This window comes from Amblyomma mixtum, chromosome 3 (assembly GCF_055824585.1).
Source record: "Amblyomma mixtum isolate Tamu chromosome 3, ASM5582458v1, whole genome shotgun sequence".
Classification (NCBI taxonomy): Eukaryota; Metazoa; Arthropoda; class Arachnida; order Ixodida; family Ixodidae; genus Amblyomma; species Amblyomma mixtum.
The window spans coordinates 235889906-235961994 of record NC_143014.1 but is presented as its reverse complement, the minus strand read 5'-3'; the positions used below and the strand labels follow the sequence as shown (position 1 = coordinate 235961994).

Genomic DNA, 72089 nt, shown 5'->3' with positions numbered 1-72089 from the left:
ACAGGACTCTCCTGTTTTGTACAGGATACTCCAGTATCGCAAATCCTGTGCAATAACCCGGTATGCGGTTCCGGTTTAAAATTCATACCGGAATACAGGGCAGTCCTGTATTAAACAGGCTAGGCCCGTATTATACAGGAGGGCCCTGTATCACAGGACAAAGGCAGAATAAAATGCTTCAAATATATCCCACTTGGACTAAATCTGCCCAAAAACTGGGGCCATAAGTGTACATGCCAAATGCTGAAATATACAGAGCCTCAGAAACTGGTAATCTGCGATTATCAGCAACTCGCATTGCAGTCGATGTGCCATTGTGTTATTTGCTCCCACCATTTACCAAAGTATTGGTAGCTTGGTGAGTATTATAATGCATCAAAAACTCCAAAAGATGTTTATTTTTTCCGCATGTCTTGAACCAGCTCACTAAGGTAATAATTTAACTCTTTGCGACGATCGACCGGCGCTGGGGTCTCTACAGGGTGCTGGCCAATGAAGTAGTCAAAAGCACCTGCAGAAAAGAAAATATGATTGGTAGTACATAATGCCCCCAGCTTATCATTTAATTGCGCACTGACACACAACATAATGCATTGAGCACTGTGACATGCAACTTACGGCCAATGGCTTGTAGCTTTTCAGGGGTCATTGGCTTTCTGCCCACTGTGGAGGCTTCTGACTTCAGGTTCCGATGGCAAGCTTGCCCTGTAACGCCCCTTTCCAGGAGTTGTGGAGTCGTCCAAAGGCTGCGTCTTTACAGAAACGCGAATCTTTGGGTGCCACCATAACTGCTGCGCACGTTGCCGAAGGAATAAAAATTCCATTCCCGAGGTGGACCTGTATGCAATAACCAATGCATACCCCAGTAGCACAAACGGGGCTCTGAATTGCGGGCCCCCGTGGGCCCAGACAAGCCACAGACAAGCCAGGCGTCTCAAGACGCCAGGCCCTGAGCATTGGCAATGCTCAGTATCGTGAATGCACCTACCGCCTTCCATATTTGAATCAATAATGTATTGCAAATCTGCGTCGTAACATTGTTGGTGTGTAAACAGGTTGCTCAGACGATTGCGATGCTTGCGTGGTCATCCTCCATTTTTTACGGCACATACCGCAGCATTGATGCGATGCGTGATGTTTGTTCAAGGTCTTGAGCCGCTCCCCCTCAGGACGCTTATCAATGATTGCTCTCACACGTATACACCATGTGCCTCTGTAAAGAAATAATACAAACTATAAAACTAATTTTAGTCGTGCTATCATGAAGGACAAGCAATTTCGGTATGTAACTGAAAGAAAATTTCGCGCTATTTCGTCCCTCTACGCTGTGCAGTCTACAAAGTTTTAGTTAAAAAGACACTGAACAGTTAGAACGTTTCTGTTGACGGCGAGCATATAACCGAGACGGAGGCAGTACTTAAAGAACAGAGTGATTTAAAATGCGTACTTACGTCCTAGCAGCACGACGTCGCCGTCATAAAATCCGCCTTCCACCGGTCAAATGTTCACCACCGGCCTCCACCGGTCAAATGTTCACCACTCACGTCTTTCGGAGCGCAGTCATTCATCACTGAGACAAGGATGATAGGGTTCCGCCATATTTGCACTGGACGTACGCATGAAAGGCGATGTCATCTTTGATCATGGATTGATCAAGGCAACACGAAGAAAGTCGCAAAAAATTGTATAACACAAATTCAACGCTAACGAGCGAGTGCCAGCGTGTTTTCCCAGCTACCTTCATCGCTTGACACTCAACCCAGCCGCAGGAGAGAAGTAAAAACCTGTTCCAAACAAACGCAGGAAAAGCGGGGAGGGGGGGGGGGGGCACTTTTGCAAAAAGTCACCGCGAAGCGGCCGGGGACAGTGAACAAGTAGAATCGGAACCTCCTCGCCACTTCATGGAAGTCGCGGGAAGCGTGGTCGGGAGGGCGGCTTAAAATGTTCGGTCGTGGGTTGACAGACACAGAGGAGCCCAAGGGGAAGGAACAAAGCCCGATAGAAAGACCAGGAATGCGCAGGTTTTTTTGTTGTGACGGACACAGGAAAAGCAGAGAAGGCGGTGATGAGAGAAAAAAAAAAAACTTTAAAAATTTGCGTAAAGACGGGTTACTCGTGTAAGGTTTCTACAGGTGGTTTTTGTTTTTATTTTGTTCTCTTGAGCGCTGTATCTTCTAGCTAGCACGAAGCGTCGCCCTTAAGGGAACACCGCAAGCTGCCGGCTCCGTTGATATCTTGTTCGTCGATAGAAATGTTGTGGGCGATTTGTGATTAGTATGTCTTCCTGATAAAATGAAGGGTGGAGCCGCTCGGGATGGCACTTGGACAAGTTGCGTTATCAATGGGCAATCACTTGACGAAGAAGTGCAAAGAATTCCTGCACGATGCGTCGCTACAGACTGCCGCTAGCGAACAGCTGCTGCAATGAACGCGACAGTAACAAACCTTTTGGAGCCTCTGGCGCAGTCACCGGAGGCTCGCCATGTTTATCAGCCAGTCGTGAAGTTCTGCACTGTGAAATCCAGAGTAATCTGCGCAGGACTTACGAAGGCTGCTGGCGGATATATACTAGCCGTGTGCCCGCACACAGCCGCCTTGACTTTGTCAGGGTGCTGCACGGGAAGCCAATATGGCGGTTGCCCTCAAATCACCAAATCATGCACAAACTGCATGTTTTGCCACTGCGAAGCTCACGCTGAGCCCTTTTCTTTTCCTAGCCCTTTCAACAAAACCGCGTATGTGTTGATTATCGCACTTATGCGCGCGCTGCCCCCACCTTTCCCCTAAAAAATATCTGCTGGCGTACAACAGTCAATCTGCAGACCAAGCACCAAAACCGCGGCACATATCGCTCTGAATACAGGCTGGTATGTCCGGTTTGAGCTCCGTACCGGACTAGTCTGTCCGGTTTGAGCTCCGTACCGGACTGGTCTGTCCAGTTTGAGCTTCGAACCGGGAATGGACTGTCCGGTATGAGCTCCGTACCGGAGCGGTCTGTCCGGTTTGGGATCGATACCGGACCGGTATGAACCGGTATAGCCATCAAACCGGACGGGTCTCGCCGGTATGAGAGTGATACCGGACCGGTATGAAACCGATATGTTCCGGTAAAATCCGGTTTGCCGCGATACCGGATTTTTCAATAGGGTGTTGCCTTGGATGCGAGGCAGCTGGGTGATGATGATGGTGATGATGCCCTCAGGCTTACTGGCACATACCCACGGCGCGGGATTGGCCAGGGTGCATAGGCGATACAAACGCATTCACGTACCAGGTGGGAAAACAAAAAGCAGTTAATTATCATTCTAGCAGCGGAATCTACCAGATGTATTTATACAGTCGTGACTATAAACGCACACTGGCTGGGTGTGGCGCTAACGGCAGGCTCACGGTGCCTTCGTTTTCGCCGGCAACGCGAAAACGCGCTTTCCTGCGGCAGAAAAGCTCGCGTACTTGTGCCGCCTACCGGCTCGTTTGAAGAATGGTGCTCATAAAGTTTGCGGGAAACTGGACCTAAACTGGCTGCGTGGAATGCACCTGGTGTTCACCTAATATGTTCTGCAATTTTTAAAAGGGGGTTTTTGACATAGAAGAGTGCTTTTTTTTTGGCACACAATTGTCAGCAGCGATGGAGATCCCCACAATACAACTAATAATACTCCTCCTACACGGGCATTTCGAATGCCTTCTAAGCGAATGTCATTCGACTCGGCTGCTGTACTTACGCTGCTACACGAAGTTTTTCAACGGCATTCGGTTCACATGACATTCGAGTCGACGTAGCTCCCCGGGGGCGTCCCAGATAATCGAAGGCCTTCCAAACGCGAGCACAGCCCGCATCGACCGATAGCCGTTGCCGTCACTTCGCTCCGCCCACAACCGCGCCGCGCGACTATTCTGACTCTGTGGCTCTTGATAGCGATATCCGCTGCTCAGGTTTCTTCTGGTGCTTGTTTAGAAAAAAGCGCGTGTACTCGCTTAATGAGTGCTTGAAGACAGTACTACACCACTGCGTATTAAGCGAGTCAGTTCGAAATTCCCCCAGGACTGCGCCAATGAGGAGAAATGCTCTCTAGTAATCCTGTTTGCATCGTTGTATACAAACAACTAGCCGTTTGCATGAAATAAAGCGCAACCTGCGCTTCACTTACATTGAATAATCGGTTCTGTTTCGTATCGCTTGTACCTGTGCTTGTTTGCGTAGTGGAACAACTACGTAGAAAGTGCCGATGCGATCGCCCGCCTTGTAAACACTTTATAGCCGGTTTGCTGACATCTCGTATAACCGGCGCCTCTCTCTGATTATTCCTGCTTTCTCCGAAGTGACCAGTACTTGACTTTAAATCACCTTATCCAGAAGTATGATCGGTGAGCATTCGCGTTATTTGAAACGGCCTATTTTTTTATCCAGAAGCTAGCGATGTCGACGACTGCTGCAGCATTGCTTCGCAGTCCTGTTCACACCGGCGCTTCCTGTTCATTCTGTGCGCGTCCTGCGATGAAGGCAATGGTCGATTCCAGGTCAACGTTGTCAAAATTAAACTCGTTGATCGTTTGCATTCGCTAAAGCTAGTGAATTCAGTCTGCAGAATCGCCGAAAGTGCACACACGAAACCTGCACATTTGCTGGGCCGACTCGAAGCGGAAAGGGGTCGTCGTCGATTTTAATCGTTTATCGCTTGTGAGTGTTGAGGTGGGCGAATGTGAAATGTAGCAGCTAGTTTCGCCTATTTTGAACGTGGATAACAGAAAAGAGCAGATGTATTCACGCCATCACCTCATCAGCGTGAAGTTTTCGCCCAGCCGCCGGCCTGCTGAAGACATGAAGGGTGCCGACCTTGCAAACACTGATTTGTGCCGACCTTATTTTGGGTGTCGTTGGCCTGAAAAACATGTCACACTACAAAGATATGCGAATTTTGGTCGAGCTGGTGTTGTCGGTCTAGTTTGACCGCTGTGACCATCGACGTCGACATCGCCGTACAGCGAGTTTAACTTTGTTTGTTTGTTTGTTTGTTTGTTTGTTTGTTAAGAAGAAGAGGTGATGTTAGCAAGTGGATAAAAATATCTGTTATACACGCTACTTCTTTCGCTCGAGTCAAAGACAGAGAGAGATAGCCTTATTAATGTACATGTAGAGTCTGCTGCCCTCGTGTCAAAGCAGCAGAAAAGGTTCCTATGTTCTTGTCTATGTAATTCGTGAGACCGATGTGCCGTCCTGTTCACCATGCAGTTCAACTTTTGGACTAGAGGGGCGCCCGAGAGGGCGAATACTTGCTAAGGCAAACAACATTTAGAAAGGTTAAGTCGCTCTCTAACTTATTCATAGCATCATAGTATCAATAGAACGAAAAGCTGAAGTATGAACTCGTCTCTCTGTTGCATGAAGAGCCTGACAAGCGCAGCATGTGTGCCGGCCATGCAACAACGGTGACGAATTCAGAGAGAATGGTCATCGTAAATAAACCAGGGGCGGTAGTCAAGAAACAGGTCTCAGTCACAGTTCATCACGGGCATGCAGAGTATGACCAGCAGCACGAAAAATGGACGAGAATTTTGCGAAGTTTTAGGTCTAGCTTTAGGCAAACCCAGTCCGTAGTTCTGCGAAGAAGAGGGTATTGCTCGCTGCTGCGCCAAGCACACGCATTGTGCAAGTGCTTTCAGGAAAGGTTGCGCCAAAGAAGTGAGATACGCTGACGTACGCAGCTGTCGAAGCCCCGGACACACATTTCGAGCTGAAGTGCCCCGATGTAACAGAGTTATCCTGTCGCCAGCCACTGCCAGTTGGAGGCAAGGCTATTCACGAAATATTTCTTGGCATTGATCGAACAGTAGACAGCTGCTACCTCGGCAGTAGGTTCGATTGGATGCTTCGAGACAGGACAGTCTATAGCGCCACGTTCCTTGTAGAAACAGTTCCTGGAATAGGAAGGGGTTAATCTAGATTAACCCCACTATTTACGAAGGAAGCCAAGAGTCACTGAAACCAAGTAGTGCGTAGGGAAATGTAATATTTCCTTTTTGGTGTTGACCATTGGGAAATTAGTCGTGTAATAATCTTTTACCTGAAAGATAATTGATTGGAAATTATAAGAAAAGAGTTCTACATTCCACTCGTGGAATCCGAAGCCACAACCTCCGAATTTCGCCTCCGGAAATGTACCAACTGAGTGACAGTGGTGGCTGTAAAACCTCCTGCTTTCGAAAGTACTTGCGTCACGTATAGCCTAACCTTCTGGGCGTTCATCAGCACCACCCACAAACATAGCGGCCGAAGTGGGACGTCCTGTAATACCGCAAGTGCCGCACGGAACGTGATGAAACGGGGAGGTCGGCAGCTGTGCGAGAACCCTGGTATGTTACTAAAGCATCAGGACTGCCAGAGCCGAAGCTCTCGTTTAGCTAGTGATGGCTGAAAATATAGGGCAATTATGGGCTCGATACCAGATACACATAAAGTAAGCCAATATTGATTGAAGCGAAGAAAAGCTTAGCATGACTTACCTATCGCGTTCGCAATTGGCAGAGACGCCGCCATGTTCTCTTTAATGATCCCAGGAATCAGCCAGTCGGTGCAATGAATGTAACAATGGAATACATCGTAATGAAAAGCATAGGACCGCGCAGACCATTTCATCGGGAGGCGCCAAAGCTCATGACAACGCGCCTTGGTCTCCCCCTGCACAGTATGCCAAAGAAAAGAACATGACTAATAAAATTAAGCAATGTATTTATAAAGGCTTCTTGTTCCGCATTAAGATTTCTATACAAAAATCCTCTTCAGGACATAAATTATGTTAAAATAGATATGCGTATCATTAACGCAACTGATATTATTTACATGCACCTGCTTCTGCTAGAAACAATCTTCTGCAGACATTTTTTTTGTAAAACACCGCATGGAATAGGATAAGCAAACAAAAAAGTGCAGACAATCTATGGTTTCATAAACAAATAAATCAATGTAAACATGCTCGCCAGCTGTTTACATGGATAAGAACCTACTTCAGAGCAGAACTTTGCGCTTATCCAAAATAAAATGTTCAGTTATTGAATCAACTTACCAGATTCGTTTCATAATATGATCTCCTGGGCAACAAAAGTCAAGAGCAATCCGCGAAGCCGTCCACGGCTCATGCTTGACCTTGCCTTCGCTTTAACCATTTTAAGGTTTGAAAAAGCCATTTCACGCAAGCAATTGGTACCAGGTATAACAGTAAAGGCTTGAAAAATCATGACGGGCCTTTGTAGACTGATTTGCCCAGGCCGCTCAGTCCAATCACTCCAATCACTCATAACAGTCAGTGCCGAGATTTCGCTTTCTCTGATGGTGAATTCAACAGGCACAGCTCAGCGTGCAAGCTATTCGAATCTGCATCGAAATATTCGTTTACTATGCAATCTTGTTCGTCGGTTCCAGAAAGCTACAGATTGCCAACAACTTCCTGTATGAACTTCTCAGCAATTTGTTGAAGAAAAGTGTCAATCATTGGATAATATTGTCACAGAAGCAGGTAGGCAGGTTTGTATTTGCCACAACGTCCAAGCGCCAGCGGAAAACGGCCCGGCCGGCTAACTGACTAGCGAGCGAGCTCACGGGCGAAGACGAGCGCGCGCCAGCCTCCTGAGCGCGACTACTAGGTGGCGCCAGTAATGCGTTGCGGCATTGCCCCTCCCGGTAGAAAAAGCATCGTCCCGATGCTGCGTGGCGAGGTCAAGCAGAACCGTAGGCTTGACCTAGCGGGCGTGGAAGGGCTTCATCCGGGCAACGTGTACGACTTCCGACTGTGTTTGCCGTCGGGACGTACGAACAGTTCCTTGCGGAATCACTTCGTAGGTGCCGTCGCTGAGTTTGCGCAGCACTTCGTACGGGCCGAAGTAGCGGCGCAGAAGCTTCTCGGAGCGACCCCGCTGGCGAACAGGAACCCACACCCAGACTTTATCGCCAGGGTTGTAAATTACCTCCCTGTGACGAAGGTTATAGCGTTGAGCGTCTTTAACCTGCTGCGTCCGGAGTCTCGTTCGAGCAAGCTGACGGGCGGCCTCAGCGTGCTGGACGAATTGGGCAGTGCCGGCAACTGATGGAAGGGCGACATCGGGCAGTAACATTGCATCCAGCATGGTAACGGCTTCGCGACCGTACACCAAACGAAACGGGGTGAAGCGGGTCGTTTCCTGGACTGCGGTATTATACGCAAATGTTGCATACGGTAGTACCTGGTCCCAGTTCTTATGGTCTTCGTCGACGTACATTGAAAGCATATCGGCGATGGTCTTATTGAGTCGCTCAGTAAGGCCATTCGTCTGAGGGTGGTAAGCTGTTGTTCTGCGATGACAAGTGCCACTGAGCCGCATAACTTCCTGGGTGAGAGCTGAAGTAAATGCAGTGCCTCTGTCAGTTAAAACGACCGCAGGGGCACCATGACGGAGGACTAGGTTAAAGATGAAAAAGTTCGCAATATCAGTAGAAGTGCCGCTGGGAAGAGCTTAGGTTTCACAATAACGGGTGAGGTAATCAGTGGCGACTATAATGTAGCGGTTGCCCAAAGATGACGTAGGAAACGGCCCGAGCAAGTCCATACCGACTTGGTGAAAGGGTACTCGAGGAGGACCAATAGGCTGCAGCAGACCGGCCGGCTTGACAGGCGGCGTCTTCCGACGTTGGCAATCACGGCACGTCCTAACATAGCGCCGGACAATAGCAGCAAGCTTGGGCCAGTAGTATTTTTGTCGTACGCGAGCCAAGGTCCGTGAGAAACCGAGATGGCCGGCAGAAAGCTCGTCGTGGCATGCCTGCAAAACGTCGGGACGGAGCGGCGTTGGGACCACCAGCAGGTACTGAATGTCTGTGGAAGCGTAGTTTTTCTTGTAAAGGACGCCGTCCCGCAAGCAAAACGACGACAGGCCACGTGTAAAAAGGCGAGGTGGCGATGAGGCGGTTCCCTCGAGGTAATCAATGAGGGGCCGCAGTTCGGTGTCATCTCGCTGTTGTTGAGCGAGATCAGGCGTCGTGAGAGCGCCGAGAAAAACGGAGTCATCTGTTTCAGGTGAAGAACACGGGATAGGGGCTCGGGATAGGCAGTCAGCGTCACTGTGTTTCTTGCCGGACTTGTACACAATAGTGACGTCAAACTCCTGCAAGCGGAGACTCCAGCGGGCTAAGCGGCCAGAAGGATCTTTAAGGTTGGCTAGCCAGCAGAGAGAGTGGTGATCACTGACCACTCTAAACGGCCGACCATACAAATACGGCCGAAATTTTGTCACCGCCCAGACAATTGCAAGGCACTCCTTTTCGGTAGTAGAATAATTCGCTTCGGCACGAGAGAGGGTGCGACTGGCGTAAGCAATGACCCGCTCAGCACCATCTTGCCACTGAACGAGAACTGCTCCGAGGCCAACGTTACTGGCGTCGGTATGCAATGCTGTATCCGCCTCCTCGTCGAAGTGGCCAAGTATGGGCGTTGTTTGAAGGCGTGTGCGAAGCTCCTCGAAAGCCCTTTGCTGCTCGTCGGCCCAGATGAAAGGTTGGTCGTCCTTTGTCAGACGAGTCAGTGGTTCGGCTATCCGGGAGAAGTCATGGACAAAGCGTCTGTAATATGCACAGAGGCCCAAAAACCGTCGAACAGAACTTTTATCAGTAGGAGTCGGGAAAGCAGCTACGGCAGCCGTCTTCTCTGGATCAGGGCTAATACCCTCAGCGCTGACGACATGGCCCAGAAACTTCAGCTTTTGGAATGCAAAGTGGCATTTCTCCGGTTTTAGTGAGAGGCCGGCCGCGCGGATGGCATTTAGGACGGCCGTCAAGCGCTTGAGATGCTCGTCGTAAGTCGCAGAGAAAATGACGACGTCTTCAAGGTAGACGAGGCACGTCTGCCATTTGAGGCCGGCTAGGACAGTGTCCATCATTCTTTGGAAGGTCGCGGGGGCGGAGCACAAACCAAAGGGAAGCACCTTAAATTCGTAGAGGCCGTCAGGAGTAATGAACGCCGTCTTTTCACGATCACGTTCATCGACTTCGATCTGCCAATAGCCACTGCGTAGATCGAGCGATGAAAAGTATCGGGCATGGCGGAGTCGGTCGAACGAGTCGTCGATTCGAGGCAGTGGGTAGACGTCTTTTTTTGTAATTTTGTTGAGCCTCCTGTAGTCGACGCAGAATCTGAGTGTTCCATCCTTTTTAGCGACCAGCACAACAGGCGAGGCCCATGGGCTTGTGGACGGTTGGATCACATCATCGCAAAGCATTTCATCAACTTGCGCCCGAATAGCCTCGCGTTCCTTAGTCGACACTCGGTAGGGGTGTTGGCGGATAGGGCGTTCGGTGGGGTCAACTATAATGCGATGCTTTGCTACTGACGTCTGTCCCACCTTGGACGTGACGGCAAAGCAGTCATGGTAAGAGTCAAGAATTGCTTGAAGGCGGCGTTTCTGGTCAAAAGGCAAAGCAGGATTCACGTCAGTTCGAACTGTATGGGCAGTGCTCTCGGGAGGGTTCTTGGTGAGCAACGATAGGGCGCAGTGGGCTGAGGGCTCGCCGACTTCATCAAAGTAGGCGATGGCTGCCCCTTGCGGTAAATGGCGGTATTCGGCGCTAAAGTTCGTTAAAAGCAGTTCAGTTCGGTTATGACTCAAGGAAAAGACCCCACGAGCGACGCAGACTTGTAGGCTCAACAATAAATTCACATTCATTTCCGCGAGGCCTTGAAGGGCGGGAGGGGTGTCGCAGTGCACTGTAACAAACATGCTGGTGCGTGGAGGGTGTGTGACATGATCATCGCATACCCGGAAAACTGGCTTGTCGGCTGTGTAGTCGTCGGAAACTGCGCGCTGGGTCGAAAAAGTCACCATGAGGTCACGGAGGTCGATGATTGCGCCGTTTTCTCGAAGAAAATCAAGACCGAGGATCAGGTCCTTGGAGCACTCCGCCAGCACAGCAAAGCGACAAGAGAAAGTTACGTGGCGAATCTCGACTCGGGCGGAGCACACTCCTAGCGGCGTCAGCACATGCCCTCCGGCTGTCCTTATCGGCGCGCCGTGCCAAGGAGTCAGGACTTTGCGTAGGATTGTAGCAAGGCTACGACTCATAACGCAAATATCAGCGCCGGTATCTACAAGGGCAGTCGTATGGTGGTTGTCAACGGCGATCGGTATCTCAGCGGAAAGAAGCTCACCGTCGACGAAGTGCGCCGTATCACGGATCGTCGGACTGACGGGTCGTTCAGTGCGTCGAAGTGCGGCGTCGAAGGTAAGCTTCTGTGATCGTCGGGAGGTCGTCGGACTCGATGGTCGTTCGGTGCGTCGATTGGGGGCGTCGGAGGAAAACTGCGGCGATCGTCGGAAAGTGGTCGGACTGCTGGTCGGTGCGGGGGGTCGGAGGTCGGAATGTTTGGTCGAATCGGCGAATGGAGGATGTTGGTCGTAGTGCTCATCGACGGCGGCTCTACCTCCGAGAGTCGCCGTCCTCAGTTTTCCCGGCGCGGACTTGGGGATTGCCTGAAGGAAGTACGCCGGTTGGGGGAAAACGGTCGCGGTGATGGCGACCTGGACTGGCGTCCCGGTGGGGACGCAGGTGGGACGTTGGCGCTGAGGTACTGGTCGATGTCCCGAGGTCGTTCACCATAGCGCGGCCGAGGGACATCCGGTGAAAATCCGCGCAAGCCCATCCGGCGGTATGGACAGTGGCGCAGTACGTGTCCGGCTTCGCCGCAGTGGAAACACAGAGGTAGATTGTTCGGCGTACGCCACATGTGCTTTGCGAACGGGCGGTCGAGCGTCGGGCGCATCAGCCGGAGCTGGATGGCGGGGTGCAGGACGGACGAGAGGAGCGGGCCTGTAGGGTGCCGGCGGTGCTGGCGCAGGGGTACGCAACGCGTCGCTGTAGGACATGACGTGCGGCGCAGGCGGCTGGGGGGATGGCATTGATGGCACTGCTTGCCGGAGCTCTTCACGTATAACATCCGAGATGCCTCCAACACGCGGGTGTTGCTCGAGAAAGGGCAGCTTTTGCAGTTCTTCACGTACGATGCTTCGGAAAAGCTCGCGAAGGGCGCCACTCTCGTTGTCGTTCATCGGCAAGCGGAAGTCCACAGCAGTGATGTTCGCAGAACGATCAAATTGTACGAATCGCTGTTGTAGGGCACGCTCCATACTTGTCGCCTCCTTCTTAAAATCAGCCACAGTACATGGAGGGTCACGTACAAGGCCGACGAAGATCTGTTCTTTAACGCCACGCATAAGATGGCGCACCTTCTTTGCCTCCGACATGGACGGATCCGCGCGGTTGAAAAGCCGAGTCATTTCTTCTACAAACATGGCGACGCTCTCATTGGGCCGCTGCGCTCGGGACTGTAGAGCCAGTTCAGCCATCTCTTTTCTTGCGTCGTTGCCGAATGTGCTGAGCAGCTTTTGCCGGCAATCTTTCCAGGTTGTGATGGTAGCCTCGTGGTTTTCGAACCACATCTTGGCGGCGTCTTCAAGTGAAAAATAAATGTTCCGCAACTTTCGCTCATCGTCCCACGCATTAAACGCAGCGACCCGGTCGTAATTGGTCAACCAGTCCTCAACATCCTCAAATTTGTCGCCATGGAACGGCGTGGGCATACGCGGAGCATGGAAGAACAGCGGCTGGGCACTTACTGGAAGGTGAACGGGCTGGCTTGCCTCTGTAGTCGTCATGGTTCGCGGTAAGGTAAGAAGGGGACCACACTCGGGAGCTAGGCCTCTCAAGCGGCGGCTGGCCTTGTGCACAGGTGTGTCCAAGGTGTGTAGCTGGGCTTCGGAGGCACCCAAAAGCTCTTCGGACATGGGATGTACCCAGCACCTCCACCAAAATGTCACAGAAGCAGGTAGGCAGGTTTGTATTTGCCACAACGTCCAAGCGCCAGCGGAAAACGGCCCGGCCGGCTAACCGACTAGCGAGCGAGCTCACGGGCGAAGACGACCGCGCGCCAGCCTCCTGAGCGCGACTACTAGGTGGCGCCAGTAATGCGTTGCGGCATTATGCAGCCACGCGAAGCTCTTCCTGCTTTGTGACAGGAAAACATTGGTCAGCATTCTTGGGGTGCGCGTGCCTATTCACTTTTCTCTTTCATACGTCGGGTATGTCGATATCATGCGACGGATATAGTCGAGAAATGTCTTGGAACATCTTAGCGAAAGCATTTTCGTCCCGTTCCATTTCTTTGAGGGCCTTCTGCAGATTTCTACAGGTCCGGTAAGACCTTTCTGACCTTGAGGATCATCTGCAAATTGGATGCGCGTTTATACGCCGGCTATGAAATCGAAGCCTTTACCTGCCAACGGAGTCCGCTCGCCTTCGACAGCGTTTCTAAGGGATGCGTGCTTTCCAAAAGCTCTTCTACTGTTCTCACGAGGCAGGACTAATCGTCTCTCACGGCTTTCACAGCATCTGCTCCACAAGCCCTCCTAGTTGCAGGGAAATACTTGAGCATCTGAAGTCCAGTGCCAAACCACTGACAAATCGCGAAGCACTGCGCTACACCCTGTGAAGCCGTACGCAATCTGCAGTGTGCCTAGTGAAGTCAAACAGGACCCTGTTTTCCGCTCGCGATCAACAAGCATCAACAAGCACGAAATCTGACTGTTTCCTTACCGTGCGAAAACAGGGTATCAGGGTGGTGTGCAACAGATTTTTTTTCACCTATTACCTTAAAATGTTTCTTTATTCCAGCGCATCACAGATTACCCAATATATTATTCTTTACAATCATACAAAGAAAAAACAAAATAGGTTGCGTACGAAAAGAAAATATTTGATTTCCAATATTTGAGAGACCCGCAAAAAAAGCACAAAATTATTACACATATCCATTCAGAAAATAAGAGAATGAAAAATGTAGAATATGTGCTTTGTGTAATCATGCCAAAAATGTGGATTCAAAGTTGCAGAACTCTTCATACTGAACTTTTCCATCAGCAAACAAAAAAAGCAACTGCTCGCCCCGAGCGCAATGGGCTACTCCGCTGAGCAGTTCACATATGAACGATTCAAATCGCACGCGAAAAAAAAAAGCTAATTTATGAGCATAATGGGAGTCCTTCGCCATCTAATTTGTGTGCTTAACAACTGCTTTTTCATTTCAGTTTTTTTTTTTGTGTTTTGACGTGAGGGGGCGCCGCGAAAAATGAAACTTTGAACGGCCATAGAACCATGCCGGCCGCAGCATCCATGGCAGCAGCGTCAGCCGCAGAAAATGGCGCCGTGCGCTCCTCGAAAGCGAAAACTGACACCGAGCACATCGGCCGGTTTCAGTTTCGTTTTTGCTATGACAGCAGCGGTTATGAGTCAGGCAATGATGTGCAAACGTCTGATTTCGGTTTCGACAGCAAGACTTCGCCTCAGGGGCTTGGAACGTCAGCGCGTACTTGCATACTTGCATGTAAGTTCGGTTTTCGTTGGCTATGTGTTTTCTGCGGTGCATGTCGTTTGTAATTAATGTCTGTGGTTTAGTCTTGTGCTTCAGGGTCTTCACAACGTATGGCGAAGACAGTTTGTCAAATGCTCAAGGTCACGTCGCGTTTTTCAACCAAGCAGGCAGCCAGTTGCCCATTCTGGAGCATCGCTACGGAGCGGCGCTCGGATATTCGCTCGACCTGTCGACTTTTTGTAGGCTCTTTACGGCAGAAGTGATGGAGACCATGTGCGAAAACTCTGACAGGTATGCATGGATGGTGATTTTGGAAAGACGAACATATGCTCGGCGTGACGGCTCATGGAAAGACGTACGTCCGTCGGAGATGCTGAAATTCTCTGGAATCATATCTCTACTGAAATACAGGGATAATCAACTCTGGCCTTCTGCCATCAAAAATCATTTCCCAAAAATGCTTTGTTGCTTTTTTGTTTGTTTTCTTTTGCACGTAACGGACCCGGATGATGCAGCGGTGGCAGTATCTATTGGCAAGACTTGGAAAGTGGTATGGCTTTTGAACTACATCGATAAAACTTGCTTCATCCATCCCGATGTTTGAGAGCTTGCCTAAAATGCCAAATTTTATCAGCTGGCTTTCAGGGAGCAGCTAATTCAACAAATCTTCGGGTATGATGAGGCACAAGACGTCCACGCCCTCAATCCTATCATAGAATCCATCCATCACCAACTGGAAAAAAATGTAAAAAAGAAGAAACTGCAAGCTCGGCTATCAGACAACAAGACAGGAACAAATTGTGAAGCACCCGTCAGTCTACCTCTGCTTCACATCTTCACCACTGATTTCTTTTCACGCAGTCATGACCCCCGACTTGATCGGCCATGGAAAGTGCAATAATTTTTTTGTCATAGCTGAAACTGAGAATAATGACAGCTATAAACATGTCGAACAGTTTGTATATTCCAGTTTTTCTCTAAGAAAGTTCTGGCTCAGTGCAGCCGGTAATTTTTATTTTTGCTGTATACTTTTTTCGTGTTTTTGGCATATTACACAAAACATTTTTATGTACTTTGGCACGCACAACTCCGCTGTTTGTTTCATTCAGAAGTGTAACTAATAAGCCACAATTTCATGCATTGCAATATGCGCTGGGTGCATTATTGCTTGTGAAAAAAATTTTTCTTTCAGTACACTCCAAATCGTCCATTTTTCTGCGGTAGAGAAACAGGGAAAAGAAATTTTCCTGGAAACCTGGAAACTTTCTTCGATCAACTGGTCGTCGTTGGTTGATAGTGTTCCTAAAAATTTGTGAAGGCTCCAGTAATGCTGCCAATCTATGCCTTTGGAGCCAGTCGTTATGCCTTTCCGCCTGAGTTTCCTAAGAAAAAAAAAACTCACTTTAGACACAGCTTGCTGAAGAACCTATCAGGGCAATGTTAACAAAATATCTGACAGCATGCTTGGTGAGTATCGTGCAATGAATTATGTAGAAATGGAAGCTAAATATGATGCTATGCGATCACAATCTGAACTATCCATATTGGCAGTGACAGCCAGCATAATCTTTTAATGACTTGGCTGAGCGGTTATGGCACTCTAATGAGCAGGGTAACTAGTTTAATCCCGGCTTCAGCGGCAGCGTTTCGATGAAAGCAATACGCAGAATACGCCCGTGTGCTACGCGGTATCAATGCACGCTAAAGAACAAAAATTGGCATGTTAATCGGGAAGTATTCACTGCGCCGTCCCTGGCGCCCATGTGGTGTTTAGCGCCATTCAACTCCCCATTTCGCATTCAATTCGCTTTGACCACGTGCAACGCAGCTCTATAGTTCACAGCCCGGATAGCGTTACCGCAGAGGAAACGTCATGGTTCATTTTGACGTAATTATTTAGTACTGCTAATATTTTAAGAAACGGCCTTGCACTATGCGTTGCTTAACCCAAATCAAAGAGTGGACGAAGAAAAATGAAGGTAAATATTTCGCCCCATGCAACACAACAAAACAGCTAGCAGTACGGCGCACGACGAAGTTCGACCGCTTGAAAAAATGCCCGTTAGCTCCGCGCATATTAAACAGCAGCCACCAAATGGTGTACAAGATATACTCTTGTACTTACCGGTACTTTTTGTTAAAGTTCATTTTCAGGCGAACTTGCTTCACTGTGAACTACATACCTGACGGCAGATGCGCGTTCTTTTCTGCCGTAATCGCCTCATATATCTTGGTGGTGCGAGTCGTCCACCGCAGGTGGCGCAAATGATTGTCCCACAGCCTAATTGGGCTTTCCGTCATTGATGCAGACCAGCACGTGCGTTTATCACACGCGGACGCCGACAGGGACGCCGACGCTGCCGACGCGCTGCCTCCGTCCATGGACGCTACCATAGTCTCGGTTCACGAGCTAACCGAGGTTGCCAAGCTCGGTTCGCGATAACCGCGGTTAGTGGTGTAACTGCGGTTTGGTCCGCTGTGTAACATACGCTAACCGCAGTTAACTCGGCCCGTGTAACAATGGTATTACAGAAAGGCCTGTCCTCAGAAAGGCCTGTCTGTGTTCGCTTTTCGTGTCTATGCAGCGCTGAGTTGCCACCTCACCAGTTGTGTAGTCGCCATTCATCGCCGTTCAATTTTTTTCCTGCGTCCAAAATACCATTTTAACCTTGTGCACCTCAACGAACCGTAGGGCGCTGTAGCTGGCATCACTCCCTCCAGAGGTTGCGGATAAGAAGCCTAGTTACCTTGACGACCCATCCTGGGAACAAGGCCTATGCAATGTTCAGCGTATTCAGCGTATTTGCACGCATTGCGCCCTTAGCGTGCCATCATTTCAAGCAATGGCGAGGAAGCGAAGCAAGAATTTAGTTAACTGCAGTAATAATCTCTCTACTAATCTCGTTCGTAAGCAGCAGCGAAACACTAAAGTATGTCTCTGACAAGAACTCATCCTTGTAAAAGAAAAAAAGAAGGTCCCGGCTTTACCAGACGTTTAGCAATGTATCCTATGGTGCCAAATATAGGGAGACAAAATGTTGGGCATGAAAACACAGATATGTCTTTACCTTTAGCAGAGGAACCGGTATGTACGAAGCACAGGGCCCCCATACGTACCAGTATCCAGGAAGAGGCGAAGGGTGAAAATAAAAAAAGCACCTGTATGTCGACAGAGGTTTAAACAGAGATGGTTTAAACAGCGGTCACGCAATATCCGACTGCTGATCCTGAAGGAGGATTCAGGGGCAAATATAACTAAGCCCGCTATCCACAATCCCTCACGGCTTTGTCTTTAGGTTCAGGACATTTTGTCGAAGATATGATCGTTAATAAAAATTTCTACCCTTCGTTCATACGTGCTGTTCACGGTCGCCTCTTTTTCGCGGAACCATGTTAATCCAGACATACAGTAAAATGCAACGTGTGAACCAAGATATATAAGCTAGGAGAAATAGACCAACAAGCTGTATCTAATCTCTCCAGTGAATTCAGTGAACAGAAAAAAGATTAAGAGACCTTGTGCCTCGAATGAAAGCGGCTATTGTTACTGCACGACCTGGTTAGGCGACGGCGTTGCTTACGGCTGGGGGCCAAGTGCGCTCCACAATGAGAAGCGCCGAGCAAGAAAAAGAACAATAGCCTTCAACTCGTTTGGCTTTGCCCGAGCTTTATTCCCTCGTGAAGGCGTCGTCCCCCAGGGTATGAAGCACGCGAATGCCGCGCGCCTTCACAACCTTGCGCAGTCCCACGGCTAAGGCGGCCACAAATCTTTCCACGTAGAAGGGCTGGCGGGGCCACAACCAGCCGTCCACGAACCCCATGTGTCCCCCGCGGGGAGTCACCACGGCGGCCAGCCAAGGAGAGTTGAGCACCTCGTCCTCGGGCAGGGTACTCTCTGGGTTCAGGGAGTCGTCCGCCGACACGAGGAAGACCAGCGGGCGCCGCACCGTGCCCAGCCTTCCCTGCATGCGATTCGATGTCGGATTACTATAGGGTAGCAGTACAGCGTGCCTGTGGTTCTTCAGCTTTCACGTCATCTCTTGGACTACAACTATACTTCGTGGATTCAGACTTCGCGCGGTCAGCCATGATTCTTTATCCCCTTTTCAGACATTTGTCAGTTCGGTCCCGATTTTCTTAGTGAAGCCACCGCGCACCACGTCCTATGGGGTGGCCCTAGTGATTTATCGCCCCGCCTTCGCCACCTTCAAGGAACGGGCTTATAGCGATGCCGGCCTGCTGACTTGGGAAACTGGGCATGGGGACTGGCCTTCCAGAGATCTGGGGTTCATTATTACTTTTGAACTTTAATGAGCCACAGGGACTACAGCCGCAATTAAAGTTGCCACCAGTTTTCCTAAAATGCCAGAAAACTGTGGACCTATACATAGTTACCTACTATCCTAAGACAAACCGTACACTTATGCTCTCTTCAGTTTCGCCACCTCACAAACACAGCCTTTAATGCGAGGATAGCTGCATGTAGGAAATACTTTGCAAAGCTTCTGGCGTTGTTCGTTGTTTATCTTTCAAGAGTGTAATTGCTCAGAAGTTAAACAGTCACATCAGCGGAGAATCAAACTCGCCATATACTGAAAGCTCGCAGAAGAAAATTAAGGTGCTGATGAACCCTCATATCCTGAGGCCTGCTTTGGAAATTCCACAACTACTCAAAGCAAAAAGACCAGTTTCGCCTGGTCCTCCCAAAGGGCGTAATTTGTTACTTTCTCCCCTGCACGTACCTTCAGGCTGCACTTCTCGTAGAAGTCCTCCACCGATCGGAAGCGGAAAGCCGGGGTTGCGTAATGCTTGTCAAACGAAGCAAGGGTCCAGCAGCTGAACACTTCATCAGACCGGATTTTCATCTGCGCAGAAAACATTGCGCGGTCTAAGAACACTCAAAGATTTGCGGCACACTTGCTGCAAAAAAAAAGGAAATCAATTCAGGTTAATCCTTCTTTAGAAGGAACATTTTGCGCTGTTGATGCCAAATGTGAAGCCCATGTTTTCGTAGACCTGATACTTATTGCTTATTCACGGCTGAAAATCCACAGGGAAGCACAGATTATTCATTGACTGGCCTTCTCTATTGAAAGCATGTTGGTTTACAGCTGCTCACAACGTTGCAGCGTTTTCCTGCGTTCGCATTGCCAACAGGGTAGCCTCCTACGTTGGACAGCTAGCTGCCCAGGCGCCATTTGCGAAACGCGCCACCGAACGGATATCTTCCTCCCAGTTTCTCATACCCGTGCCACACCGGTAGATGTGGTGCCGCATGTAGCAAGTTCGTCTGCGGTATTATTTCAGAATCCAGTGCCACATTTTTCGATTAAATATAACATCAAGAGAGGTTAGGCGTTTCCGGAAGTCTCCAGGGGCGAATATAGCAGAACTTTGCGTTATTCGCCCCGTCGCTGAAAGCGCTTTGTACGGTATTCTGGGCGGTAATATTGTACAATTTGGAGCAGCATTCGCTTACTATATCTACTGTCGCCAGCCAACCTACGGAAACCTGTGAGAGTTTTCTGTTCTCACCTCATTTTGACATGTAATCGGTGTGCTAAGGTAACGCCACTTGCCCGTCTCGCCGATCAAACAACACGCCACAAGGAATGTCAGGGAACGAGTTACGGCGAAGGCTATTAAGTTTAATTTGTCTGATCTACGGTTCCGAAGAGTAGTTTACGAGGACTGGGAACAACTCATCTCCTTTCACTCCGTCGAATTATTTTTGAATACAGATGAGCAATTCACACTTTCAGAAAAAGCCGAAAAACTGATTTTTTTTTGTCTTCCTCCTTTTCCTTGCTAGCTTGAACATCGATGTTGCAAGGGTGTAAAAGCATTTTTATAATCAGCTCACTGCACATGCGCCAGAGGGTATTAGTACCACGTAACTATATTCTTTGTAACTAAAAAGAAGCCCTAATAATTTCCTCAATAGGACTCAAGATTTGTAGGTATTTTTTACACGCGCAATCTACGTTTTCCATTCAGTAATCTTGTTCTGCATGCCGCTGCGGCGTAATCATGCTAGTGCTAGTGCGTGCATAACGTTTGCAGTTTATTTTTCAAGCTCAGCTCAGCACAGTGCTGCCAGGGCGACAACGTGTATGGTCATCCAAGGCTCCAAACACAACAGCCCAAAGCCAGTGTCTACGGGAGCCAGCCATGTCGGCGCAAGTGGTGCATGTGAAACCAGATGCTGTGTGTGACCGGGCCTTCGCGTCTGCAGCGAACATGCATTAGCTCCTTCTGTGGAGCCGCAGAAGAGGCATTGTATTACAGCCTCTCCAAAAAGGAACGAATAGCTCCAGATTGTGCTGCATGCTGTTTTTTGGTGCACTTCTTCACTTTCTGACTGCAACACGGATTGCGCAGGTCTGTTCTTAGCGGTGCTGCTAACATTTCAATCATTTGTTTTGTTTTTTTTTGGCAATTTTGCATTGCGCACAGCCCAAAGCGGGCGCCAGCCTTTCATGATGGTAAGTAAAAGTATTCGCTGCAATCGAAGCGGCCTGATTCTTTCTATATGTACCCACTTCTGCTGTTGTCGTGCTTCGTGAGACAAGAGTATATGTAAAAAATTCAGGGGGCACTTTGACTGCCTTATGTGCGTAGAGGTGAAAGCGTTTCCCGCGCCACTTTGACTGCCTCTGTGGCACTGGTTACGTCACAACTGGATGACGTCACGAATAAACAGTGACTAATTACAAAGTAATGACAAATTACTAATTAATGGCTAAATACTGATTAATGACTATATACTTATCAATGACTAAGACTAATTACCTGCTAATTAAGTGGAAAAGGTATTATTAGTGAATAAATACAAAGAGATGAGGTCCTTGTGATGAACACTCATGTGGGCAAACTATATTGTCTCATGAGTAATGATTTTATAGAGCCGAAGAAAACGTCATTTATTAAGTAATCAATGCTTTGAATTCTTGTATACATATGAAGAGATGCGCATGCATGTTCAACGCAAGAAAACGTAGGATGCGCTAGTTCGCCCGCAAGTTGCAACGACTAACTGCGCGAAAACACGAAGGTACCACTGCACTAATACATCACGCGCGTTAGTGGTTCCGAGGGCGCACTTCTAGGTTTTTCGAGGTGACCGTAAGCAGTGAGGCACTTTACGACGTGGCCCCACGAAACATGCGAGTTTAGAGGGGGAGCAGACTTTCTGCTCGTCTCTCTCACCCCTTTTTTCTTACTGCCGCCAGAGCAACGGAAAGCATGAATTCTAAAACGTTTTGTTGTTTAAATTCCACTATGACGACCCTGTTCGACAGGGGTGACTGACGGTTAGGGGGTCGAAGCAACGTACACACACGGAAAACTTTATTTCACGGTACGGGTACAGACACGCAAGGTTGTGCCGTTTTCAGCGGTCATGCTCCTGCGGAAATCAAGTGCTGTCTTCTTGAAAGGTTTCAAACAAGCGATAATTACTTACTGCTTTCCGAAATATATTTACACTTCCTACAGCAAAGCAACACTTTGAGAGGACACTCATGCCTCAATTTCAAGGGCGTATCTTTACAACAGCATTGTGTGCGTGGAGCTTTTGTTTCGTTTTTATAGCATTTAACGCCCCAAACTGCCACAGGTTATGAGGGACTACGTAGTGGAGGCCTCCAGATAATTTCGACTTGCTGGGATTAATAACGGGCCTCTAGCACCTCACCTCCATTGAACTGCTTCCGATGCTTCCGGGATCGAGCCCGCGTCTTTCTGGCCGGTAGCCGATAACCAATGAGCCACCGGGGCGGCTCCCGTAGAGTTTTCGATGTATAGTCGAGCGCAAGCGTCGTGTATACTACACGACCTTCAAACATGTCCAGCATGCCATGAGTGGCCATGAAATAGCAGCAGCTATACGGACGAGCCAAAACTTCAGCTTTCTGATGCAGATATTACTGGCCTGCGGATCCAGCTGTCCTTCGCCAGATTTCATCTCACCGATCCCGCCGGATCTGTGGCGTATGCGCAGCACATCGCTACCGACAGATGAGCGTTGTCCAGTTGCGACGTTTTCTACCACCCGAAGCGTATCGGTTCACGTTGTCCTCATCCTTGACGTAAGCCCCATCGACGGAAGCATCATGTCCCCGGAGCACGTTTAACCACATACTGCACGCCTGGTTCCTCTGTGGGCATGAGAGAGCAGCAGCTATGCGGACGCGCCAAACTTCATCTGCTTTGATATGCAGGTTAGTCCGAATCCTTCCTTGTACTCTAAACGCACAAACAATGCACACCTTCTTCTCTTTCTATGGCCAAATACTTTGTTTAGCCCTGGTACTCAATGTCTGCATGTGTTGAAATCCCTTCTTTTGGGTGGGGATATCGAACTAAACCCCGGCCCCCCAAGGATGATCCTAGTAAGAGTCATAACGACGTTATAGCTTCAGTGAAAGCACTGAATGGCAAAATGCACAAAAACTACTGAGAAGTCCTGTCCCAGATTTGCGAAATGACTGAAATTCAACTAAATCTCGAACAGCTAATGAGCAACTTTTATGACCGACTAATGGCTGTGGAAGCTAAAGTTGCTACTTCACATTCCTACTACGAAAACGATATTAGGGCAGAAGCCTTTAATGTCTCATCGTTGTAAGCAGCAGTTGTCGACAGAAATGTTACGCTTTTCAACTAGTCGAAATGGTCGTGACCTCAAAGTGCGCGAATTTCAAACGGGGCCAATTGTACTTTGGCTAGTAACCATGCAACCAATTGAAGGGATCGTGTAGTGATGCGCCAAGTGGGACTGAGCTTGGTTAATTGCTTAATTACCCAATTAGCCTAATTAAGTCTTCTAGTCAGGCCATATAATTAAAATCGAATAGGAAATTGGTCGAGCTCGGGAATCGAACCCCGGTCTTCGGCGTGCGAGACGAGCATGCTATCCACTCCGCCATGCTAGCTCGATGGTTTGGAATGAACAAAGGCGCGTCTAGTAAATGCGGTGTCTTCGCTCACTCCCATCCTCCTCCCTCCCTTCCGGCTTGGTTTAGGTGTCCACCGAGATACGAGAGACAGATACATTTCCTTTCCTCAAAAACCAATTTACCGATGAGCGAGGCGTAGAACCGAATGGGCGAAGGCGTTCTATGGACTCCCTGGCAGCGCTGCAAGACGCTGTTGCGTTCTACTCTTAGATGCGAAGCTGAACATCTTAACCACACATCAGTGACCACACTTTAGGTCAAAAAAGTGCCCTCTCTGAATTTTGACTGCTGCCCACCGAGATATGTGAGACAGGCACTGCGTAATTTCCTTTCCTCAAATACAATTTTCATTTTCTTCATTACGGGTCCTCTTTGTCTTCTTTCACTCCCAATTCCTCCCTTCCTCTATGGTTCGGTTCAGGTGTCCACCAAGATGACAGAGAATTACTGCTGCATTTCCTTTCCGCAAAAAGCGTTGCGTTCAAAGCGCAAGGCATCGCACCGAACGGGTGGTGGCGTTCCGTGGACTCGCTGGCAGCGCTACAGCACGCTGTCGCGTTCCACTCCTAAAGGCGAAGCTTAAGCGTCATTAATTAGCAGTTAATTAGTATTCAGGCATTAATCAGTAATTAACCATTCATTAGTGGTTTGTCATCGCTTAGTAATTAGTACTCACTTATATGTGACGCCACCAGTGCCACAGAAGCAGCGAAAGTGGTGCGGAAAACGCTTCCGCCTCTACGCACTTTAGACAGTCAAAGTGCCCCCTTAATTTTTGCCTGTACAGTATGTGACGCTATTCACACCGAAACGAGCGCCACTAGTAGACGTTTAGACGAACTCCAATACAGATCAAGGCGTGAAAACTCGCTGTTTTGCGGTTTTATTGATCAGCAGTCGGAATCGGGTGGATTCGGAAAAATGTTAGCGACGCTTCTTTATCGTCATTAAACATGCAGCTAGGTGAAGAAACCACTACCCGAGCACATAGGTTGGGCAAGTTTGTTCCAAACAAGTGTCGTCCGGTGATAGCCAAGTTCTCGAGCTTCAAAACCAACTAAACAATTTTTTCCGATAGGTCAGAACTAAAATCATCAGGCGTCAGTGTTTGCGAAGACTACTGTCCGGCTACTCGCACATCGCGAAAAAAACTATGTGCCTTTGGTGAAGCCAGCGGTCAGCAGATCTGAATTCGATACAACAAGCTGTTCATCAACGAAAAATGGTTTATCTACCTCCCTTCGACGGACAGTGTTAACGCGAATATGATAATCTTAGTGATACGTCTGCGCATGTCAGTGCTGCCGATTCTGCATCGCCTGAAAACGATTCACCTTTATCTTGGCAATCAAACTGTGCTCGTGATTCTGCAAGTAAAATTTGTTTTCTTTTTTCAAACATTCTAAGCCTAGTGAACGGACGGGATGACCTGTGCTCCCACATTGAAACTTGTAGAGCCAATGTTTGCATGCTCACTAAGACTTTGCTCAACGCAAATATTTTAAACAACGAACTTTTCAACTGTGAACAGCCATTTAGCATATATGGATATGATCGTGCTCTTAGATATGACGGAGGTGTGCGAACTGCCATTGCAGACCATATTCGCAGTTTTCCTATTCCTATCGTCTCCTCCTTATAAAAGGTGAGCGCATTTTTCATTAACCACTGTGACGTGGTTTTCTGCACATGCTACCGGCCCTCTACTTCATCATCCTCCTTTTGCACCGATCTTCATGACGGATAAAATAATATCGTCGTCACATTCCCAAATTCACCTATTTTCCTGCTGGGCGATTTTAATTAGCTTAAATAAGTTGGTCCGCCCCCGTTCCGTTTGCGTCAGACCAGTCATCTGAAACCACAGAAACCGCAGCATTTCTAAACGTCTTCTCTGATTTCAACTTTTCGCAGATCATAACGCAACCAACACGAACCACGCCAGCTATTTCCAATATCGTAGACCCGATTATGGCTATTTCGCGCGATGTTGTTCATTCACTCAATTTTCTACCAGATCTTAGAGACCACAGTATTATTCTACTGTCGTTTGCAGGCACCGTGACTCGCTCCACGCCAGGGCCAAAGTTCATGAGAAATTAAAAAAGTCAGAGTTCGTTTCGATAAATTGAGAACTCGGAACATTTTTGGATGAATACCTACCACATTTTTTTGCACGTACTCTCGAAGGACACTGGCCGTTGTTTAAGAAAAACGTCAATTCCCAAACAGATAAGTACATACCCCTACGTGTAATATCGGGCAGACAGCGATACCCGTGGTTAAACATTTCCTTAAAACGGCTACTAAATAAAAAGAAGAGATTGTTTCACAAGGCAAAATTTAGCAGTACACATGGTGTCTGGGTTGCCTATCTGACAGCTAACTCTCTATACAATAGTGCAATGAAGGTCGCTAAACGGGAATTTTTTCAAACGATCCTGCCTTCTTTGCTGGTTACAGATCCTAAAAAATTCTGGAACATTATTAGTGGCGCAAAATACAGCATGATAACTTTATATGCAATGAAAATTGCGTTGTTTTTCTTAGTGAAAAACGCTGTGATGCACCTAATGAAGTATTTGCAAATGTATTTTCGCGACTGCAGTCTAATTCTCTGCCTGTTATCGATTACGTGAATTTTCCTCCCAGGCACACTGTACTTATTGACTCGGACGGTGCGCAGAACTTAATTAGGAACTTAGAACTCTCTTTGTCCTCGGGCTTAGACGGTATTAACTTGAAGTTTTTGAAGAGTACTGATGTGTACTCGTCCATAATCCTTTCTAAACTGCTTACTCAATATTTGTATTCTTCTGTGCTACCAAACGATTGGAAAATGGGCAAGGTGGTACCGTTACTTGAGTCTGGTGACGCGCTTTCACCCATTAACTATAGAGCAATTTCCTTAACTAGCGTTTTATGCAAAATCTTCGAACATATATTCTATTCCAACATTGCTAATATTCTTGAAAATAACTCATTCTTTACACCACATCATCTTGAGTTTCGCAAGTGTTTTTCATTTGAGTCACAGCTCATATTCTTCACTGATGACCTTGTTGCTATCATAGACTCTGTATCCTACATCGACTGCATATTTCTATATTTCTCCAAAGCATTTGATCTCCTTAACCATCAATTACTTTTTTAGAAGCTTAGCAGGCTTAACAGTTATCCCAACCTTTAATCATGGATCGAATATTTTGTTCTCAACGGAACACAGTGTGTATATGCCAATAACTCTGACTCTTCTGCCTCTCCAGTTTACTCCGCTGTACCCCAAGAGATGAAGTCCCCTCTGGATCTTGTAGAGGGAAATTGGGTTGGTGATGATTGTTGAAGAATGCTTGACGTCTTGCAGATTCGAATTGCTCTATCACATTGCTAGAGGACAGTTCTGGGGAGGTTAACTTTTAATAGCCATTAATAACACAAAGGAAGATACAAGCAAGGAGAAAAATATTTACGCTTGCCTGACTCGTAGTTCTACGTGACGAAATCAGCTCTCGGTTCTGCCGAAACAGCTGGTTTTAAACCCTATGTCCCCGACCTCGGTGGGGAGAATAAAAAAATCACGTAACTGCACAAACATCCACCCAATAAATTATTGGGGAATTTATTGGGGAAAGGAAAACATCACCAATCAATAATTCGGAAAGGACAGCACAACCAATCAATGACTGGGGAAAGAAGGTAACTGATCGCGACAAACACTGTACACATATGTACACTTTCAACCATCAATATTTTGGAGAATTATGCCTTCCTGCTGCGAGCTTCGCGAACACTCTCACTTTCCCATCATGCAGATTATTTCAAAGTCCGGTTGACCCAAGTTCCAGGAAAGTCACTTCAACTCATCTGTTCAGCATCATCACTCCCCATGCCTGCAGCTAGCGTGGCAATACCCTGTTGACCGCGCTTCAAGCTGTCAACACACGCCGCTGCAGACACGGGACAAAAGCCACGCACTGTGACGGGGATCCGCCTCGCCGCAAGCACGCGCACAACAGGATGCGACCCAACGTATCCGAGTCTGAAGGGAGTTTGACCTTTCCCGTAATCCTCCGCTATCCGGCGCCACTTATCCCGCTGGGTAGCGAGTGTGCCACACCCCCTTCTCTGCAGTTGTGCGGAGGGCACAAGAGAAAGAACGTCACGAGCATTCCACTGACGTGAACCCGATAGGCAAAACAATGTATAGCACCGCGAACTTCACTCCAAGGTTCTGTGCTGGGACCATTACTTTTCCTTATCTACATTAACGACTTGCCTGACCACATTAACTCTTCAATTAGATTGTTCGCCGATGAATGCGTAATTTCTAGAAGAATCTCTTCAATCTCTGATTCCACCAAACACCATTCTCACATTAAAAAAATATATCAGACCGTTATAACACCTCGAAAATGCGCCTTAACCCTAATAAGTGCAAAGCAATGTGACTTCTCCGAAACACGCCTTATGTTTGTGTTGTGAAATACCGTGAAGGTATTTCCCTAGAACACGCAACATCTCAAAAATACCTAGGCGTTTACATAACCAACAATCTGTCCTGGAAAACACACATCAACTTCATTTGCAGCAACGCCAACCGCATGCTTGGATATTTAAGACAAAATTTCACAACTGCATCGTCCACCTTAAAACTTTAACTCTGTAAATCACTCGTACGCCCAAAACAGGAATATGCATGCTTGATGTGGGATTCTGCTCTTGAATGCCACACTCAAACGTTGGAGTCTGTACAAAATCGCTGTGCAATATTCATGCTCCACACCTACTCTCGTTTATCCAGTGTATAAATTATGAAAGCTACTTTTAACCTTCCACTTCTTTCCTTTCGAAGAAAAGTGTCTCGCTTATCTCTCTTGCACAAAATTTATCATCACAATCACCATCTTAAAGTAGCGCTTCTCGCTGAACCTGAATACACTTCATCCCATAGAGACCACCCTCGTAAAGTAGGCGTCCCCTTTTGTCATCCCATAGAGACCACCCTCGTAAAGTAGGCGTCCCCTTTTGTCGCATGGAATTTTCACTCATTTATTCCCGAGACAAGCAATAAATGGAATCACATGCCCACCTCAATTGCCTAATATACCAACTCTGTTTTCTTCAGATCTGCACTTGAAGAATATGCTTACTGCCAGCAATCTGCATTCTGCTGCGTTGTTGTTCATACTTTTTCTGTATTTTTATGTATGTATATTTCATGCATACACTCCCTTCTGTAATGCCCCAGGGGCCCTGAAGGTATTAATAAATAAATAAATAAACCTTCTCCGACAAAAATTCTGAAAATTGGACACCTATAGGATACTATTATGGAAATATTGAAACTCCATTCATACTTTTAAAGTGTTTCCATCGATCGCATTGAACAGTTAAGACTCTCATAGAACGCCAATGGGGAACGCTTATGACGATAGCTAAAACGTTAATAGAAAAAAGAAATTAAAGACTGCCGTTGGGTGATATGCGGTTGTATTGACTGTTGTAGTGCAATCTTACACTCTCTGAAAAAAAAATCCTTTGATCAACTGTTTCCCACTCAAAAATACTTTTTCCAGAATTGTTGGATGTGACTACATCGCAGCGCAAAGTGTTCGGCGTTCTCGATAAACAGGAACGCGCCGGTAGGAAACACAGAAACTGTCGTGCCTGCAGATATAAGTGGTGTCTCGACACCAGGCACACTCGTGATATGGCGGTTTCGATGCAGCTACTGGAAGTTCCACTGATATACACCCCTTTATCACACGACAGTACCGCAGGGCACACTTTCAAATTAGAATTTGTAGAGAACACAGTTTGGTTATTAAAAAAAAAAGCTGGCAGCCACTCTTGTAAGTGGGTGCCAGGTTGCATTTCAATAATGGCTTCATGTTCCACAGCGAGCTGCAGAAGCCGCGATCAGAACAGAGGATCGTGCTTGCTAGCTTTATATTACGCACAAAAAGAAAGAAGCAGTACAGTCGTCCAGACACCTGTTTAGAGCGTTCGAGCGACGAGCTCGATTGTTGATTTTTGGCAATCAGGATGTAGCTTTTAAAATATGAATAATAATTTCACCACCCTTATAATCTTGTTCTTATTTAGACTTCCGTGATGTCATAATGGTTTCACTGTTAAACTCTCAATGAGTGTTCGAGCCTAGCACAAATACATTCACGGCCGTTGGCGCAGAAGTGAAGCGCAAAACCATTTTTTTAGGATTTTATTTCACTTTACCTTCATGTGGGGATTATGGGTAAGAGGAAACTTCACTAATCAACAAATTTTAGTTACTTAGCTCAGCAAGGAGCAAGTACTCCCCCCTGAAATGCGTGCCGACCTGACGCGCCACATCGAACCTCGTCGTTAAAAGACCTCGCTGTTTAAAGAGGAAGGTTAACGCGGTTCCCGGCGTGGGTCAACCATCATTAAGTTTCTGATCCAGCGCGGAAAACCTAGCGTTACATTATTCATTCAATACCTAATCTTCATTACCTAAACAATTTTCCTTTCATATTTTTTATAATATTGACGCCAGCGCTCGTGAAGACGAAAGCCACAATCAAGAGGCCTTCTACAATGGTGGGGCCGCTGACTGCAAGATGCGCTATGTTTATATCGCCCTGCAAGAATACGCGAGGTCTTGGATTGAAAACAATGAATCTGTCCTTCGAACGTGGGTTATGCTCAAAACCGAGTTCCTCTAAGTCTCCAAAGACAGAACGTTACGCAAGGAGAAGGCTGACCTGCTTTTCAAGGCCCGAAATCAACTCCCTAACGAAAGGGTGACGGTGTATGCCGAGGAAATGAAGAGTCTCTTTCCACGTGTGGACTCAAGCATGTCGGAGGACTGAAGGTGACCTTCCTGATGAAAGGGGTTAATGAGCAGCTGTTCACCGGCCTGGTTCAAAGTCCCCCAGTGACATTGTAAAGGAGCAGCGGCATCGATGCGAACTGCCACTGTAGAGGGAGCCACGATGAACTCGGCAGAATCTCTACGCGAGATTATTCGATCCTTAGTGCAAAAATAACTGGCGAAGCTCTTCCCGGTTAAGGGACAGCCTCAGGTTGCCACGCTTGCTGACGTTGTTCGTGAGGAGGTGCAACAAGCTTTAGGCACGAGTGCACCATTACCCTGCCCTGCGCAGCCACAGCGCCCCAATCTCAGGTACGCCGACGTGACACGTCGTTTCATTCCGTCCCAGCCGAACCCACGTTACGACGCACCTGCCTCCACCGCTACACGCACTGAACTTCTCTAGCCGAACTCTCCCCAGCGCCTAGGACGCCGCAGAACGCATGTCTGGAGAGCGCCAGACAATCAGCCGCTGTGCTACCACTGCGGTGAGGCAGGACATGCTTGGCGCCGCTGCCCATACAAGGATACTGGCTTTAGATTATTCTCCGTCGGCTGTACTCGTCCGATGTGTGGAGAACGACCGCAGGAGATCGCGGATTGCATCTCGCAAGCGGACTCCGTACAGCGCCGTTTCTCTTGATCACCATCTCCGCGTCGCTACAGTTCCCAAGGACGAGAGCTGCAGTCTTGGAGTCCCCGTAGGGGAAACTAGATGCAGCGGCCTCTGGAGGTGCGGCTGCTCAACGACACAATGTGCAAGATACTCCATCGCCACAAGACAATTCCCAACCAACGCCGAATTCCGTAGCCGTACCGACGATTCATCAGCCAACGTACCTCAAAACTAGCCGATGTCCTGACGCACCCCTCCGTGGCCACGATGGCTTTCCTTGATGCCGGACTCCTTCGACGCACCACAGCCGAGTCCGAACGCCTTGACATCCCCAAAGTAAGACATCATCAACTGCCGACTTCTTTATTTCGGTTGACGGCGCAGATGTAACCGCGCTGGTGGATACCGGCGCCGATTATTCCGGGCTCAGTGGACAATTCGCCATGGCACTACAAAAGGTCACAACCGCTTGGCCGGCCCACAGATGCGTACTGCAGGGGGACATTTGATCACACCTACGGGAACGTGCACGTCGCGGGTAACCGTGCTAGGCCAAACATTCCTGGCGACGTTCCTAGGGATAGCCGAGGGCTCCCGGAATGTCAGTCTCGGCATCTCGCCTTTCTGACCAAAAACACTGCCGTTATTAATCTGCAATCGCAGTTTATCTAGTTCTCCATCGAGAAGGGCATATCCGTCGATAGTGTTCCCCCAGCGGCGCTGCACATTCTCGACGAACACGTGACCATGCCTGCTCGTTCCAGTGTAATGGTAACCGTCGGCTCCAAGACCATACGGCAAATTGACGGTGCCATGGAAAGCAAGCAGCTGTTGCTTCTGGACAGAGGAATTTCCGTTTTCAGGGCGGTTGTCTTCCTTGAAAATAGCAAGGTCGTTGTTCGTCTCACCAATTTAAGCAACGAACACCAACACCTTAACAAAGGGACTACTCTGGCTTATATTGGCGCTCTTAGTGAAACTAGGTGTGTGCACAATATAACAACGCTTACACCAGAGAGCCCGGCACACTGGCTGGGGTTGAGTAGGACATTAACCCAGCCCTGCCACTCGAGCAGCAAGACAAAGAGCGGTAACTGCTCAATCGCTACCGAAGTGCCTTCGCGTCGTCGCCACGCGTCGGGCGGACGCATGTTGCGAAACATCGCATTATTACAGATGAAAATATCCCACCACTCCGACAGTCACCTTATCGAGTGTCTACTAAAGAACGTGAGGCTATCAGCACACAAGTGAAAGAGATGCTCGCAAACGACGTTATTCGCCCTTCTAGGAGCCCGTGGGAGGCACTTGTAGTGCTTATGGAGAAGGACGGCACCTTACGAGTCTGCGTTGACTACCATCGATTAAACCGATTTACAAAAAATGATGTGTATCCGCTGCCCAGAACTGACGACGCCTTGGATCGCTTATGCAACACCGGGTATTTTTCTTCCATCAACCTGATGTCTGCGTGTTGGCAAATTGATTTAGACGAAAGGGAACGCGAAATGACGGCATTCATCACTCCAGACGGGTTGTTCGAGTTTCAGGTGGTGCAATTTGGCCTTTGTTCGGCACCCGCGAATTCCAAAGGCTCATAGACACTGTTCTTGTGGATTAGAAGTGGCAAATTTGTATGGTCTGTCTGCACGAGGTCATCGTTTTCGCCCCGTTTATCGAAGAGCATGTCTCGAGGTGGTACTGCAGGCCTTAACGTCACCCGGCCTTTACTCTAAAAGCCGAAAAATGCCATTTAGCATACGAAGAGTTGAAGTTTTAGGCTATATCGAGAATCAAGAAGGTGCCTTCCTTATCCCGAAAAACATCCGAAATTGCCCATTTTCCACCGCCGCGTGACAAGTAGGAAGTTCGTCGCTTCGTCGGGCTACGCGCGTATTACCGCCGCTTCGTGATGAATTTCATTAAATTGCCTCACCCCTTACTAATCTGCCAAATGCGCATGTACAGTTCAAATGAGAACCACCGCAGCAGAAGGCGTTTTAAGTCACCCTCCCCCCCCCATGCGGACGCACTTTGATGAGCTTGCAGACACAAGGGTCCACACTGATGCGAGCAAGGTTAGTTTGGGCGCTGTCCTCGTTCACGTTTAGCGAGATAAACAACGTGCCAACGCCTATGTCAGCCGCGCACTCTCGGAGACAGAAGCCAACTACTATGCCTCTGAAAAAGGATGCCTCGCCAACGTGTGGGCAGTTTCGAAGTTCACACCTTACCTTTATGGCTGCCCTTTCAAAGTAGTTACCGATCGTCACGAACTATGCTGGGTGACCAACCTGAAGGATCCTTCCGGCCGCCTCACACGATGGAGCCTTCGACTTCAAGAGTTCGATATTGCCTTCATTTACAAATCCGGTCGCACCCACGCAGACACCTACTACTTATCTCGTACTCCCGTGCAACCAGCTCTGGACGTCGCTGCTGACAACGAAGTATTCCTGAATTCAATACATACCAACGATTTCACCGAGCATCAACGCGCCGACCCCGATCTCCGCGGCGTCATTCCTTATCTTGAAGGTGCCAGCCGCAATGTTCCTATAGTCTTCAGGCGCGCTTTCTCGTCTCTCTGCATGCATAACAGTGTTCTCTTTAAGAATAAATCCGCTGCCAACACTAGGCCACACTTGCTGGTCGTCCGTGTGACCCTACGCAACGAAATTCTTCACGCCTTCCATGGCGAGCCATCATCCGGCCATCTTGGTGTGACTAGAACACAAGCCAGAATTCAAGACAAGCACTACTGGCTCGCCTGGGTCCAGACGTTGCATATTACTTCTGCACTTGCTGGGACTGCCAACACCGCAAGGTTCCCCCCGTGAAGCCAACCGGATTCCTCAAACCCATTGAGCCGCCTTCGCAAGCATTTCAAGATCTAGTCAGTGACGTTGGCCAAGACAACCTAAAACTTGATACAGTACTTGTCGAAAGGGCGCATATAGTGGGAGCATACTGGGAAGGGAAAAACCGGCCGATCATAGCCAACTTTTCAAGATAGAAAGCACGAAGGCGTGTACTACAAAATGCGCAAAAATTCAGACTGCAGTTCTAGTGTCTCGGAAGACTTCAGACGCACTGTCCGGGGAAAACGGCGTCTGGTGTGTAGTTATGCCAGAAAAACGACAAAGCAAGAAATTTCGTGTACGTCTCAAATATAATAAGGCAATTATAAATGGCGACACGCATATTTGTGACTTTGACACGAAGCAGCCTGTATTACTGAGAACTTCTGTGCAATCCAATGACGGGGAATGACAAGCACAAGATAAGACACAATGAATCCATATCGACGCTTTGGCTGGACCTAAAGGAATTTCTGTGCTCTTATTAAACTGCAGAAGAATTAAAAATAAGGCAGACCATTTCGCTTCTTTGGTAGCAACTGTGCAGCCACACGTTGTATTAGGCACCGAGTCCTGGTTAGACAAAAGTGTCACGAACTGAAAAGTCTTCCCACGGGGGTTTACCGCCTACCGCAAAGATAGACACCGACATGGCGGAGGCGTGTTTATTTTAATTTCAAACGACTTGCCCAGTGAAGAACTTCAATTTGAAAATGATGCGGAATCAGTGTGGTGTCGAGTGCACCTCCCTAAGGGAAATAATCTAGCGTTTCGATCCATTTACCGCCCACCCGGTAATAGCGAAAAACCAATTAAAAGCCCTGCTGATATTTGATCGGTGATTTCTGATGCTGTTTTTATGGGCGGTGATTTTAACCTCCCGGACATAACCTGGAGCAATGATGGGGCAGTAACTACAAAATCACGAATCAATAGTTTGTTTCACGGGCTAATCCTGTTACCCCAAATACTTATTGTCTCCAACTAGACAGCAGGCTACGCTGGATCTTGTCCTCTGTAACAGCCCCAACATTGTGGCCAAAGTATCAGCGCAACCCGGCCTCAGTGACCACGATGCAGTAATTACGAACTTAAACATCCCAGTGCTTTCGAGAACTATTCAACACCCACGGTGGGTGTTCTTATATTGCAAAGGTAATTTTGACGCCATTGAGTGAAAGTTAGTGTCATTCATGCCAACCTTCCGCTTTAAGGTCCTCCTTCGCAAAATTCCGTTCGAAGAACTCCTAGAGAAATACATCCCTACTAATTTCTACGGCAAAAAAAAAAAATAAACCATGGTTTAATTCTGAAATTCGTAGATTAATAAGGAAAGCTACAAGCGCGTACAAAAAATGTTCTAATAATAACAGTTCACTGAACCGTCAAAGTTTAAAGGATGCGAACCGGACGCTAAAGCTGGCAACCAAGAAAGCAAAGCACTTATTTATCGACCGAATAAAGGCAGATCTGAGAAAGAAAAAACCCTAAAGCCTTTTGCAAATACATAAAAACAAGCCGAACCGATGGCACATCCGTTCCCGGACTAAAATCTAATGGCGCTACTCTAAAGAAAGAAGCGGAGAAGGTTGATATGTTTAATCTGTATTTCAAATCAGTGTTTCCTCGGGAACTAATAAATGTCACAACCACATGACTTCTTCCTAACTATGCCTCTGACCGTTAGATGCCCGAAATAAACTTTGATGCACATGGCATCGACTGTCTTTTAAAGGATTTGGACATCTCAAAATCTATGGGTCCTGACGGAGTGCCGCTATATGTTCTGAAGAAATGCAGCAGTATAATAGCACAATACCTCTATATTATATGTGAAGCCTCGTTCGAGACTGGGTTGGTTCCACAGGACTGGAAGGTCACAGTTGTTAATCCGATCTTTAAATCAGGTGATAATATATTTTTAACTCCAGCTTCCTGCAAGATTTTTGAGCTTATATTGTACAGACAGTTATTCAAATACCTCGAATTCATTAACTTTTTTACAGAATTGCAGCACGGTTTTCATAACGGTCACTCATGCAACACGCAATTAGTTGAGTTATAACACGTTATAGGTAACTGCCTTGACAAGAATAAACACGTAAATGCAGTATTCCTCGACTCCAGGAAAGAGTTTGACACCGTATCTCATCATTTATTAAATATTAATCTAGCATCTTTTCAAATACGCAATAAAGCACAGCACTGGATTCGCCACTACTTAAACGAGCGTAAACAATGTGTGATCCTGAACGCCGGTAGCTCACGTACAGTGGTGAGCAGCCTTGTCTAGAGCGCTCGGGCGGTGCACTTCCTTGCAAACAAATCCAGATTTTGTGGCAGCCTCTAGGGTCCAGCTGCAACGCTTGCACGGAAGTAGCGCCAGATAGCCTCGTAAATAAAGCAGGTACGAAAACTTTGCCCTGTAAAGGGGTGGCTGCTCTCTAATTTCGGTTTTTGTTACCAAGTGCGCACTGCTCAAGCCCTCTAGACAAGGCTGCTCACCACTGTACATAACGGTATATTCAGGACTGCCCCAGGGCAGTGTTCTGGGGCCACTGCTGTTTCTCATTTTTATTAATGACATTGTAGACTACATACAGTCCCCCATAAAACTATTTGCAGATGATGACTGCGTTGTGTACAGAGAAATAAATTCACCAGACGTAGCAATCCTTCAGAACAACATCCAGACAATAGCAAATTGGTGTCTGCGCTGGAGTATGAGTCTTAACATTAATAAATGTAATTATGTCCGTTTCTCAAAAAAAAACCTCGAACCTCAAACACAATACGAAGTTGAAAACATAATAAAAAACGCGTCAGAATGCAAGTACCTTCGCGTTTATTTCACACCGAAACTTGCATGGAATGCACACATCCAGCGGTCAATATCTAAAGCAAGTAATATGTTGTTTTTTATTCGCAGAAATTTCAAATCAGCGTGCAACGACTTTAACGAAACACTTTATTTTTTGCACGTTAGATCTATCCCCGATTACGCATGCATTATTTTGGACACATATTAGGACTACTTGATACATTAAAAAAAAAACTGCAATATCAGGCTGCACACTTTGTCTCCAATAATTATAACCCTTTTCAAAGTGTCACTGAAATAAAGGCCGTGCTGGGCTGAGATACAGTAAGCGCCAGAAGAAAAAAATTCAGGCTGAAATTCTTCCACAGTATCAGCTATACCGAAACAGGCATTGATAAACGCAACTATATGTCGGAACCAACCTACACCTCGACTCGGCACGACCACACCAAAAAGGTGTGCGAAGATGACTGCAAAACGAATACGTTTGCAAAATCATTTTTCCTAAAACAGTGAAACAGTGGAACTAGCTTCCAGAAGAATGTGTTACAGTCTTCGAACACCATGATTTTTATTCTCGACTGTATTTATGAATGTAACATGTCTTCATTATTTTTTGTGTGTATCGTTTTGCATTACCTTGACGCTGAATGTTTTTGTGCGAGTTATTGTGACAGTTACATCATTCTAAAACTGTCTCCCCTGCGTTAATGTTCCCGGGACACACCGGTATTCTGTAAATAAATAAATAAACAAGTCGGCATAAACTTTCTCGGACCCTTTCCTACATCAGGCTAAGGGAAACATGAATAATAGTACCACTGATTATCTCACGCGTTATGCAGAGACAGCATCTCTTCAGAGTAGCACCGCCATCGAAGTAGCCCAGTTCTTTGTTCATAAGGTCGTCTTACATCATGGTTCTGCACAAGTTTTGGTTACGCATAAGAGGGCTGCTTTTTCCTCTGAACTTCTAAATTGTATTCTAGGTTTTAGTCACACCAGTCTCCGTAGGACAACTTCTCATCCCCAAACTAACAAGACGCTTCCAGAAGTGCTTCGAATGTACGTGGACGTCGAACATAAGACCTTGGACGACGTCCTGCCGTACGTAACGTTCGCGTATAATGCAGCCGTACAGGAAAACACCAACATGCCACCGTTAATCCTCGTTTATGGACGTCAGGTGACGAGAACACTCGATGCCATGCTGCCTCATGACAACGACCACCCAAATAGCGACGCTGCAACCTTCTTAAAATGGGCCGAAGCTGTCCGCCAATACCCACGGCTTCGCATTCAGGACCAACAGGGCCAGGATGCTACAGCCTACGGAGGCTGTTCAATACTCTTCAGGCGATCTTGTCTGGGTTTGGTCCCCAGTACGACGACGCCGACTGAGGGGAAAGCTCTAGCGCCGCTATTTCGGTCCCTACCGAACTGTGTGACGCCTTGGAACCCTGAGTTATGAAGTCGTTCCGCACGAGACTAACATCTCGACGCCACCACTGCTCAAGGTGGCCCACGTGGTTCGCCTGAAGCCCTACTACGCAAGGACACCCCAACACTACTCGAGGCCCCTTTTTCGTTTCAGCATCGGGTCGATCCTTTCAGAGGAGGGGGGCTAATGACGCGAGCGCTCGTGCAGACTAACGGTCCAATCAAGAAGAGCAAGAAGTGTGTGTTGTGGAAGTGCTGTGGAAGCGCACGTCCTGGACTACGCCGATGTTGAACCTCGGCCGCTTAACACCAACGTGACAATATATCAGGAGATGACTAGTTGGTGAAGTGGTGCGCGTGCTTGCCAAATCATCCCCTTGTTCATCTATGGGGCACTCACCGCTCTGCGGACCACCTCTTCGTTGTCTCGCAGGCGGCCCACGAGTCCGCGCGTGATGCAAGCGTTCAGCAGCACGTTGAAGCCCCAGGGGTTGGCCAAGGCGCGGGCAGCCACCGCGGGCTGGAAGGGCGGCGACACGGCCAGCGCCGCGTCCAGCTGCGAGTGGTCACCCAATACCGACAGGTAGAGGGAGACCAGCAGGCCGCCCAGGGACACGCCCACACCGAGGAGGCACTCGTTCGGGTAGCGATTGCGAACCATGCGTACCACCTGCAGCGACGACCGGTGGCCATGTCATTTAATGGCTGTCCCGTACTTAACCGCTCAAGTTAATGAAACGGTGAAGCTGGAAAGCGCGTTCCTGGTTTCACTTACGACCATGGAACCCACGTTCGCGATTTCGGGCGGCACCTAAGCGTCCTAAGTCTACCATCGAAATTACAGAATTTATGTCTCCAGGGTTTAATGTCCTGGATCTGAATGTGGGGTATAGACGCCGAAATGGAGGGCTTTTGGTTAATTTAGACCACCTGTTCACATTGGCGTGCGCTTACGTCGCAAAGCACACGGACAATATTCGCATTTCACCTCCATCGTAATGCAGCCGCCGCGGCCGACAATCCATCGCGTGACCATGAGCTCAGCAGCCGGACGCCAAAGGCACTGAGCCACAGCGGCGGGTTTAGTTCATTGGGAACATCTTACGAACCTGCTATTTAATACTATTAAACTGTTTTGACTTTGGCGAGGCTGAAAAGTTTCTTTAATCGCGAAGACTGCCGGGGCTATACTTTGAACTGTGCTTTCCACTGTTATTTTGTAGCCATGGAGCTAAGTGGTCAGCTATGGACTGACTCCTGGTATGAGTTCATGAGTCGCTTTATCTCCCAGACTTAGCGCAGCGCTGCCAAACTTTTACTTTTCTCCGTCTCAGGTTTTAGAAAACATGTAATGGTTGTTACTAAAAATCACGGTGAAATTTTCGAAACAATATTGTTCGACACGCACTGACAAGAAAAAAAATGTTTGCCTGCTTCTCATTCAGGCAGTCTCTACATTATAGCACGGGGTTCTCAAATCCCTTCTCAGTACTCAGGAGTCCCCCGAGGCTCCGCTGAGTTTAAGCACTGGAAGTATAAAAACTTTGTCCCGTCGCGGTGGCTCAGTGGTTATGGCGCTCGGCTGATGACCCGAAAGACGTGGACTCGATCCCAGCCGCGATGGTCGAATTTCGATGAAGGTTAAATTCTAGAACCATGTGTACTGTGCTATCTCAGCGCACGTTAAGGAACCCAATGTGATAGATATTTCCGAAGCCCTTCATTACGGCGACCCTGGTAGCCTAAGTCGCTTTGGGACGTTAAACCCCCATAAACCATAAAAGTATAAACATTTTAATTTAATGTCGTATTATTCTATCTTGTATCGCAACGCATGTTTTCAGTGAAGGATTTCCGAATAGTACCAAGGTGCTAAGAGACGCGACCGGAAAATAAGCTTTCACTCCAACCGCCAGAAACCCTGCGATTACGGACATTAAAAAAATTAGGCAACAAAAAAAATGCATTTTCCGTTCCTGCGAAACTAAAGAAAAACGCTGCTGGCGCATGGGAGAAATGCTATTCAGTGGAGCATGCATATCCAACTGCGATCCCCGATGTCAAATACTCTTTTCTTGTGCTGACATTCCAACAAAAATTTTGACTTATAATTCGAGAAAATTATGCCAGGAAATAAATGAGCAGAAACCGAGACCTAAATCCATAGACTGACGCTATTTTTCTAGCATTTTGCAAAAGCATTGAGTTAAAGGTGCACTGAAGAGGATTCTGAACTTGTCTTTTTGCCGCGGGAACTCGATCTACACTATCCTAGCATTCTCAAAAACTGCAACTTATTGCCCTGTATGGCCGATTTCCCTAATTAAATCGAATTAACGTCCGGCTCCCGCCCTTTTTTTTAAATTCTGCCTCGTACGATGGGCGGAGTCGACCAACGCGTGAAGTTCCTTTCAGCCAGCTCCGTGGAGGCTTTGCTTTCGCTTTATTTTGTTTTTTAGGTTTCCATGAATAAATAGTTTCATTCGCAGATAATATAGCCGCAAAATAAGCCCGCAGAAATAAAAATACGCGCGGACTATTTGCTACTACGGACTACTACGTATTACTCCGCAGATGGCAGAGCGGCAAGCCGCCACGGGACTGGGTGAAAGGCACTCCACGCGTTGGTCGACTCCGCCCACCGTACGAGGCAGAATTAAAAAAAAAAGGGCGGGAGCCGGACGTTAATTCGATTTAATTAGGGAAATTGGCCTCACAGGGCAATAAGTCGCAGTTTCTAAGAATTCTAGGAACGTGTAGATCGAGTTCCCGCGGCAAAAAGACAAGTTCAGATTCCTCTTCAGTGCACCTTTAAGTACCCAACCGGCCTTTATTGCTAAAACTAGCCCAACTAAATTAAATCCTAATGTTTCATTGTGGATCGAAGAAGTTCTCACTAATCACTCCCAATTTTTCCTCCTTAATGGTCGCAGCCCTCTCCCCGTAGAATCAGGCGTCCGCCAGGATTCTGTAGTAGCTTTCCTCTTGTCCTTATGTCTCTATAAACGACTTACCCTGACAGCTCTCTTGAAATTTACGACTCTTCGCAGACGACTTCGTGCTATACCGCAAAAAACCAACACCTGTGGTTAATGCCAGCTACAAAATCACCTTAACTCCGTGCATCCATGTAGCGCTGGCAAGCAAAGTCCCTAATTCCCAACAAGCGAGAACTAATGTCTTTTCATCAGTGGCTTAATCCCAAAGTTTTCACTTACACAGTTGCTAACTTCCCTCTTGAATCTGTACACTCATACAAGTACCTAGTGGTCCCATCGGGCCAAGAGGGCCAACGACTGACCGTCAGCCAGTGCTGACGGTCAGGATCATCGCTGAGCAGAATAGCCTCCTACTGCTCCTTCGAGGGGTTGGGAATAAGGTCAACTAAGGGATTAAATTGGCATGCCCACAACATATGGTAGAGGTTAGCTACCTCTCCACAGTGTGGCCACTGCGGAGAGTATAGTGTAGGGTACCACTGGTGTAATTTAGCTGGTTTTGGGTACGTGTTAGTTTGTAGTCTCCTAAGGGTGCTCTCTTCGAACGAAGCCGCATCTGCTAACCGATCACTGTTTTTTGTAGCGTCATCTACGGCACGCCTCTCAAACTCTTCAACTTCTCGCCTTCAGATTACTTCAGAGACCAAGACTAGAATACGCATCTGCTATCTGCAGTTCGCACAAAGAAATTCTCATCAGCACACTGGAATAAGTTCAGAATCACGCCGCATGGTTTATTCATCGTCGCATTTCTTTTCTTAGGCAGTTTCATAACCTTTTTACAGTTGACTTGGCCGAGCACCTTACATAACCCCACCAGCCCGCATATCTCACCGCGCCAGCCATTTCAATTCAATTCAAGTTTATTTGCATCAATACATGTACAGATGACTGGAGTGCAGACAAAAACCCAAATGGATTTGGCTTGACGGGGTCTGTACCCCCTACAAGTTACTTGCGTACGGGCCCAAAACGTCACGTTTTCCGCCTCTTTTTTTCCTCCTAGTGCAACCGACTGCAACGACCTTTCCCACGAAGGAGCTGCCATCACTTGTCCATCTAGGTTAACGCTTCAAGGTGCACTGAAGAGAAATCTGAACTCGTCTTTTTGCCACGGGAACTCAATCTACACGTTCCCAGCATTCTTAGACACTTCGATTTATTGCCCTGTGCGGCTGATTTCCCCAATTAAATCGGATTAACGTGCGGCTCCCGCCTTTTCTGTTTTAATTCCCCGCATGCGGTGGGAGGAGTCGAGCAACGCATGGAGTGCCTTTCAGGCAGTCGCGTGGTGACTTTGCTTTCGTTTTTGTTTTGTTTCTTTTGGTTTCCGTGAATAAATAGGTCTATTCAGAGACTACATAGATGCAAATTAGGCCCATAGAAATAAAAATACGCGTGTACTCTTTGCTTTCGCCGATCACTACGTATCAACCCGCCGATGGCAGAGCGGCAAGCCGCCACGGGATTGGTTAAAAGGTTGGTCGACTCCACCCACCGTTTGCGGGGAATTAAAAAAAAATGCCAGAGCCCGACTTCAATCCGATTTAAATAAGAGAAATCGGCCGCACAGGGCCATAATTCGATTTTTCCAAGAACGCTTGGGAGGTGTAGATCGAGTTCCAGCGTTAAAAATACGAGTTCAGATTCCACTTCAGTACACCTTTAAATAATCCCTTCAATGATTCTATGCGGCAGTCATAATTATACAATTCTTGTACTTCCACCCACCCTTTAACACCACCAAAGTGGGATGTTTAAGCTAATAAACTGAAATCAAATGGAAACAGTGCTCCAAAGAGCCACCTTCGCCAGCCTTTACTCGTTATGACCGGGTTTCTCTGGGTAGGCTTGATCAGCTGGCGTCCGGTGTCGGAGCTCATGCTTTTCAAGCAGTCTGCATCTAGAAAACGGAAATGACCAGATTGCACCTTCACTATAATAAGTGAGTAATTACTCATTGACATCCATCCGAGCGCCGCCATACGGCAACAAAGGAAAGCTAACAGCTTCCTCAGAAACATCGCAGTTTCTAGTAGTAAGAATTCGTCCTGGTCCGGGGTTCGAACCCAGGACCACTGCTACACTGGAGCAGTCGCTCTACCAACTGAGCTAACGGGGTCGGCAATCTTATGGTAGGGCGAGAGCGAATTGATCAATAACTTAAGTGGGAACAGTGTTGGTCAAATGATTAGGGGAATCTCCCAAGGCGGAGTAGGTTTGTAATGAGAGGGTAATTACTCACTGACATCCACCCAAGCATAGCCATACGGTTACAAAGGAAAGCGCTCCTTTGTAGCCGTATGGCTGCGCTCGGATGAATGTCAATAAGCAATTACTCCCTTATTACAAATGTAATCCATCTTGGGGGATTCCCCTAAACATTTGACCACCTTGACTATAGTGCCTATAGCTCTCCGGATTGGCTAGCACATAGGCACCACCTGTCCACAAACCGTACCGATGAGCGAACACTGAAAACTTTTGGCCCCGATTACGTGACCCTGCTGTCTTCCACAGAGCACCGCAGTGCAGCAGTGTAAGGATCGAGCAGCCAGCTTCGAATGTAGTACCTCGGCAAAATCTCTGGCGCTGGCCGCGTATGTGATGCGGTGCGTGGTGAGGGCCACGCCTCCGCAGCCGCGCCCGTTCACCACCACGCAGGGGAAGCCAAGCGCGGCTAGAGCGGGCAGCAGAGAGCGCCACGGCCGGCTCTGGCTGTCCGTGTAGCCTCCTGCGACGAGAAGCACCACGGGGCCCGGCGCCTTCTCGTTGAGCCAGTCGAGCGCCACCTGACCCCGGTCCGACAGCAGCATCACCTCGCGACGGTAGTTGATGCGCGGCAGCCAGCACTGCGTGTGGGCGCACATCGCATCTGCTACTGCATTTCTTGCCAGTATCACGACCACGGCAAGCAATATGTGCCGTAAATTTCTAAGATCGCGCGTCCCAATCATCGGTGTAGCTGCGTCCACAGCAGGAGAACGGTATATCTCTCCAATCGACCCTCTCCTCTCCCAGCAGCAACCATCTCATCCGCTTACCTGACTTTGTCGCCCCTTGCTACGTTTCTGGTCTCTTGCACTCATTTACGTTACAGCAAGAAAGATCGGTTATCTTGCCTTCGCATTAAATGCACTGCCATTCCCGGGAATGGTACGTCATTGATCCAGCTAGAGAGGCGACTTGCTCCAGACGAATGACATCATGTCGGAAGTCGCTGCGCCTTGAAAGCATCTATTGACCCTCCAGGAAAAAAAATCAAAAGTGCCTGCTCCCTATCTTGTGCGCATTCTACACTCAAGTCACGTTGCTCCTAGCTTGATATGCTTAGCGTGTAATCGTACCAGAAACGCACTCCACCAGCTTTTTTTCCCCAACCACTTCAAATCTGCCACCAGCAGTGAGTGCGCATGAGCCCTGAGCGCTGGTAACGCACCATTAGGGCGGTGTCCGCCTTCTCGGCCAAGCGCGGCATTGATTCCCGCTGCTGAGAGGCGTGCGTTGCACTCACGTGGTAAAGGCTGCCCACGAGGCGCTGGAGGTTGGCGCTGACGCACCAGACCGGCGTGCGGTAGTAGCCCTTGACCACGTCCTCCATCTGGACGCTGATGAAGCGGCGCATGTGGCCGCTGCGGCACACCAGCCTCGGCTTGCGCACCACCGCCATCACGTAGTAGATTACGTAGGCGGAGCACGCCAGACAGAGCAGCAGCCCGGCCTTGGGGGGCGCCTTCACAAGTTTCATGACGCCCATAGCACGCTGCATCGAATCGCAAGGTCGTCTTCCCCTTTGCTCGAGCAGCCAGCGCGTGGGCACGCGCCTGTCGACTGAATAGCTTGCAATACGTGCTGGCAGCGACGCCTGCGGCAACCAGGCATGTCCATCAGTACCTCTTTTCTTTTTCGTTGGGTGAGTGTGCCAAGGAATAATTTAAGGAAGACAGAAGGGGGTGTAGGACACAAATCAAAATCAGAAATTAGAAGTGTTCAAGAACTCACGCTGCTTTCCCGCGCCGTGAAAAATGCGTTGTAGAGCAGGAACGGGCTTCGTGCCACCAGAGTCTCACTAAAAAATGCGCGTGGTGTCTTGGTGCCTTACCCTTCTGTCTCAACAATACCTGTACACGCAAGTTCTTTCACGTTTTGCGCCAATGGCGGTCTACTGCTGAGTCACTGTACGTCGTGACATAAAATGTATGACGCCACCCTTCCTCCTTCATGTGATCCGAGTCGGCATGGGCTATATGGGTGATAGGCGTACCCCCACCTCATCCTCTGTAGGGGGATCGGACCACCTGAATCGGACAACTACAAAAGTCACATTTTTATTAGAAAGCAGACGAACAATGACAGTTTTACCTCACCTACCCTACAGCCTAAACCTCGTGCCATCACATTTCAAGCTGGTTAATAACATCAAGAAGCACCAGAAGCTAATGTGGCTCGCATGCGGCGAAGAGGTTCAAGAGCAGCGAGCCACTAGTGACAACACGACGCATCGAATGCCATGGTGCTATGCCGAGAACTGACGTCCCCCTGCGAGGACGCTCCGAATTTTTTAAAGACGCCGTTAAATAGGAACGCTAAGTCTCCTTTGATTGAAAGAGTAGAGCTCCGAGGTTCGAAATCTGTTATTTTTACCGAAAGCAGAGCTTCAACGAGCCATAAAACCGCCTAGAAACTAAACGTTGTAGCTGCGCCTCTCTAGAATGGCGATGAGCGCACCTAGTCATCTGAATTCTTCGCCTTTCATCAATAGCGCATTGCTTTTCAGTGCAATGCTATTTCGACGTGGACAAGAAGCATCATCATGTAGCAGTGCGCCGAGGACTGTTGAGGTACTCTAATAGGGCCATCGTGAAGCAGTCGTGCGCAGCATCTGCGGAAGGGCTAGCTAGGCGCAACTGTCGGTGAGATTCAGGCTTTTCCCGAACAGTGAGGCAGGGACTGGCGGTGATGATGATGCTAATGAAGATGATGTCGCGGGCATCACCTTAGCCACAGGTAGGCATATGACAGGATTGTGTCAGGCTAAAGTACACCAGAAAAGAAAACAAAACAACTGACGATGATGATGACGATGATGATGATGATGTACTGTTATGGACTAGTCTGTGACGACTGGGGCAAGACAGCGTGATAGCGCCATCAAAATCTGGCCCATGTGGTCAGCGGGAAATTCGATGTTGTCTTCGCATGTTCCGTCTGATTGGTGGAGATTGTTTTGTCCGCTTTGCCAGAGGGATGTCACCGCGACGCCGGGGTTTCACTGCAGTTGAAATGTTTTCAGAAAAAGGGGAACGAACAACTGTTGAGAAATTGAGTTTTTTTAACACCGCTGACCCCTATTTCACGCACTAGAGAACGGCGGTAATCTCCCTTTAATTTAATCTGCAGTCTTACTTCACTAGCTCTATCAAGGACAGGTTCCGAAAATTTTTTGTCACCTAATTCCTTTACGGCTGAAGGCGAGCAGACTGCGTAGTAATATTTATTGAAGCCATAGGTTAAGAACATTCCGGAAAACTTCGCCTCTGGGGCTTCCGTGAACAGGCTGCAGTCCCCACGAATTTTGAGGTTTGACACCCTGAAGCTCAATTATACTTTCCGAGTGGCGCCGACAGTTCATGTGCATTTGCGAGGTTGACTCCTAACAGCTAGAGGTTAGAACCGAGACCGAAAACGCCATTTTAAAGGATATCGCATTTGAAAGCAGAACCTAAGGAAGGAGAGAGGAGGTAAAAAAAACTGCTGAGCGCAAAAGAACCTTTTAATTTTGCTGCTCATCAAACATTGAAGCCAGGGGTGGCCTTTCATGGCTGAGAAGAAAGAGCTGTAGCCCATGATCATTTTCCAGTGCCCCCATCCGAGAGCTAGACGCAAACTCGTGGATTAAACGTGCCCAGGAGCGCAGCTCTGTTGGCATGCAGGTCCCGGACACTGCCTCCATGGCTTGCGCCCTCTTCGCCGGGCCACTGCTGACGCTCCCTACATGTCCTCGTCTTCCTGTTCCTTCTTGAAAGGCTGGTCACCTGGCATTTGGACTGCCTGAGCAAGACTGTCCAATCCTGCGTAATAAGACAAAGCACCGGTTACGGCAAGTCGTGATAAGTTGTACGCACTTTTCGGCTCAAATGTTGCGCTACGGAACTTAAAATGGCAAAGTGGATGTCTAGGTAAACGGTACACGAGAGAGCCAGATGTACCTCGAACTGATTTTTGGCAGTAACGACTGTATCAAACATACTATTAGTACTTCTTTATCCTCTTATGCACATTTCTGTAACAATTGGATTTGGAGACGCTTTTTTTCTTTCGAGGTTTCCTTTAACAGACTTAATGAAATGGAAGTAAATGACTCCTGCGCTTTCATATTTCCCTAACGTGGATCCTGACTCGCGGCAAGTAACCGACCATCTATCTCTATAGGCTGTGCTGCTCGTTCCACTTCGATCCTCCAGCGGCAAAGAATAAGGGATGATTCGAGATGAGAGTTTCAATCACAAATGACTTTCATGTCTTCAAGGTAACAACTGTGTTCAGGACCAGCACTCATCGGCGCAGTCGGGCAACCGTCGACGAAAACATGACACGTGTGTAAATCGGTGTGGATTATTTCGTGGGAACTCCACTGTCGTGTCTGCAGGACATAGTCATGTTGTGCGTAAGCATTTACCGAGGTTTGAGCGCAGTGCGCACCTGATCACCTCCTTTTGCTCACATTACCCCCAGAGTGGCATCACTGCGGGACAGAGTCCCTTCAGTGCTCACTCTCAAGCTTCAACTGCTCACTGCCAGCAGAGTGCTCATGTTCGCAGTTTGGAGACAAATTACAAAAATTTCTCAGTAATTTGGAGCCCAAGGAGATTCTTCTATGTGGCTGGCGCTACCAAGAGACTGGATTTGATGAATTTGGGCAGGTACTCCAGATGAGGTGCTCGCAGTGAGAATTACGCGCAGCTGGCGCTAAAATACTTCATAATAGGTGATACTAGGCAGACTATAAGTGACACTTTTTGCAAAAGTTTGCATCCTGAGTACAGCTATTTTCAGTCTTGCATAGTGAACATACTGCCCGGAGTTGTTGACTCGCCCCATGCCGCCGCCCCCTTCGTCAACATCAAGACCACAGCACGCAGATACACTACCCTAATGATAACGCGTAGACAATAACGTACGCTTTCATTTTTCATTTATGTTTAAACGCGCTATGCAGTCTCCTTTACTCGCCTCCCGAAGGCGGCTGATCATGACTTCGTCAGCCAACATACGTTTCGTGATTCATTAACGATGGGCCTGTATTCACAGGAGTTGTCTTACTTTAGACAGGGCGTTTCACCTAACTTGTTCCTAGCTTCAAGAAACAGCAATGCGCTGCACGAAGATTGAACTAGCTCAAGCTTTTAGGCAAAGGTAGTAACCAGGTCATAGTTTTAAGGCGAAAGCCTTTAATGCCTCATCGTTGTCGACAGAGGTGTCACGCTTTTTCTAGTCAGGCCAGAGAAAAAAATGGCTGAAGGCTAGCTTGGTTAAGCCTGGCTGATTGCGAAAGCAATAACACCTGGCTGCGCTTGGTGCTGCTGGTAGTTGGACATGGTTTCCCGTATAGTGCAACTGTGGTCGCGACTTTGTTCTGCTAATACGGTTACCCGTATGGATTCACTCTGGACACAACATGGGTCTACTGTAAATGTGCTTTATTTATTCCGATGAACACGCTTTGGTGATCCGTAAAGAAATGGCTTTTGACTCTGAACTTGTAGATGCACCCCCAGCCAGCCGGCGAGCTCGCCATTCTGCAGCACACGCACGTTGCTTCGATAACCGTTGTTCCCTTTCCTCGTCTGTTTCTTCGGCACGGCGCCGTCGCTTCGCCGCGGCACACCGTTCCAGCCTCGCCTTGTACACATCCTCCGACATAGCACAGCACTGCGAGGAGCACAGCCGCAGCCCCGTTTTATCCCAGTCTAGCGAGCGCCCTCACTTGGCAGCTGCGCCGGAGCGAAGGATCCTGAGCCTCCATCGATGAGACGAGTTGGGCCGCCAGCTCTCCTCTTATCGTGACATCACGCGGTCACGTGGTAGCGCGCCGCACCTGCGCCGGAGCGAAGGATGAGCCTCCATCGATGAGACGAGTTGGGCCACCAGCTCTCCTCTTGTCGTGACGTCACGCAGTCACGTGGTAGCGCGCCGCAGCTCTGCCGGAGCGAAGGATGAACCTCTATCGATGGTAGAAAAGTGCAAGCAGTATTTCTTTCGCAATAAAAAACCTTTGTGCACGATGGGATTAGAACCGCCATCTTTCCGTTCCGCAGCCGAGCGTGCTAATGGCTACGCTACTTCCTGCGAACGCATTTGTCTCGGACGCTGGAGAGAGTTTGCAGAAAGGCGCCGATTAAGCCGGATGGCTCCCAAACGCCCTCCAGTGTCTCCAGAATTTAAGATTCCCAAACAATTGTGTACTTAATTAACATCTTAAACACATCAGCGAAACAAGCACAAACATCGCGCTAAAGGTTTTAGCCTCACCGCACTTTAGGTCAACAAAGTGCCACCCTGATTTTTTTTCTAATGCATCTGATTTCCGGTTAAAATAAATTACCTAACTCTTGTAGCGTAAACTTTCCAACAAAATTTGTAATGTAAAATTTGTCGAACATGTGTTGAGAATTGTCCATTTCTATAGATTTCTTCGCTCTAATTTTAGCGCAGTTTCTTTTCAAGCTCAAAGTATAAGTTAGGAGGGCGCTACTTTCGGAACAGTTGTCTGTTCCGAAGCCAGCGCTCCCCTATGTCATTATGAACAACCAACCAGCCCCCTTCAAAGCACTGCTTAAATGCACCCCACGCGATCCCAAATTTTCGCGCGCCTCTCTGTTCCCGAGCCGCGACCCACAAAACCCCAAACGCGCCCCGATTCAAAGAGCTCGGCTATACAAATCCGCATTGAACAGTCACCGGTCACAGTGATGGCCTCGCGATGAGGGCGAGCACTTCTTTGTGTTAAATGGATGGCGCAGCAGCGCTACCATGCCGTAGCACTTAATATTTGTTGCAGTCCAAGGTGGTCGCGCCTATGCTGTAGCATCATGGTTCTAGCAGACACCTCGCTCATCGCAGACGCATGGTTGCGAGCCTGTGGTTCATCGCGGCTTTGTGTAATCAGAAGAGGCGCTGGTGTAACTAATGGCGTATTCGTATCGGTGATCCGGAGCAGCTGTCCAAATCCGTTAAGGAGAAATATACAGGATGTTTCAGCTAAGACATTACACAATTTTTAAAATTGTGCTTTTTGACTTACAGTCGGCTTTCTCGGCATAGTATTGTTAGGAGTGTAGTACATCAGAATAAAGCTAAGCCGTGCTAACTAGCAGGCAGGTTAACTAATATTGAATAGTTATCTTTTAACTATTACTGTTAGGCTTCTTAATTGTAGCCCACCGTAAGTAATATCCATATGGGTCATTAGAATTTCCAAAATGCTGTTGCCATCATCGCTGTGGCCCAACAAATGTTTCCTGTTTCGACGAGTTGCCTGCACTGGACAGGTTGCTCTGCCTGCAATCTTCTCAAGCGAATGTATTTTGGCGCGATGTCGCCAAAATCTGTTGGCCCACAGCGCCGAGGGTAACCGTGTTTTCGAAATTCTAAAAACTGATGAGCATATTATTTACCGCGGGCTACACGCCTCGCAATGATTCAGAAGGTTAACAGAATTGTTTAAACGGTTTTCTATTGAATAATAGTTAACATACCTGCAAGTTAACACGTCTTAACAGTATTCTGATGTACTACACCACTGACAATGCTATGCCAAAAAAGAGCTTTTCTAACTCAAAAAGCTTATTTTTAAAAAGTTGTCTAAAGCCTTAGGAGAAACACTGTATATCCGCCGCAGTCCAACTCAGGATTTGAATCCCAATTGCCCACTGTAGCACACTTCGATTTCGCGGAGCAAGAAAACTTGAAAACTCGCTCACGAGCGCGATTGGAATGCGTAATGAGTTATTTGAGGTACTTGCACTGCAAGCGGGGGCGCATTGTCACCCGATAATTTTTAATTCTAGCGGGCATCATTATAAGCTAAAGAGAAGGAACCATGCTGAAGTCACTGTGAAGAGAATTGAAATGGATATCTTTACAAGTGAGCATTGAGTCAATGGGGCATCGTTAAAATGAATGGAGGGATGACTCCCCGAATGCAGGAAACTCTTTCGTTACGCACAGTGTAATTTCTTGAAGCCCCAAGTTCGGGTCAGTCATGGCAGTCAACGAGACCGTAGCCCAGCCATGACAGCAAACAATAAAGGCCTCAGACAGTGACGACGCTATACAAGGTGGTTAGTCCAAGTTGCATCAAGCTTTAAACCAGTGTACAAAGATTTGGCTAATGCAGAGTTTTAGAGACTTGTTTTGACCAGATCAGTATATTTTTTATGCATCTGATTACCTTGTTATCAAACATAAGATACCTTCCTTATTGCCAAATCTAGTGCAAAACTTTCGAAGTCAATATTGTAGATCATATTGAGAAATGCTCATTTCACTTGTTGCCTTCAAAGTAACTAACATGCTTCATTTTTTTTTTTAGACTGAGATAAAGTGCTTTGCTTCACTCGGTCTAGATCGGTAGACGAACAACGGGCCTTACCGGAGCAAGAAATCCTTCTTTACAAGGCTATATCACTGACCCGGAAAATTTTTCGCGCTTTCTTACCTTGTTCAGGCAGCTTTCAACCTCCCTATCACTACCTCTGCCACTGAGATCTTTGCCACAGGCCTCTTTCATCCTGTCCGTTCTCTTCTCACCCTCCATCGTGACTCCCAGCTTGCCTGCCTTTCCCTTACCCGTCAGGGTCAGTGGTTACTGACTCAAGCGGGTATCTCGCCCATTCCCATCGCCCCTTTTACCTCTCCTATTCCAACCCCGGCTCCCAAACTTCGTATCCTCCCCCTCCCGACCAACATGTCCTCCGTCCTGCACGCCGGCCGTCATCATGCGGCCGCGTAGCACCATTCCCCTCTCTTTGATGCCCAAGGTGTAGCCTACACGAATGCCTCCTTCGTGGCTCTTCGAGGTTCCTGCGGCCACGCCCTGTACCGTCGCCACCTCCCCACTCCTGAAACCCACACCAGCGGGCCGTATCTACACACTCCGGAAGCACTGTCCCTCGAGGTCCTCGCCATTCCACATGCCCTTCAGTCATTTGCTCTCCTTCTCTCTTCAAGAGTACACAGTCTATTCAGGCTCACAAGCCGCTATACACCACATACAGAAACGTAGCCTAACCCCTTCTCTCCAACAGGAGGTCGAACGAGCGGTCTCCGCATTGCAGCCTTCCATCGTTTTCCTCCGCTGGGTCCCTGGGCATTCACGGATTGACGGCAATGAGCTGGCCCATCAGCTCGCCCGAGGCTTAATTTTCCGGGCACCGTTGATCCCCTGGCCCAAGCCCTCGGAGGACGGTGGGAGACTCACCCTTCACCGCACCATAAAAGAGGTCTACCTCGAGCTCCGCCTAGACAAACGCCTTTACCCTCCCCTTCATCCATCGCTCACGGTGCCGGAAGCTCGCCTTCTTCGGCACATCCAAATGAATGCAGTTATCACCCCGTCTCGCCTCTTTCTCTATTGCTATCGATCAGACCCTTCCTGTCCCAACTGCCCCTGTATCTATGCGGACCTGGCCCATTGCCTCTTCTATTGCCCGGCTGCTCAGCAGTCGGGTACCTACCCCCCACCCCCCTTCTTTATCCATCACCACCTGGCTAGACTGGCTTGGCGCTGAAGGGGAGGAAGAACAGCGACTTCTGGTCGCCCAGGCGGTCCACATGCTCGGCCTGTAAATTATGGCCGAATAAAGGTCTTGTACTACTACTACTTAGCTTGTTCAAGGCACATCATCGTTGCAAACGCTATCTGACCGTCCTCAGCCGTCGTCGTGACATCGTGCTGGACGGATTGTGTATATGCAGGAAGGGGTTCTGTTTCCAAGGATAATACTTGGACTGCATCTACGAGTTCTTCCACACTCTTGTCATCTGCAACAGGCAATACTTAGTTGGTTACCGGAGAAGCAGCCTGTGAAACATCGCTTCGCAGGCGTAAGTGCGGCACAATTCTGGACAAAAACTTGCACGATCCGAACTGCACATTTTCGCCCTTGAACTGCAAACAGCGATGCCTCCGGTAATTTTTGGATGTGTTTCGTGTAAAATGCATTTTTTCAGGCATACTGCAGGCCCAGTGAAGGGCCTTGGCAAGAGGGGCAATATAAACACAATACAAAAACACAAAACAAAAGTACAAGGCAAGTAAAAAAAATCAATTAACGGCCGGTTCAGTGGCATCAATATCAACTTTTGATGACGGTGGTAATTGATTCCACTCGGTAATGGTGCGGGGAAAAAAGAAAATTTGAATATGTTAGTTCTGGCAAAGTAAGGTTCTAACGATTCAGTGTGCCTGTTTCTTGTTGACCTGGACGTTATCGGTTGGAGATACAAATCGGGAGCCATTGACAGTTTGTTATTTTTCAATAGAAAGAGAAATCTTAACCTTAGTATTCTACGCCGAGTTTCAAGGGACTGTATATTATCTTGAAGCAACAGAGCACATGGTTAGTCAGTGGTGCGATAGTTTGAAAATATAAATCATACTGCTTTAAGATGAATTCTTTCAAGGGCATTAATGTTAGTCTTTCTGTGAAAATAGTCTTTATGGGAAAATAGCCTTTTCCCATAACAACCTATTATTCTGTGGTAGTGGCGCTATGCACAAGAGACGGCGTTGCATTTATGACGTCGCCGTCAGTGAAAATTCGGCTTTAACTGCCTCCGGCACTTAACTCACGCCTCTCTATAAAAACACTACCATCGATTGCATGATGGCCCAGGAAGGTAACTCCGAATTGATTCGTTGCTCAACCTTGCTTGATTGCATGGTTTTTGGGCTAAAGCTGAACCTCGGGCAAAGCGGCACGCCGTGTAGTGAAGGGCTTCCGACCGGTATCGAAAATCTTGAGTTCTTTAATTTCCATCGAAGCCTTAGAACGCTGGCATTTTTGCAGTTCGCCTCCCTCTCACTGCGGGAGCCGAAGCTACTATGGAACCCTAAAGGTGGCGGTGGTAAACTTTAATAAGTATCGGGTCATATCGTTGACTGCTATTGGGTTGGCTCTTGGTCTCGTGAAGTGGCCGGCAGCTGGACACCGCGACCTCCCATCGCTCGAGGTCAGTGAGTTGCCACTCTGATGGCGGCTGGAACTCAGAGCATATGCAGAGTGTGTGATGGAAATCAGCTCTTGGGACTCCACATAGGGTACACTCTGGCGAGAACAGCCCTGGGTGCACTAGTGCTAAATGAGGGGGGGGGGGGGGAGAGAGAGAAAAGTACGGGACTGTAGCTGGCGCCACGTCACCTGCACTAGTTCAGTGAGTGATTTGTGAGGTGGAGGATAGTGGAGTCGTTGCTCCCTGTAGTGGAGTCAAATCTCGTTGTATGTGATCATTCTTTCGCGGGCGCTCCCTGGCTCGGCGGCTTGCCCTGCTCGGTTGACGTATGCTCGAATGGTGTCATGGGCGGCTTCGTTGCCTGGATGCCCGCTTGGGCGGATGCCCATATGATTGCAGAAAATGGTTGTAGCACCGAAACAAACAACACACAGAAAGCTAGACGGGACAGGCGCAACTTCCACCCATTTTCTGGAACATGCACCAACTAGCCCCCCAACAAGAATTACTCGGCCCATATGAGTTGAGCGGGCCTAGTGGGAGCCTGAGAGGAATTGGCCGACGACATGCGTGCACCCTTTGGCGAAGTTTCTGACCGGTTTTTTGAGCCACTAAATACAAGTGTGGCAGTGTTGGAGATCGCAAGGGCAATTCCAGCTTCTTCGGCTTCTAGCGAGGTGTACGTTGCGACCGATACAGCTGCTACAGGTGAAAGATTGTGGCCGATTGTGCTAATGGCAAAGGCCGACTGAGTGGTGGCTGAGAACCTGGCTTCAGCAGCCGAACGCCTTAGCTACTGAGCCATTACAGTGGGTCCAAATCTCTCACGAGTTTGGAGAAAAATACTTCCCGCTCCTCGAAAGCGCACCACACATGTACAGCGTGCACCGAAAGCCAAAAGAAACAAAGACCTCTTTAGGCAGCCTTTTGAGAGAATTCCTTGTTGCAATATTAGCCGCATACAAAACAAAGCGCTGCGGAATCCATGGCATGGTGCATGCAGTGCGTCTGCGCCAAGTTTGGTCACGCAGAAAGGAATGTGGCACCCACTTTGGTCCTCGCATTTTTTCTCCGGCTCGGATGCGTCGCGGAAGCCCTCTTCTTCAGGTGCTTGGCGCTTCTTTTATTGATCCACGCTCGGCGACTGCAGAAAACAGCGCTGCTTGCCATAGCTGCACACTTAGCATGAAGCACCGAACCCTCATCACCGCAGTTACTTCAGCGGTGAAAAGACAGTGAACGTGCAGTTTTCGCTGTGAGGCTTGTCAACTGTCTACGGTGCTTCCTAGCAGAATATAAGAAGCACAGGGCGTGGAAAACACGTACGGGGGGACAAACAACACGACGAGCGCTTGTCCTGTTTCTTGCTACGTCTCTTCAAATGGCACCTTATCAACTCGCACAGCTGTTTCCACAATATAGCTGAGGCCTTCTCTATTAACTTCTCATTCGATCATGAAACACTGCCTGGAGGAGGACATCCCGCTACGGTTTATAAGAGTGAGTTTAAAAGCGTTCGAGGTTTAAATGCGTTCGAGGTATCGGATGAAGAGTTGACGCAAGGACATGTAGGTTTTGTAGGCTTAAACGATCCAGTCGCGGTCATAAAATGTACTCAAAATGCTCTGAAATACTCCATTTGTTGGCCCTTGCACGGCATGCGCCATGGTCCACCACTAGCCTGCCAGCAAGAAGGAAAATCATCCACCAGTACCTCCGTACCGCATTGGTCTTCGCCCGATGAAAAAGGCTGCTAGTTGATAAGAGACACTGTTCGTTTAGCGCATCATGATGCGAAAGGTGTAGGCATGCGTAACTGAATCCTACCAAGAATACAAGTCAAGTATCCTCTGCCTCCTCATTCTTGGCTGATTCCCCAGTGTGGGTATGTGCCATCCTTAGAAAGGCTAAAAACAACAACAACAAGTGAAGTATCCACAACTGTCTCATTATTTGCGGCAAGGTGAACTCAAGATAATGTGCCTAACCAAATGTTTTTAGGGGAATCCCCCAAAGAAGGAATTATCCCCTTATTATAATGTGCCTAGCTGCTGCGTTCGAAAATGAGTGGTACATCAATGGCTATATTAGCCAGTCTATAAGGTAGTGGTTCGCACTGCACGCCTATATGCGCCGAACTACTAATCGAGACCGCGTCAGGCCTACGCGCCTCGCTCGTGGAGGCACGTTAGGCCTCATGTGAGCGCGTAACTCTAACAGGAGGCTACCCAGGGCCGAGGTGCGTCTGAGGCACGAAGAGCGGGTAATATGCCATCTACAACTGTCAACTTTATTTTCAAGGTGCAGCAAAGAGCCTGGGAATTCTTTCTCACAAAAGCTGCATGCCATCCTAGACGGCTCCGGGTTCATTCCTACCGCCTGAGTTTTTCACGCAGTCCAAAGATCACTAGACTAATTTACATTATTTGCTTTTTCCATCTCTCCTTCCCCAAAATACTTGCGCCGCAGTCCGGAATCGAACACGAGCTCGTGCTCCGCGCCATGAACGCCATTCCCGCAAAGCTTCCCAAGGCACGTTGAACCCAAAAACTGCGTGCAGGGAACCTCAATTATCGGGCTTCTCCGGTCGCCGTAAAACCCTCTCATTCGGATGGACGAGGTGCCACACGTCTGACGCGTTTCCTTAGTCACGCGCCCCACAGAGCCGCAGAGGGCGTGTGTTATCTCGCACACCGGTACAACGACACAATAGCGGGTCAGAGGAGCTGCTTACCGCTTCCAGGGCCGAGTCGTCATCCATATCGACGTGCGCGCTGACCTCGGCGACCTGGTAGGAGCCCCACCCGTCGTCGCCTTCCATGATCTCGGGAGATCGGGTCTCCGGCTTCGATGGCACACGACGTAGCTGGCGCGCTCATGCCGCGAGACAGGCGCACCCACTGTCTTGAGCGAATGTGGTTCTTCTTGTTCTTCAGCCTGGCGCTGATGAAGTAATATTTCGCGACTCAATAAACACATGTTGTCTATAACAAGCTAACAAGCGCCAGTCAATCAAACGTTATTCTAAGCCTAAGCCATTATTCTGCGATTACGGCGCCATTACAGTAGCAACAGCCTCGTGATGCCAAGCGCTCTAGAATTCTCACCTAAACGGGGTAAAATTCCGTAGTTAGATGCGTTTTTACGCTCTCGAACCTAGTGATGAGTGAAGGTTTTTACATACAATTAACACTGTCACGTAACAGGGGCAGCACTCTTGGAAGGGTGTTTTTTTTTTTTTTGCGGACTTGATGCCCCCTCCCCCCCCCCTCCCTCCGAAATAAAAAGAAAGAAAGAGCTCGGTGGCGACGATGGTGACTCGAGCAGTCTACACTCATCTAGATCAGAACGACCCACTCTCTCGGCCGCGTCCGATTTATACATCGCTACAAGCGTTCTGGACAGCGGCCACAGGTTTTCATGAGAAGTTGCATGTGGCGCCAGAGCACCTGCGAGTTGTCGCGAGTCTTCGGGAACAGTTTTGTAAAATTTACCACCCATGTTGTGGTGGTTGGACCTCCATTTCAGATAATGCGTTCCGCGTGGTGAAGAAAAGAACGCTGAGGCTGGCCGCTGGAAGTGACAAACAAAACATAATGTTAAAAATAACGCATAAAACTCGTGGTGATATGTTGAGAAACCTCTCCCAGTGTTGGCGGTGTCGATTTTTTAGGCTGAACTCAGCTCTCCTCTCGGATACATGCTCCAAAGGTCCTTTCTAAGACGCCGTTTACGTTCAATAAACTGTGCGTGTCCACTATGTATGATTTTATGCTCTGCAGAGCTAAATTTGTTTTGACTCGATAATCCACTTCTGTAAGGTATGACTAATTGTTCACTTTGAAACAATGCTATTGCATGTAGTTATCTTAATACAACTGCTGCTTTATAAGTTACAAGTTTGGCTGGTAAAATTTTTGATTCAACAACATGAAATTTGCTGCCCCCAAGCAGGACTCACTGCAGTGGCTCCGTAGTTTTGGCGTTCGGCTGCTGATTCAAGGTCACGAGTGCGATCCGGGCCGCGGCGTCCATGCTTCGGTAGAGACGAGGTACAAAAAACTGGAGGGAAGACTTGAGCTCCGCCTTAAGGATATCACGTGATAGAGGTGATGAGTTACTGTCCATACATGCGCACTTGTTCATTCTCAACATTGCATTCGTATGTCCCTGGGGGGCTGCTCATACCACTCCTGGCGCAATGGTGCAACGGCTAAGGGATGCGCCACCGCCCTACGATGGCAGGTGCTGCCCCGATGGGTCTTGTGCGACGCAGGTTACTCTTTCCGTGCAACATTTCGCGGTCAACCATTAATTTTACTGCCACCTGTCAGGTTAGTTAGCTTGCTCACAATCCGGTTGGTAGGTTGTGACGACACCACAAGGTCACGCGACCCAGGTTGCTTCTCCGGCGGTGGCTGCCTGAGGCACCTTACGCCAGCCTGCTTACCGATCGCAACGCCGACGCCGACAATGCCGCCACCGGGTTTTCTGCGTGACGGGGTCTTTAATGCGAACGCCCGTCTGGTGTGCGATGTCTGCGCACGTTAAAAAACCCCAGGAGGCCGAAATTATTCCGGAGCCCTCCACTACCTCGTTCTTCATAGTCCATATGTAGCTTCGAGACTTTAAACCCCACAATTCAAAATTCTTATTTCGGGCAGGTGCAAATGATTCACTGATAAAGCAAGTCGCGCCAAATAATGCACGTCCTGGCAAATGAAGCACGCTGTATAATGGAGAGCTCGTAATCAATTTCGACCCCCTGAAGTGCTTTATGAGCGCTGAAATCTCAGTACACGGGTGTTTTTTGCCTTTCACCTCCATTTAAAAACAGTCGCCTCATCCGGGATCCAACCGGCGAAGTGAACTAAGGCGACGAAATCACCTCAGACACGTGGCTTGCTGTTAAAAGCCCCTTTAAATGATGTTTCAAAATCCTCATTCACGCGGTCTGACGTCTCTCGCGGTTTGATAAACGGCGTCCGCAGGTACAGCGGCGCTAACGTCCCGCTCCCGCTTGGATGCTCCAGGCTGGAGACTTCTGCGCCATTTTAATGCGATAGTTTTAAAGGCCCCGCCCACCAGAAACTCAGGTGTCGGCGTTGTCAGCGTCGGCGTTGTCAGCGTCGGCGTTGGGCGCGAATAATCATGGACATGGCTTTGGCAGGTGGCCCCAGATTTCAACATAGGAGGCAGGTGGCCCACCTTGGTCACGTGACCTTGCGGCGCCATTACCTGCTTCAAGAAATGCTTCGCGCGGCAGACAAGGACAAAAACGAAGAAAACACACCACAGAGCGCCATGGCGCTGTGGTGTGTTTTCTTCGTTTTTGTCCTTGATTGATTGTAAAACACTTTATTCACCGGAAAGAGCTTGGTAAGAGGTCGCGTTAAGTGGTCGAGAGTACGCAGCCCTCGACGACTTTGTCAGCCCACACCACCGCCAAAACTTGCGTTCTGGGGTCAGAGCTAGCCAGCACGGTCTCCCACCGCTCGAGAGAAGGAGCAGTAACCAGATCACCCGGAGCTGGCTCTATTTTGTAGTCCCACAGGATGTGATCGTAGGTGGCTCGTTGGCCGCAGTGTTTACAATTTGGGTTGTAAAGATCTGAATAATTGTGCGCGAGGAGTGATAGGGTGCGCATAGATCTCGTCTGTAGACGACGCCACGTAACCTCTTCTTCTTTAGTCAGGCTTTTGTCCGGAGGGGGGGAAATTATCCTCTCTAGTTTAAAATGATTGGTGAGATCATGATATGTGATCGTGGAGTCGTTCGTGAAATTCAGGGAGCCAGGCTCATGCACTGCCCGGTCGACGAAACCTCGGGTTGTATTGTGGGCTGCCTCGTTTCCCAGATTCCCCGAATGGGCTGGGACCCATACCAATTCGGAATAATTTTGTGAGAATTTGGATGCGTTAAGGATTCTAAGGGAGGTGTTTGTAATTCGCCCTTTTGCGAAATTATTGATACCCATTTTGGAATAGTTGAGGATGATGTTCTCTTGGGTATGCGCTAATGCGAGGGCTATAGCCGCCTCTTCTGCCGTTTCAGAGGATTTCGTTTTGATTTTTGCCAAGACGATGTGGTCACCATTCTCGTTCACAGCCACAATTGCAAAGGCATTGGTATGTTTGTATTTTGCCGCATCTGCAGGAAGTGTTCCAGCGCACTGTCTGTATTTATAATGTAAGCCTTTGGCTCGTGCTTGTCCTCTACCCTCATGGTGTAAGGGGTGCATATTTTTGGGGAGTGGTTTGATCAGTAGGGCCGTCCTATAGTCGCGCGAAGCCGCGCCGAAGGATTTTTTGAAGTATGGTTCACCAACTGGCCTACAAAAGAACCCTTCTAAGTCATTACCTGCCCACCGTGGCACGTGGCAGTGACTGGTCGCTCGGGACGAGCAACCTGGGTCGCACATAGCCCGCCGCTGTGAGCACCTGCCATTGCAAATCAGTGGTGATGGCAGGCGCATTTCATAGATCCTGAATGTAAAGTAGATAATCACCTTCTGCGTATATCAGAATTAATCCATTATCCTATCGCGTCATACACTAAGAATTTTTTGTTGAGAAAAACATTTTCTGGCAGCTGGCCTGTCAGAAATTTCTGTGATGCCGTTTTTCGTTTTTGCTTTTTTCTGTCAATTAACAAGTTTTTCTGTTTGCAGCTAACAGAAAATTTCTGGGAAGTTCGCAGAAATTTTCTGTTGTGCTATGCTTTCTGTTTTTACTTTTTTTCTGTCATTTGGTAAGTTTTCCTCTCCGCAGCTAACAAAAATTGCGCTAAGAATTGTTTTCGTTTTTGCAGTTACTTGTCACGTTTTTTTTCTGGCTGCGATTGTGTTACAAAATTTTCTGTCATTAAAAACTTTTCTTTTCATTACACAGAAATTTTCATTGAGGCGCCATATTTCTGTTATTCCACATCTCTTACTCCTGGCACACCATCTTTTAATCACCGTTCTAAAAGCATATACACAACATGTAACGTTGTCACATTTCAACGCAATACTAAATAGCAGTGGCGAGTTAGTATTAGGAATAGAAAATCTGCAACATAAAAGAACATCATGATGACTAGTATTTTACTATACATTGTCCTTCAGCGTCAAATAATAAAGGTGAACCTTTTATGGGTTACCCAGGACCAAAAATAGAATTTCCATGCCGGCGCTGCCTTTGGCAAAACAAGCTAAATAAGGTATAAGTGAAAGTACGCACAATACACAGCAATGGGAAACACAGCGGAAGCGTGTGCCTTTGTGTTCAATGGGATTTTATGCGAATGACTCGAATTAGTATGAAGTCTTGCTACTACGATCATAAAAATGAAAATAGTACAATAAAGAAAGTAGAAATACAATGAGTCCAACAACTATAACGGGCAAGCGTGCGCAAATCGTGCTTTGCTTGACACCTGTGAAATGCATGAGTCAGCGAGATACAAGCAACAAGACATAAGGCATATCACAGGCGCTTGCCATTATCACAGTGTATCCAAAAAAACATTTTAGACAGTTTCGGATTTTCAGAACGGGTAAAGATTGGTCTTGCAATGGTATGACTAAACTACACTAAACTGCCCTGCACTGCAACGGCAAGCATATGCAGACTGTGCCTAGTTTCACTCCGGTACTGCATGAAACACAATGATACATGTAACATGGCATAAGGTATGCCACCGGCTCTTGGCCAGCGGCCACTTTATTGACAGTGTGTGCCAGTATACATGCCAGTCCCTCAGCAGTGTGTTGCAGTCTCTCTCTTAAAGCGGAATAGGTGTTGAAACAGCTCGCCCTGTGTGTTAAACGCATCAGTGTGCACTCTCTTTTGCCAATGCTTGCGTCGACCCACCTGCTCCTTCCCTGCTATCACTTCCCGCCTTGGTACAGTGTCTGTGGTCATTACCCGTCCGACGGACATGCATAAAACCAGGAATGTAGTACTGAGTTAAGGCACTAAATATTTGTGCTGGTTGTTGGCAACAGAAAGCACCACCCATGCTTTTTTTAGTGCAATATACATCCAGTAAGGGCGTTTATTGTTTTAGCCGCAGCACTTTGCATGACCGTTGTTATTGCAGAAGAAACAGTGTATATACAAGCATACTTTACCTTGATACACAATGATCATAGGGCATTTTCAAGTGCAATTAAGAAAAAAAGATTGAGTTCAAAGTGCCTGTTTTCTTTCACACAGAGGTTGCCTGTTCACTAAGTACTGCATGGTACAGTTCACATAATGCATTTTCAGGACTTGAAAACATTTTGGCATGTATAAAATGCGTAAATATTAATGATATGCTTTTAGCTTGATGGTAGGTGACTAGGGGTTTTGCTCTTTGGTAAAAGCTAACTACAGCAAGGAGAATGCTGTAAAAAAATTAATAATAAATATTGTAAGGTGCAGTGGCCACAGTGAATGCTGAATGACTAGAAAATTCTCACTGATAGAAAAAGTTGCATCAACATCACAGATGCATCACTGAGAAGATTGGTTGGTTGGTTTATTGAGGTCTAACGTCCCAAAGCAACTGAGGCTATGAGAGACGCCGTAGTGAATGGCTCCGGAAATTTCGACCACCTGGGGTTCTTTAACATGCACTGACATCACACAGCACACGGGCCTCTAAAATTTCGCCTTGAAGAAATTTAGCCGCCGCGGCCGGGATCGAACCCGCGTTTTTTGGGTCAGCAGCCGAGCGCCGTAACCACTGAGCCACCGCGGCGGGGCTAAGATGGTGTGTGAGCAGAGGTTGTTGTACAATAACAAAACATGCAATACCATTACTGGGAATGCAATGCTCTACAGCTCGAAGAACATACAGGCAGCTACATTATAGGAAAGTTTCAGCACTCAATGATTGCCCCCATAATTGACACCTAGCTTGTTTTGCAATAGGACAACACTATGAAGCCTTGCCCTTTATGACTGTGACACTGCCAAACAGCCTGACAAGTTCCTTATGCTGTATCATAATGTGTGCAACAAGTACACCTTGAACTGCTTTCAGGCTACTTTTTCTCTTGGTATTTAATATCCTTTTTCAACTTTAATGCTTCGTCTTTTGTACAAACTGGTTGTTACTTTCTCTATTGGAGGGGCCTATATACAATGTGCCTCAGCTACGAGGGACCTAGATTTAAAAAAAAAAAACAAGTGTTCTTCTGAGCTGAAAGAAAGTGCATATTACAAGCTATGAGACGTAAGTAAAGCCGTTCAGACACTGCCCTCACCAAAACCAGTGATACCAACACGATCGCTCCACCTGATCTGTAAAATGAAATAACATATTGCACACCACTGCACTGCCCTACCTGTATCACCTCCGCATATTTCAATGCCCTGCATCATATTCGAATTTGAACACTGCCTCTACACAGTCATTGTGAAAAATTCTGTTTGCTGTGTACCAGCCAACGCTCACTTGGCTTTTCTGCAGTCGAATCAACTCGGCTGACGATGAGGTGAGGTGAGGTGAAGAAACTATTTCCGCCAGAAGAAGACCCGTGCCCCTCCGGGTCCGCACGTAGGCGTCCGGGGAGGGGCAGCGTCGCAGTTGGAAGACTAGCAACGATATAGTCGCGCAGCTTCTGCTGCCAGGCGGGTAGTGTATGGTTGTATGCTAAGGTCGGCACTTCTGAGTATGGTCTCCCATTCCTCTGCATTATTAATTCGGCCATATACTGGGGCACTGGGGCATCTCCATAATATGTGTTCGGGTGTAGCGGTATGCCCGCAGAACTCGCAGACCTCCGCATCCTCCCTCGTGTCGCCTCCTGTCCAGCTCCTCCACAGCGGGGATGCGAACTTTCTAGCTTGGAGTCTTCTCCAGTCATAGGCCTCAGCCGAGCTAAGCGATCTATCCGGAGGAGGATAGATCCTTTTGCTCTTTTTCTGATTGTCTGTGATGCTATTAAATGTGTTGGTTTCCTCTTTAGTGCTAAATTCGTATGAGGTGTCCACGGCTCCTTGAGGGAAAAGAGGAGCGGGCGAGCCTTTGGGCGGCCTCGTTTCCAACCAGACCCGAGTCTGGTTGGAATCTTAGAATATTGTGGACTGGGCGCGTATTCTGCACCGCTCTCAATATCGCTCTCAAGTTTGAGAGCGTGACGTCAAAATGACGACACCGCAAGATGCGAACCGCGGAATCAACCAATCAGCGGTGGCCAGTGAAGTCCCTAGGTCAGATTATCTAGAGGCTTTAGAGACTAGTAGCAGAGATCCGCCCGGAAGCATTTATTTGCATGGCAAGAGACCGTAGGCTCACGTCATCCTGTAAAGATGCAGTGAATAAAATGAACAATGTTTTATTTTGCTAACAAGTTGTGTTTCTAACTCAACAACACTAAGCAAAACAAGGATCGTTCTTAGATTTGCAATTAGGCATGCTCTTCAGTCAATTTTGCTGCCGCAAGGGTGCGCTGATGACGGAAGAACGTCGGCTAGGTGGCACAAACTGCCGCCCGATTCAAAGGATTTAGCCTTATCCATCCACCCATCCTCCATGCATCCACCCACATATGCATCCATCGTGAACATGACAGCCAGAAAGAAAAACAGCTGATTCCACGGCTCTGCAGCTTTTTTTGCACAGCGTCTACAATCAAGGTACAGACCGGATGTCTTAAGTGCGCGGAAAAATCTGTTTGAAGGCTGTGATTACCGCTAGTCTGCCAAGATCGACTTGCAAGGAGCGCTCGTCTGGAAAATCGAAGAAGACAACTTTAGCCCCTGTTGCCAGTCGGCACCTACTATCGATGATAAATGTGCTCTAAGGGTGACGTGTGGTTCTGTTTATTTTTGTTTAGAAAATACCGGACGCCCACGAATCATCACACTGTAGCAACTGCCGATAGACGGGAGCAGCCAGGTGCAGCTGCTGGGAGCGTGCAATCTCATTGCGGGAAATGAGAGCCGTCCAGCCCGGTTACTGTGGCAACAATCACTCATCTGCCTCGTAACCAAGTGATGCTGCTCACATCGGGCTAAGCACTTCATGTTCCGTTCGGTTGATGTTCAGTTGCTGCGGTATTTTTTTTTGTGAGTGTGTGCCTGTGCAAGATGCAGAAATTGTGATGTTTATGCTCCATTTAATTTGTTTAGAGAGAGAGGCAGCCTTGATTTGGTAAATTTGTTATTGTCATCGAGGGTGAAACGAGCTTGTTCCACCAAGTTCATTTTCTGATCTTCTAACTGGTCAGGGGTTAACCAGGGAATAAGTAGGGTGGTTGTATGGCTTGTGTAAAGGCTAAATTCAACAGGGCGGAAAGTTAAGCAAATTGAGCGTTGCTTGATAAACAGAAACCTGAATTTTCCACAATGACTGTGTAGAGGCAACGTTCAAGTTCGCATATGATCCAGGGCAGTGATGTAGTGCGGAGGTGATACAGGTAGGACAGTGCAGTAGTGTGCAATATGTTATTGCATTTGGCAGAGCAGGTGGGGTAATCGTGTTGGCATCGCTGGGTTTGGTGAGGCCAGTGTCTGAAGGGCTTTACATACTTCTCATAGCTTCTAACATGCACTTTCTTTCAGTTCAGAAAAACGCGTTGGTTTTCTTAAATCTTGGTTCCTCGTAGCTGAGACACGTTGTATATAGGCCCCTCCAATAGAGAAAGGAACAACCAGTTTGTACAAAAGACGAAGCATTAAAGTTGAAAAAGGATATTAAATACCAAGAGGAAAAGACAGCCTGAAAGCAGTTCAAGGTGTACTTGTTGCACACATCCTACAGCATAAAGAGCTTGTCGGGCCATTTGGCAGTGTCACAGTCATCAAAGGCAAGGCTCCATAAGATTGTCCTATCGCAAACCAAGCTAGGTGTCAGTGATGGCGGCAATTATCGAGTGCTGAAACTTTCCTACAATAGAGCTGCCTGTATATTCTTCGAGCTGTAGAGCATTGCATTCCCAGTAATGGTATTGCATGTTTTGCTATTGTAAAACAACCTCTACTCACACACCATCTCCTCAGTGATGTATCTGTGGTGTTGACACACCTTTGTCTATCAGTGAGGATTTTTTAGTCATTCAGCATTCACTGTGGTCACTGCACCTTACAATATTTATTATGAATTTTTATACATCATTCTCTTTGCTGTAGTTAGCTTTTACCAAAGAGCAAAACCCCTAGTCACCTACCATCAAGCTAAAAGCTTATCATTGGTATTTACGCATTTTATACATACCAAAATGTTTTCAAGTCCTGAAAATGCATTCTGTAAACAGTACCATGCAGTACTTACTGAACAGGCAACCTCTGTGTGAAAGAAAATAGTCACTTTGAACTCAAATTTTTTTTCTTAATTGCACTTGAAAATGCCATATGATCATTGTGCATCAAGGTAAAGTGTGCTTGTATATAAACTGCTTCTTCTGCAATAACAACGGTCATGCAAAGCGCTGCGGCTAAAACAATAAACGCCCTTACTGGATGTATGTTGCACTAAAAAAAGCATGGGTGGTGCTTTCTGATTCCAAAAACCATCACAAACATTTAGTGCCTTAACTCAGTACTACATTCTTGGTTTTATGCATGTCCTTCGCACGGGTAATGACCACAGGCACTGTACCAAGGCGGAAAGTGATAGCAGGGAAGTAGCAGGTGGGTGGACGTAAGCACTGGCAAAAGAGAGTGCACACTGATGCGTTTAACACACAGGGCGAGCTGTTTCAACACCTACTCCGCTTTCAGAGAGAGACTTAAGGGTGAGATGGCTTCTTTCGTTGCAAAAATGTCAACTTAGGGAATTGTTAGAAGCATGGTGTGGAGAAAGTGCAAGATGTTTTTTATGAATCGATTTCTGTGTTAATGCCTTCAGTTTTTTCCAGATGAGGTTTCATATTGTGGAATTTGTGGGCGAAAATGCTGTTGAACTCGTGCCTATGAGTTGGGCACATGGAAATGTTTGCTTGTGGCCACCTGGCCCTGGCAGCAAGACTTCCCTCATCAAGAAGGGTGCGCACCCATCAAACACGTGGCACAAATTCCAGGCTGTAGTGAAAGGAACCTTTGGTAAGTTTGAAAAGAAACAAATTTCGAAGTGATGCTGATAAAGTACTGCTGAAAAAGATTAGGCTTGGCTTATAGTTTCCTACACACAGCTACGAGGCTGGACGAAGGAAGTTGGTTATTGCCCAATTCACTTCTGATTTGGAATCTGAACAAGAGGGAGAGAGGAGGAAGGTGCACGAACCAAGCCGCTACACCGGTGAAGAGGACAGTGACTTCCGACAGCCCCCACCGAGTTTTCCAGGGATTTCCAGAGCGTCATGTAAGTCATTAGCTTATTTCAGCTTTGAAACATTTCATAAGCAATTCTATTTACAGCTGCTGAGCCTGCCATGATAAAGAGGGGTCGGAAGGTAAGTTACAGTTCTTTATGCAATAATTTCAGTATTACTATAGAAGAAAGGCGCTTTTTTATTTGTGGATTGTTTGTCTGCATTTTCATGTTTCTTACCATAATTTTACTAGTAGCCATTGCTTCAAATAAAAAAGTGGTAGCCGATTACTCCACACTTTCAGCTTGTAGGAATGTTGTGCACAATGTGAAATGTAACTTGAGCTTGTTAGTAGTAAACGTTAACCTTTCACTATAAATGTGATGTTCTTTGTAGTCAGCAGAAAATGAAAATGGGGAGAGAAGGATGGCTACCACCAGCTGTGGAATTTTTTTTCTACTCAGCCTTGTTTACATTTGCGTATTCTGAATGAAATGAATTTATTCTAGAATATGCGAGTTAAATTATACCTAGTGGAAATTCTACTAGACACCACAATACTTGTTGGGCAAGCAGAACAAAATGCTGCATGATCAGAAGAAGCAAACCGCTTTTATGTTTTAAAAACTTTGTCTGCTAACTCCACTAAAGTGATGGGCAAGTATTTTTACTATATTTAAGCTATTTAAACTGCTGATTTAAGTCCAATGGGTGCTGAGTAGTTTGTCCCTGCAGTGAACTTGTCTGCACGCTCCAACTGCTCATGCATGCACTGTTTCTCCACCTTAAAAATGTCCGATTCACCGACTGAATTGAAGGGACTATTTTAAATGTAATACATTTCTGTGCTTATGTGGAATTAGGTAACTTGCAGATTATTAACTATGTCATTGCAGTGCAGCAGGACATAGGTAGAGAAGCCGCCGCCGGTGGCTCAGTGGTTATGACACTCGGCTGCTGACCCGAAAGAAACGGAGTTCGATCCTGGCCGCGGCGGTCGAATTTCGATGGAGGCGAAATTCTAGAGGCCCGTGCACTGTGCGACGTCAGTGCACGTTAAGAACCCCAGGGGGTCGAAATTTCTGGAGCCCTTCACTACGGTGTCCCTCATAGCCTGAGTCGCTTTGGGACGTTAAACCCCATAAAACCAAACCAAACCAAACCAGGACATAGGTAGAGCATTTTTCGAACCTCGCAGCGGGGTTAGGCTGATAGAGCCAAATGCATGATAGGAACTTCACATTGCGTTAATGGGGAAAGGGATTTATGCTAAACAATGACACTGCGCATGCGGCCGATAAAGCTTTACTATGGTTTGATCACTTAAAGATAACCATTTTCTGTGGCTTATTGGAATGATTTTTTTTTAATTTACAGTTGCTGAAGATTACAGCCTGGACGTGCGGCAAGATCTGAATTTTTCTGAGGGAGAAACGCGTAAGTGGTTGTTTGGAGCCTTAGAAGTCATTCTGTATTAAATTTCTCTAAAGTAGCAGCATTTTTCTAGACCGCGTATCAGAGAAAAGAATGTTTCAGTGCTAGTGAGATGTCGTTCCACACACGATTATAATTCTTACAAGGGGCACAGCAGTGAGCTCATAATATCTTTGAAAAAATTTTATGTAGAGCCGAAGCATGCAATTTTGTTTTTATCACATTCTTCTTTACTCTGCAGCATGAATGATTAAAATATGTGATAATGCAGCTTCTACCGGTGCAATGATTGTATTCTCACATCCAGAATTAGCTTCGGGTGACCAGAATGAAGAACGGCACAGAAGACGCACTAAGAAGCTACTGTCTCCAGAAGGTAACATGCTTATTAATGCTCTTTGAAGGCAAGATGCCATGAGTTTTTTTTTTTTTGCTATAGCTGATTAATGCATAATGTAATAATAATATGACGAGCTTTCCTATATCGGGACTATTTTTTCTTCTAGACGGTGTATCTCAGCAAATCTGCTGCCTACACATATGGATAGAAACAGAGACTAAGGCACGAAGCATTTAATTTACGAGGGCTACTTTGGGGCTGATGCAACATGCAAGTTTTTTTTATATACCATGCATTGTTTGGTGGGGCTGTTTAGAAATGTATCAATGGCCAAATTGCACAAACTTGAAGGGTCTGGTGTTTTCAGTGGTAATGGAATTTAAGCATTAAAACGTTATGGAGTAAATCGCATTGCCCCAAGTGTACTATTTTATTTGAATGGTACACTTTTAACATATATTTGCTATTGAAGATGAATAGCGTAATGTTTGGCATTACTCTTTATATGGCAGCATTTGCCTTGTGCTGTCTCTTTTATATTTATCAGATGCATGTTTGGCTTAATTATTGTCAGTGTGTACAGGTGCCAGGATCCTTGTTTTTGCCAAATAAAATTTTGTCTTGCTCCTTCTGTTGGTTTGCAGCTTGTAGCACTCTGCAGTAATATACATCTAAACACCATCATTTTAATTTTGTCAAATTTTATTTCATAATATGTATTAGTTGCCATTGTGTTTTTGTCACTTGTCTATTTTGATTTCCAGTATGATGTCCTGACGCGCATGGCTGTCCTCCGAACAGTGCAAAAGCAGGATGGAAAGTTGCTCATGGAAATCTGCAGCCTAAAGATGCCTAAAGGTGCCTAAAGAAATTGTGCCTGAAAGCAGTGAAGTTCTGAGGTACCACCCAGCAAACCAAACACCTCTCAGAGACGTCTAGCTAGACGTCTCTGAGAGGTTTTTTTGTTTGCTGGGCAGTTCGATGACATCGTACAAGTGAAAAATTTTGACAGAAGCCTTGATTCTTCCACCAGGGAAGCTCTGGTAAAAAAACAGTTGTTCATTAGCTTTATCATACTCCAAGTGGCATGGTTTTGTGATCCTGGTTTGTGCTCATGCAGATACGCCAATTCCGCCAAATAGGTGGTTCCACATCGGAGTCTTGCACACGTCGTGTGCTGAGAGCCATTATGACCGACAAGCTCGCTACACTCTTTTCGTTCCAAGGAAAGAAAGTAAAACAAGCCTTCTATGAGCTGCAGGTTTCGAAATGTATAATTGGTAAGTATATGTCAACTTTTTATTAACTCAAATCAAAGTTATGAGGAAGATTTAGAGCTTTAATTGCCTTTAAGCTATACCGTATTTTGACTCTAAGTGGCCTGCTTTTATTTGTATAGAAAAGTTGATGGCACTATTACGGCAGTTTAGCATTACTGTGTGCATCGCTTGGTGTGCAGATAGAATAAGATTGGCAGCCAGAAGTAGATATTGTTGTTGAGAGGGGCGAACCATGGCAGTCTCCTGAAGTCATCGGGCAACCACAGACAAATATACACAGTGCAACTCTCGTGATGTGGGTCATTCCAGAAATATTTCTCAAATGTCTTCAATTTCCACTTGTCTTTGGCACCCTGATGCAGCTATCTTGCGCTATAACTGTCGGGTTTTGAGGCCACTTTCATTATCATTTTCCAGCAACACCTGCTCACCAGCACCATCTGCAGTTCATAGTTGGCTTTCTCATTCTTCAGAATGGCATGCATGTAGCCTGTCGTGTAAGCCGTGTGTGTGCAGTCTACCTTATGCACATGCATGCACAATGTTTCACCAGTGGTCATGATGTGGACATAGCTGTTGCCAAGATTTTTCATTTTTGGCCCTTACCAGCAGTCACTGTAACAGCTCTTGGAGCATTTCCCGATGTGGATGAGTTGAAATGTAATTCAAGGCACAACCAAAATTATTGCCAGCAACCAAAGTATTTTTTTCCATATCTTCTCTTCTGTTTGCACAACTTTTCTAACAGTGCAAGTTTAGGTGGCCACTAGCAGAACCCTAGCTCTGATGCAGCAGCTGACATTGAAATTTTTATTGACTTTTCATCTGTTTTTTGTCTTTTCAGTCTACTTGAAGGTTGAATCAACTGCACTTATCCATCTCCATTCCATTTCTTTGCGAGCATATTAGTCCAGGGCTTCATTTCTTGTTGTTTCTGGGCGTATTTGAACGCTCAGCATTGCTGTGTGGCTGTTTTTGAATGTACAGCCATGAAGCTGACATGCTGGTATGCTCATTCATTTTCATGTGGTCTTTGGTAGCTGCCGTGGCTGCTGTGCACAACTGCAGTGAATTCGTGGTTGGGACTGCCATCAGGGATTGGCTTCGCCATGCTCCTGCGAGGCATCGAGATGCATCTGGAAATGTGTTTCACTCAGTTTTCCTATGCTTCAAAATTTTCATTGTGTATTATCATTTTATTATTATTTTATTGCCAAACTTGTGCTATATTTTTGCATGGGCTGAAGTAAGGCACTATTTCACATTGCGCATGATATTTTCTGATAGAAATTTGGAAACATTTTAATGTCTAGGCAAGTGAGCATTCAGCTGCTCTAACAAAAACTGAAAATGAGCAAAGCATGCAGTTTGCATGCATGGGGCATATGCCAATCTGTTGCTACTGTGCTGATTTTATAGCAGAGAAGGTTCCACTTCGAAGTTTTCGATAGTGTCCCATGAATTTTGTACTAGTGCAACTATGATAACCAATTTTTATTGTCAGAACTTGGAGTCTCTTACCTAAGACCACAAAGCCTTTGCCTAAACATGTAGTGAATCCGAATTTTTACACTATAGTTAAGGGGCTCGTTCTGCTGAAAACCCGGGAAACCCCTCCATCACTCGGGGAA

The 72089-nt window shown here is 47.4% G+C and overlaps 1 protein-coding gene across 1 annotated transcript; it reads right to left on the bottom strand.

Annotated features, from left to right (window-relative positions):
* Nucleotides 1-18055: 18055 nt before the first annotated feature.
* On the bottom strand, nucleotides 18056-44688 carry LOC149354074 (protein ABHD1-like). The gene is made up of 5 exons (XM_089575918.1): nucleotides 44455-44688; nucleotides 43514-43792; nucleotides 38342-38611; nucleotides 19130-19252; nucleotides 18056-18349 (listed from the first exon to the last, which is right to left on the bottom strand). The coding sequence occupies exons 1-5, from the start codon at nucleotides 44686-44688 to the stop codon at nucleotides 18056-18058; spliced, it is 1200 nt and encodes a 399-aa protein (XP_089432044.1).
* Nucleotides 44689-72089: the final 27401 nt, after the last annotated feature.

What these genes read in the sequence shown, in the direction of transcription:
- LOC149354074 (XM_089575918.1), bottom strand. Translation starts at nt 44,688, where the DNA reads ATGAAACTTGTGAAGGCGCCCCCCAAGGCCGGGCTGCTGCTCTGTCTG. An exon ending in TCGTGGGCAGCCTTTACCAC is followed by an intron (nt 43,793 to 44,454) that starts GTGAGTGCAACG and finishes GCCCACACGCAG; the next exon opens with TGCTGGCTGCCGCGCATCAA. An exon ending in AAGAGGTGGTCCGCAGAGCG is followed by an intron (nt 19,253 to 38,341) that starts GTGAGTGCCCCA and finishes TTTTCTGCGCAG; the next exon opens with ATGAAAATCCGGTCTGATGA.